Below are 72,089 nucleotides of genomic sequence, written 5' to 3' on the forward strand. Positions count from 1 at the left end.
TGTGAAGGTTTAATGATTGGCTAATGTTAGCCTAGCCTTTTAGCACAGTTGATCTGAGTGAACGCTTTAATTTGTAAATGGTTCAATTGTAATTGTAATTTGTAGTTTGTAATTGTAATTTGTAAATGGTTCAGTCTTTTTTACAGCTTTTTTCAAAGACCGTAGTTTTTTCCATATATATATAAACTTTCTTTATATTTTAAGAAATATTTTTTTAGTTGTCCCAATCAGGAACATTTGCTGTGCAGACAACCTAAATACAGATGTACTTCAAAAACTTCCATTGATGAGCTGAACACCATGAAGTCCACTTGGAAGAGAACATTTCTGCTCTTCAACAACACCAGAGGTCAAAGCTGCAGAAGAGACCTTCATCTGGTCCTGAGAATCCAACATAACATCGCCTGCTTCTAAATTAAAAGCTCTTTAAACAACAACAATTTTATTATTTTTTAAAAAGCTGTTTCATTTTATATTTTAACAATAAATGAACAGATCATTAAAAATGTCCACAAAATCAAAGTCAAAAGACATTTGCACAGGTAGAAGCTCTCCCCTTATTGTGCACAATCTTAAAACATTAACAATCACTAGTCAAATTCATATTTTAGAAATGACTTTGTCCTGATCACAACATTAAAGGGAATCACATATTTTGATGTAATTACAAGTTGAATTGACTCAATTCAAAAAAACTCATCATGAGGTTTATGTCACACAAATCCTGGCATGTCATCCATGGCAGTCATTCTTAAATTGTCTCCTGTTCCATATATAGTAAGCATTTGTATTTATTTACAGTGTCTGTTTTTCTGGTTGAAATGAGATATGACCAGACTTTTAAAAAATGTACAGATTTCCATGTTATTTTATTTGCCTAAAAATAAATGTCCAAGGTTGCAGGTGGTTTTAATTTACACTTGAAGAAAGGTTTCTAAAGAACCTTTTATTTATTTATTTATTTATTTGCTATTTTAATAAGTGTTCTGAACTTTTTTTAACAGTAATCAGAAATCTTGAGGCAAAAGAAAAATTTGCAAGGATTTTTCTTCAGAAAACTGCTCTATAAATGAGCAGTCCTGTGACACGTTTCTGTTTTGTATTGATCAGTAGTTTCTGCACTGATCTGTTTTGTAGAGATCAGTGGTTTCTGCCACTAGTCTTACATGTTTGAGGCCTGACGTGTCTTTCCGATTGGACAGCGTGAAGCTACGTCACAGCTCAGAACCGCGAAAGTTGGATTGGGTTGAACTTTGACCGCATCAGCCTGTTAAAAAGTGGCAATATGCGCTCCAGTCAGAAGCGTCACTTTAGCTGGGCTTTTGACGCGACGCTTCTGACGCCTCTAAAAAGCAGTGCATCTCATTGAAAATAATGCTTTTTAGACCTATTCGTGATGCCTCTGACACTTCCAACTTGTCCGGTGTGAAAGGCCCTTAAGATAGCATCATGCCACGCAAGGTGGAATACTTCTAATTTTGAACTACGCCATTTCCGTTCTAGACCGCTAGCTTTATGCCGTGTTCACACCAGACACCATGCGAGTGACGGCGGCGACAGGTTGCCATGTAATCCCTACGGAAGGATGCATTGTAGCACCACAAAAGTTCAAGCCATGCAATATGACGTGATGGACGCAAATCAAGCAACGCGAATAAAGCGATTTTGAGTAACTGGCACGTTTGTGGCACGATATCGCGTTGCATCGCGTCGCGATGCCCTCTTCCCCAAGTTGAAAAATCTCATCTTGTCCCTCCGCGATGACCAATCAGGGACTGGATATGTAGTGACGTGGCGACGTCTGGAGTTTATACTTGATGTGGACATGTCCTGTCTCTAGCAATCAGCCTATGAGCAGGACTTATGTCCCTTTTGTCCTTTATTTATGTAACACAATTATGACAGAGTTGCAGAGGAGAGCAAGGAACTGCACCAGCAGCAGCCAGTTTTTTTTTCTTTGTTCACATGTGCGCACGCGAACGGGACAGGAGTTCCTTCAACTGGGTCCTTGAGAGGTGGAAGTACCGCTGAAAGCGGCTGTCATCCAGACGCAGCTCCTGCAGCAAATGATGAATTTGTGGCATCGCGTGGCGTCTGGTGTGAACGCAGCTCAAGCAGAGCAACACACCGGGTGATGGTGGCGCGTCCATTGCCAAGCAAGGGATGCGAATTTGTGGCGGTGCGTGGCATCAGGTGTGAACACGGCATTATGCTTGAAGTCACACAAGAGGTCATTGAACCAAGGTGACTGTGTTTTGGGGGGCATGTTTTTAACAAAGGTGGCGCAATCATGTCGAGTGTGGTTTTGAGCACTGAGTTTAAACTATCCACAGACTGTCTACTGATTGGGCATTTTCCAAATGTGAAGCTAACATATCAGGCAATCTAGCTTCGAGTTCAGTTATAGTTGAGTAGTTGATGCATCTCCATAGTGATAAATAAGGCTGTCGTTCCATTAAACACAGCAGCGCAACTGTAAATCCAATAAGTGATCAGAGACCACCAAAGCAAGAGGTATGATGTCAATATTCATGACAGCAATACCACGTGTGAGAAACAAACCCAGTATTTCCACTAATGTGCGTTGAGTCGTGAATGCATTGCTGAAATCCTAATGCATCCACAATTTCCATAAATGATTTGCAGAAGGGATCAGAAGGTTTATTTTATATTAATGTTAAAGTCACCAATAATCAGAATGTTATCTGTACTCATTGACAAGTTTGAGATGAATGCACCAAATTCATCTAAGAATTCAGAGTATGGGCCAGGGGGCCTATATACAGTGACAAAGTATTACGGCTGATTTTTATTCTTCTGACCTTGGCAATACGTGGCATCGTGGGCAGAGCAGAGGATCAGATGCTCAATGAGTTATATTTGTGACCCCCAACAGCTAACAGACTAAAGCTAGATTTATAAATAAGAGCAACACCCCCGCCTTGCTTCGCATCATGAGGGATGTGATTAAATGTATATGCTGATAGGCAGGCCTCATTTAAGGGGAGGACAGCTGTAGGTTTAAGTCAGGTTTCACATAACCCAAGCATATCTAAGTGATGATCCATGATTAGATCATTAATCAACAATGATTTTGAGGATAGTGATCTTATCTTAATTATAGATATATAATATAGAATATAGATAATTATAGTGGGCGATTTTAACATCCACACAGATGCTGAGAATGACAGCCTCAACACTGCATTTAATCTATTATTAGACTCAATTGGCTTTGCTCAAAATGTAAATGAGTCCACCCACCACTTTAATCATATCTTAGATCTTGTTCTGACTTATGGTATGGAAATTGAAGACTTAACAGTATTCCCTGAAAAATCCCTTATGTCTGATCATTTCTTAATAAGATTTACATTTACTCTGATGGACTACCCAGCAGTGGGGAATAAGTTTCTTTACACTAGAAGTCTTTCAGAAAGCGCTGTAACTAGGTTTAAGGATATGATTCCTTCTTTATATTCTCTAATGCCATATACCAACACAGGGCAGAGTAGTGTCGCGGCTCGTCTTTAGTCTTCTCAGGATGTCGTCTTTTAGATAACACAAACTAATTGCAAGTGATATGCTAGAAAATGACACAACACTTTAGAATAATTCAGCCTTAAGCAAGATAAAATGCACAGAGTTTTTAAGTTTATTCAAGCCTTCGACACAAAGCTTAGACAAACTGAGTCCTCTAGAGAGACTGAATATGACAACCGCGCTCGTCTATTTATTGGAGACCCGCAGGCATCGCTCCTCCTTCGGCTTTTTTATTTATTTCATTCCCAAGACATGGTTTTCTATTGGAAGCGTCCTCTAGTGAACCCTAAGCAGGTGTTAGGCCATTATTTCAATGTGACAAATGCTCCCATTAAAACATGAAGGATTTACAACTGATTTTTTTAAAAGACCTTCAGCCACAGGTGCAGCTGGCCTGAGGCCCCCTCCGCACGTGGCCTCAGCCACACGTGCAGCTGGCCTGAGGCCCCTGCACGTGGCCTGCGGGAAAGCACCTAAAAGGCCTTGGAAAGCCCCTGACAGACTAAATGACTAATAGAGCCCTTTTTTTGGGTTGAACACCTGCTAGTTCAACCAGAGGACATACAGTTCAGATCAGGACACTTGATAGTTCATCACAGTTCAAATATGGACCTAAAAATTCTTCTACAGTAGCTACCTAAACTCTGTAAGTGAGATAGAGTATCTCGTCAATAGTTTTACATCTTCACTGAAGACAACTTTGGATGCTGTAGCTCCTCTGAAAAAGAGAGCCTTAAATCAGAAGTGCCTGACTCCGTGGTATAACTCACAAACTCACAGCTTAAAGCAGATAACCCGTAAGTTGGAGAGGAAATGGCGTCTCACTAATTTAGAAGATCTTCACTTAGCCTGGAAAAAGAGTCTGTTGCTCTATAAAAAAAACCCTCCGTAAAGCTAGGACATCTTACTACTCATCACTAATTAAAGAAAATAAGAACAACCCCAGGTTTCTTTTCAGCACTGTAGCCAGGCTGACAAAGAGTCAGAGCTCTATTGAGCCGAGTATTCCTTTAACTTTAACTAGTAATAACTTCATGACTTTATTTGCTAATAAAATTTTAACTATTAGAGAAAAAATTACTCATACCATCCCAAAGACGTATCGTTATCTTTGGCTGCTCTCAGTGATGCCGGTATTTGGTTAGACTCTTTCTCTCTGATTGTTCTGTCTGAGTTATTTTCATTAGTTACTTCCTCCAAACCATCAACATGTCTATTAGACCCCATTCCTACCAGGCTGCTCAAGGAAGCCCTACCATTAATTAATGCTTCGATCTTAAATATGATCAATCTATCTTTATTAGTTGGCTATGTACCACAGGCTTTTAAGGTGGCAGTAATTAAACCATTACTTAAAAAGCCATCACTTGACCAAGCTATCTTAGCTAATTATAGGCCAATCTCCAACCTTCCTTTTCTCTCAAAAATTCTTGAAAGGGTAGTTGTAAAACAGCTAACTGATCATCTGCAGAAGAATGGTCTATTTGAAGAGTTTCAGTCAGGTTTTAGAATTCATCATAGTACAGAAACAGCATTAGTGAAGGTTACAAATGATCTTCTTATGGCCTCAGACAGTGGACTCATTTCTGTGCTTGTTCTGTTAGACCTCAGTGCTGCTTTTGATACTGTTGACCATAAAATTTTATTACAGAGATTAGAGCATGCCATAGGTATTAAAGACACTGCACTGCGGTGGTTTGAATCATATTTATCTAATAGATTACAATTTGTTCATGTAAATGGGGAATCTTCTTCACAGACTAAGGTTAATTATGGAGTTCCACAAGGTTCTGTGCTAGGACCAATTTTATTTACTTTATACATGTTTCCCTTAGGCAGTATTATTAGACGGCATTGCTTAAATTTTCATTGTTACGCAGATGATACCCAGCTTTATCTATCCATGAAGCCAGAGGACACACACCAATTAGCTAAACTGCAGGATTGTCTTACAGACATAAAGACATGGATGACCTCTAATTTCCTGCTTTTAAACTCAGATAAAACTGAAGTTATTGTACTTGGCCCCACAAATCTTAGAAACATGGTGTCTAACCAGATCCTTACTCTGGATGGCATTACCCTGACCTCTAGTAATACTGTGAGAAATCTTGGAGTCATTTTTGATCAGGATATGTCATTCATTGTGCATATTAAACAAATATGTAGGACTGCTTTTTTGCATTTGCGCAATATCTCTAAAATTAGAAAGGTCTTCTCTCAGAGTGATGCTGAAAAACTAATTCATGCATTTATTTCCTCTAGGCTGGACTATTGTAATTCATTATTATCAGGTTGTCCTAAAAGTTCCCTGAAAAGCCTTCAGTTAATTCAAAATGCTGCAGCTAGAGTACTGACAGGGACTAGAAGGAGAGAGCATATCTCACCCATATTGGCCTCTCTTCATTGGCTTCCTGTTAATTCTAGAATAGAATTTGAAATTCTTCTTCTTACTTATAAGGTTTGAATAATCAGGTCCCATCTTATCTTAGGGACCTCATAGTACCATATCACCCCAATAGAGCGCTTCGCTCTCAGACTGCAGGCTTACTTGTAGTTCCTAGGGTTTGTATGAGTAGAATGGGAGGCAGAGCCTTCAGCTTTCAGGCTCCTCTCCTGTGGAACCAGCTCCCAATTCGGATCAGGGAGACAGACACCCTCTCTACTTTTAAGATTAGGCTTAAAACTTTCCTTTTTGCTAAAGCTTATAGTTAGGGTTGGATCAGGTGACCCTGAACCATCCCTTAGTTATGCTGCTATAGACTTAGACTGCTGGGGGGTTCCCATGATGCACTGAGTGTTTCTTTCTCTTTTTGCTCTGTATGCACCACTCTGCATTTAATCATTAGTGATTGATCTCTGCTCCCCTCCACAGCATGTCTTTTTCCTGGTTCTCTCCCTCAGCCCAGCAGAAGACTGCCCCTCCCTGAGCCTGGTTCTGCTGGAGGTTTTTTCCTGTTAAAACGGAGTTTTTCCTTCCCACTGTTGCCAAGTTCTTGCTCACAGGGGGTCGTTTTGACCATTGGGGTTTTTCCGTAATTATTGTATGGCCTTGCCTTACAATATAAAGCGCCTTGGGGCAACTGTTTGTTGTGATTTGGCGCTATATAAATAAAATTGATTTGATTTGATCTGATTTATCTTAATGAGACCCAGTCTAAGGACCTCAGTGGGGTTGATGTTTGGACTGTTTGGGTTTAGGGGTGGTTCCAGAGTAGCATATATAAGATGCCTGGAAGTAGGTTTAGGTTTGCGACATTCCACAAAGGTTGTAGGTAGCAGACATGAAATCTTTGATATTGCTGGAACAGCCAACAGGCCATCCTCAATTTCACCAGCATCCAATGTAGTAATGGCTATTATGTTTGCAAAGCATATCCCTCTATGATTTTTATGGACACGTCTACGCAAGCAGGCCACAGTCTCAACTTGTTGAATTTCCCTACCTGGCAGATAAACTGGACTATCACCATAGTGGATTTTCAGCACTAATTTCCCCACTAAGCCAATGGATTCCACACCCACCTTTGTCATAAATCTTGCAGGGTCTCTAATCACCTGCTCCGTGGCCCACTGTAAAAACCTAATGTTACCTTCCCTGTAGAGCTCTATCTATGTTTGCAGACAAGATGGCGGCGCCTTCCCAGTAGAGTGAAGGCCATCCGGCATCAGCAAGCCACGGCAGCCCCAGACGAAAGGCCAGTTATCAATAAAACTAAAGCCTTGCTGTCTACAAAATTGCACCAGCCACCTATTCAACGATGTCAGCCTGCTAAACACCTCATCATTACCCCGGGTTTTTATGTTTGTTTGTTTGTTGTTATAACCAGCACATGAGCATGTTCAACCACTGTGCATCCTGTGTGTACGGCCGTGGTGTCCCACTCAGACTCCATTTATTCTTAAAGAAACAAGCACAAAGTAAAATTAAATATGCCTGAAATTGATAAGGATTTTTTTTTTTAAATTCTGCACAACTTCTTTTCTGGAATGGCATTCTGTCAAGAGCAATCAGGTAAGGCAAGGTTTCAACCCAAAATCCCAACATATCAGCACCTGCTAAATTTCCCTTTGACCTTGATACATTATGCTTTATATGCAAATATTACCGATTCGCATGTTCCCTCCCAGAATTTTGCACACTCAGGTGTACAAACCTCAGATTGCATATTCAAAAAGACAAACCTGCTAAATGGACGTGTTATTTTGTGCATTTGACAGACGCTATCCTCCTTGTGTTCTGTTAGTTATGCAGCATGTAGGTGTATTTGCGAGTGCAGTGGTGTTTGTGCATGTTTTTACACATGCAAACCAGAAGTCAATCAGGCCCAGAAGAAAACATGAAGTCAATCAAGCCCTTTCAGCCTTGGGTGAAGATAAATCAGAAAAGGTGGTCATCACTCCTGACACGTCAATCTCTAAGATCAGGGAGGGTATTGGATCATTAAATGTGTCTGTTAAATCCAGTTTGCATAATCTTGCTGTCATTTTAGACTGCTCTTTATATTTAGAGTGTCATGTTAGACAGCTGGCACGCTCTCCAATTTCTTTCATTTTTGAAACATTGCTTAACTCAGGTCTGTAGTGCTGCAGGATAACTTGGAGTTGGTTGTTCATGCTTCTCTGCTGTCTTGTAATTCTCTTTTTGCCTGTCTTAACAAAACACCTTTAAAATCTCTCCAAATCATTTGGAATGGTGAGGGTAGGGTTTTAACTGGGTCTACTCAGAAATTCCATATCGCTCCTATTTTATTCTCAATTCATTAGCTCCCAAATTCATTGCAAACGTCTGATTTGAACTTTTAAAGTAACCAGAGCACATTGCAGACCTCTTAGCTCTAACTCCAGTCTAAAGTTCTCAGTTCAAAGGTTACTGAAAATTCCTTGTGCTCATTGTAAAATTTGGTGATTGTGCCTTTCAGGCTGTAGCCCCAAAACTTTGGAATGAGCTACCTGTTGGTCTTCATATTCAACAGGCATTTGGGTAGCATTTTTTTTTTTAGCTTTATAATTTTTTGTGTTACGCTCTTATGTTTTGTTTGTATTGTTTTCTATGGTATTTTCATTATCTTCACAGAATATATTATATTTGCTGTATTTTGGGTGAAGGATGAATGCTGTGAAAACAGAAATTTGATAGGACAAATATTTTTGGGAGAAATTAGCAATTTTAGCTAACCAATAAACAATGGATGCTGGCCTGCAATGCACAATGGGAGTTCTAGGTTTTGAGGTGTTAAATATTGTTGTGGTTTATGTTAAACAGTGTTGTTAGTGTTATTGATTTTTTTTTTGTGTTTTTGTAGCTCAGTTGGTTTAGTCAGTTTAGATAAGTCTCATGTTGCTGTTACCATGAGTGAGTTAAGTTTCATATAACACAGTGGTAAACATACCACTGTCCCAGCTTTTTTTTTAAAGTGTTGCGGGCATCCATTTCAAAATAAGCAAATATTTGCACAAAAACAATAAAGTTTATCAGTTTGAATATTAAATATCTTGTTTTTGTGGTGTATTCAATTGAATATAGGTTGAAGAAGATTTGCAAATAATTGTATTCTGTTTTTATTTAAATTTCACACAACATCCCATCTTCATTAGAATTGGGGTGGTACAAGCCATAACAGTATGTGGTTTATTGCAGTACTTCTTCATGACAGCAAATTTACATGAACTGAAATAAATACATCAACATTAATAGATTAACTTACATTACTTACATTAACATAACATTAATTTTACACTGACTGTCTTTGTGTCTTTCCCATGGTCCTTGGGTAATGCAGGAATGACTTGGTGTCAAACACATGGTTCAGGAAGAGTCCAAATACAGTAAGTGTACTACTTGCACTGTGAGCGAATGTCAGCTCCGACACTATGGCTCTGTGGAATGCTTTCCTAAACATGATCCAGCATGCAGGTCCCTTAGTGTTCAGGACACCAGCAAATGGAAAAAGCCAAGGGAGTGTCCATGTATCACCTGGCTGTGACAGATAGGCGGGGTTGAATCCATTCTCTGCTTAGCTAATAGTCAATCAGGACTCAGACTAGTGTGGCGAACGTGTGGCACCAGACCGGACCTGTGATGCTGAATGATGACAAGCCTGCAGAGTAAATGTAATTTTAAAACTCTTCTCTGTGTTTCTTTTGATATGTGAAAAGAATAGTGTATCCAGCTTTGAATCACTCTCCCAACAGATCTGAAGAGCTGCTTAGAAAAGTAAATTAAATACAGAGAACTCCCATATTTTCACTCTTTTCATTTTCCTACTATAAACAGAAGCTGGTTGAAAGTGTAATTGCATAGTGTCTGTATCAAATAATTATAGTATCACATGGAGGTACACAGATGTGGCGTCTTCCTGCATCTTTCCAAAGAAAAGCTGAATAGCAGAAATCTCTTACTCTGTCTTTTTATGCCACAAGTACAGGCCACAGAAGTGGTTTACAGAATAGTATATATATATATATATATATATATATATATATATATATATATATATGTATATATATATATATATATATATATATATATATATATATATATATATATATATATATATATATATATATATATATATACAGAGGTGTCAAGTAACGAAGTACAAATACTTCGTTACTGTACTTAAGTACACTTTTTAGGTATCTATGCTTTACTCCATTACTTATTTTTCTGCCTACTTCTGACTTCTACTCATTACATTTTCACACAAGTATCTGTACTTTCTATTCCTTACATTTTTAAAACAAACAGCCTCGTTACTCTTGGCTTCAGTTTAATGTTTATATATATATTTCACTTTATGTGCGCCTGTAATCAACTTTTCTGCAGCACGGCTTTGCTTTGAACTGTGAACCAATCCAAGCAGTGGTTCGCAGATTGAAGCAATGCTTCGACCTATTGCTTTGTTTATTCTTTCTTTCTTTCGCTTAATTTTCCCCCTCTAAAACCCTAAGCATACTTCTGTGAGTATTATTTACCTTTTCTATGTTAAACCGACCTTTTATGGTCTTCTGAAACAATTGATAGATGTATTTTATAACTTAAAAACGGGATATGGCATTTTCAATGTTAAAAGTTAGCATTAAGCAGCCGTCATCACGTTCAGGTGCATTTGTTTTCAAATTGTAATATTTCTTAAATTTATTTTTGTTTATATATTAATAATCTAATGATTATTATATACAATTTTAGAGAAATAGAAACACAACAGAAAATATATAAGCAACTAACACTGAACATACTTATATAAATACATACATAAATAAATAAGTGTTTCCTGTGAACACCTAGTGACTCTTACTCCTCCACTTCATCCCTGTCTTATTTAATGACAATTTGTTTCGGTCAAACCATATTTTCAATGTGTTAATTTCTTCAGTGATTTCCTCCAGAACTATCTGACAAGCTAGAAAACTGCTGCATCCTAGTAAGAGCAAAATACTACTGGAATGAATTTGAATAAGGAAAGTTGTATTTTTTTTTTTTTTTTTTTTTCCCTTCATTAAATGGATGCTGCACTCACTGCAGTTTATTGTCTGGAATAGTCCCAGATTGCATTTCAGAGCTTCTAGAATTGAAACATTTTGTGCAGGTGGTGTTGGGGGTAATTTTGGGTTTTGGGTCTTGGGCCACATGTAGAATGAATCAGTTTTTAAATTAAGCTTTCAATTCATATAGTGGCATCTACCTTTTTTTTTTAAAGGTTACTTTATACTTTTATACTTTAAGTAAGTTTTGGAGCACATACTTTTTCACTTTTACTTGAGTAAAGAGGTCAAGTTGATACTTCAACTTTTATCAGAGTGTTTTTAAACTGCAGTATCTGTACTTCTACTTAAGTAACAAATGTATGTACTTTTGACACCACTGTATATATATATATATATATATATATATATATACGGTGTAAGTACAGTGTTGTGTGCTTTCATACTACTGGACTGTATTTTTGTGGAGTATTTCAAAGTAGAGCCAAATAAACTCTCATAAATCTCGTGTTTCTTTTTCACTGAAAATAAAAGGCTACAACTGATTATGGTATAATTGTATACTACATCCATGCACTCATCTGTCTGCTTGTCCTGCTCAAAATCACTTCAGGCTGGAACCATGTACTGCAGCACATATATAGACAGTATAATTATTCCAAGGCTTTGGAAAAGCCTGCGCATGCAGCCTGTAAAATAAGGTATGCATTGAGTGAATAAATTTGTCCATCCGTTCCAGTTTGTTCACTCAATAATTCAAAAACAACAAACCTCACATGTTGATCCAATGACAAGGCCTGGTCCTGAAAACTAGGTTTTGTATAATGAAACAAGACAATCCAAGACCATAAATAATTACTGGGGCAGAAATTAACATTTTTGGGTGTTTTTCACCATTTAGCTGTAAGAAATTAGGAGCCATCCAATTTTTTATTGCGTCAAGGTATTTTATCTAAAGTGTCAGTTTGGCTCTCTGAGGCTTAAATGACACATACAACTGAATATCATCTGTATAACAGTGACAAGATATTCATTTCAAGTGCCCGATTAACTGTCCAAGAGGAAGATATATATATATATATAAAACAAAATAGGGCCAAGGACAGATTCTTGGAACACATCACAAAACAGAGATTAAAAAGAGGATACAAAACTGCCACAGAAATAGCAAAATCCCCATCAGAAAGGTAGAATGAACCAAAATTAGAGCAACTTTATCTTTTGACCCCTATATAAACTGAAATTGACTTTTCTCACCATTCTTGCTGTTTTTACCCCATAACTCTGTTGTGTGGGCCGCCAGAAGAGGAGGTACTGCTGGCCCACCACCACCAGAGGGCACCCTGCCTGGAGTGCGGGCTCCAGGCACCAGAGGGCGCTGCCGCCTAACAGGAGTAGCCGGGGTGACAGCTGACGCTCATCACCTATGACAGCTGTCACCACTCATCTGATCAGCATCAGTATATCAGCAAGACGTCATCTCCACCTCTTTGCCGAGATATCGCTCTACCAAGGAGGTAACGTACTCAGCCAATTGTGTTATCGTCTGACAATAATACTTTGTTGCTTGTGTGTAGGACAGCTGGAGACTATACTGGACTTTATTGGATAAGTACTCACATTCCTACACTACAGTATTTTTCTGACGAGAGGTGGAGGTGGTGTTTCCACCCTACGTGCTGCTGGGTGCAGACGCACCCACATCTGACTGTTTCTGTTCCTCGCCAGCAGTACCGGATCCGACGAGCGGAGGCAGTGGCCACCTGGGAGTTCGGGACTTGGCGGCTCCAGTATTCCCGGGGTTCGGTGGCGGAGGAAATCGGGTGGTTCCGGTTCGACTTGGACAGACGTCTCCTATCTTCGAGCCTGCCCACACGACACCGTTGGAATTCGGCTTATACTTGGACATTGTAATCAGTTGTGTTTGTTGTGCGTGTTTCACAACAGTAAAGCATTGTTATTTGACTTCCTCCATTGTCCGTTCATTTGTGCCCCCTGTTGTGGGTCCGTGTTCCTACACTTTCCCAACAGGATATCTCGGCCAACGTCATGGATCCCGAGGGGCGTCAACCGGCTGTTGAACGGCCAATGGAAGAACAGGGCGCACAGGTGTCCGCAGGAGGAATGATCGGTGAGTTGCAGCGGATCCTCACCGCTTTCACGGCTCGGTTGGATTTAATAACCGAGCAGAACGTCCTCCTTAACCGCAGGGTGGAGGCTCTCGCCGCGCAGGTGGAGGCGCGCCCTCCTGTTGACCCTGTGCGTAACAGTGACGTTCCACAGGTCGTTCAACGACCCCTCCCACCTTCCCCGGAAGCATACATAAGCCCTCCAGAGCCGTACGGAGGTTGTGTGGAGACGTGCGCGGACTTCCTTATGCAGTGTTCGCTCGTCTTCGCACAACGTCCTGTCATGTACGCGACTGAGGCTAGCAAGATAGCTTATGTAATAAACCTGCTTCGCGGTGAGGCACGCGCTTGGGCTACAGCGCTCTGGGAGCAGAATTCACGGCTCCTTCAGACATATGATGGGTTTGTGAGGGAGTTCAGAACAGTGTTCGATCACCCAAATAGAGGAGAGACCGCTTCAGCCGTGCTGCTGTCAATGAGACAGGGGCGCCGGAGCGCAGCTGCCTATGCAGTCGACTTCCGCATCGCGGCTGCGAGGTCCGGCTGGAATAGCACTGCCCTCCGCGCCGCCTTTGTAAACGGACTGTCATTGGTTCTAAAGGAGCACCTGGTGGCTAAGGACGAACCGCGGGATTTAGATGGGCTTATTGATCTTGTCATACGATTAGACAATCGGTTAGAAGAACGCCGTCGGGAACGAGACGAAGGGCGTGGCCGGGCACGCGCCGTCCCTCTCCCTTCCGGTTCCGACCGCGTTCCGCCCTCCCCACGCTCCACGGCCCCTGCGCTCCGTGTGGTCACAGCTCCCCCTGCTGACGAAGCTATGGACACGAGCAGGGCCACATTTAGGGCACCAGATACACAGAGGAGGCTGGCCCGCGGAGCGTGTTTTGTTTGTGGCTCGATGGAGCATCAGGTAAGAGACTGCCCCGAGCGGTTAAACACCAACGCCCGCCCCTAGAAACTGGGCTAGGGGTGGGCCGAGACATTCACGTGGGACACACCCACATTGCCACACGACTCCCAGTTACGATCCTTTATGAGGATTCAACCCTGAAGGCCCCAGCACTGCTGGACACGGGCTCTGAAGGGAATCTGTTAGACAGCAGATGGGCCAGGGAGATAGGGCTCCCTCTGGTGGTGCTTACCTCGCCTGTGCAGGTGCGAGCACTAGATGGCTCCCTACTCCCTCCAATCACGCATAAGACACCACCTGTAACTCTGGTGGTGTCAGGAAATCACCGGGAGGAGATCGAGTTTTTTGTGACTCCTGCTACCTCCCGTGTGATTTTAGGGTTCCCCTGGATGTTAAAACACAATCCCCGGATCGATTGGCCGTCCGGGGTAGTGGTTCAGTGGAGCGAGACCTGCCATCGGGTATGTTTAGGTTTCTCGGTTCCTCCCGGTTCCCAGGCTAAGGAGGAGGTCAGAGTCCCACCCAATCTAGGGACGGTGCCGGTGGAGTACCACGACCTTGTAGATGTGTTCAGTAAGGATCTGGCGCTCACCCTTCCCCCCCACCGTCCATACGATTGTGCCATTGATTTGGTTCCAGGCGTTGAGTTCCCGTCCAGCAGGCTGTACAACCTCTCACGACCTGAGCGCGAATCAATGGAGACCTACATCCGGGACTCTTTAGCCGCCGGGTTGATCCGGAATTCCACCTCCCCGATGGGTGCAGGTTTCTTTTTTGTGGGTAAAAAAGACGGCGGACTTCGTCCATGCATTGATTATAGGGGACTGAACGAAATCACGGTTCGTAATCGATACCCGTTGCCCCTGTTGGATTCAGTGTTCACGCCCCTGCATGGAGCCCGAATATTCACTAAGCTAGATCTTAGAAATGCGTATCACCTGGTTCGGATCCGGAAGGGAGACGAGTGGAAGACAGCATTTAACACCCCCTTAGGTCACTTTGAGTACCTGGTCATGCCGTTCGGCCTCACAAACGCCCCCGTGACGTTCCAAGCTTTGGTTAATGATGTCTTGCGGGATTTCCTGCACCGATTCGTCTTCGTATATCTAGACGATATACTCATCTTTTCTCCGGATCCTGAGACCCATGTCCGGCATGTACGTCAGGTCCTGCAGCGGTTGTTGGAGAACCGGCTGTTTGTGAAGGGCGAGAAGTGTGAGTTTCACCGCACTTCTTTGTCCTTCCTGGGGTTTATCATCTCCCCCAACTCTGTCGCTCCTGATCCGGCCAAGGTTGCGGCGGTGAGAGACTGGCCCCAACCCACTAGCCGTAGGAAGCTGCAACAGTTCCTCGGCTTTGCTAATTTCTACAGGAGGTTCATTAAGGGCTACAGTCAGGTAGTTAGCCCCCTGACAGCCCTGACCTCACCAAAAGTTCCCTTCACCTGGTCGGATCGTTGCGACGCCGCGTTCAAGGAGTTGAAACGGCGCTTCTCGTCTGCACCCATTCTGGTGCAGCCCGATCCTAGTCGCCAGTTAGTGGTTGAAGTGGACGCCTCGGACTCAGGGATAGGAGCTGTGCTTTCCCAGAGCGGGAAGACCGATAAGGTCCTTCACCCGTGTGCCTATTTTTCCCGCAGGTTGACCCCGGCCGAACGGAATTATGACGTCGGCAATCGAGAACTCCTTGCGGTGAAAGAGGCTCTTGAAGAGTGGAGACATCTGTTGGAGGGAACGTCCGTGCCATTCACGGTTTTCACTGACCACCGGAACCTGGAGTATATCAGGACCGCCAAGCGGCTGAACCCCAGGCAAGCCCGCTGGTCACTGTTCTTCGGCCGTTTTGACTTCCGGATCACCTACCGTCCCGGGACCAAAAACCAGAGATCGGATGCCTTGTCCCGGGTACATGAAGATGAAGTCAAAACGGAGTTGTCGGATCCACCGGAACCCATCATCCCGGAGTCCACTATCGTGGCCACCCTCACCTGGGATGTAGAGAGAACCGTCCGGGAGGCCCTGGCACGAAGCCCGGACCCCGGAACTGGGCCAAAGAACAAACTCTACGTCCCACCAGAAGCTAGGGCTGCAGTCCTGGACTTCTGTCACGGCTCTAAGCTCTCCTGTCATCCAGGGGTGCGAAGAACCGTGGCAGTTGTCCGGCAGCGCTTCCGTTGGATGGGCCGGGGCTTCCAGTATTTGGTGGACTGGGAGGGGTACGGACCTGAAGAACGCTCCTGGGTGAAGAGGAGCTTCATCCTGGACCCGGCCCTCCTGGCCGATTTCTACCGCCGTCACCCGGACAAGCTTGGTCGGGCGCCAGGAGGCGCCCGTTGAGGGGGGGGGTCCTGTTGTGTGGGCCGCCAGAAGAGGAGGTACTGCTGGCCCACCACCACCAGAGGGCACCCTGCCTGGAGTGCGGGCTCCAGGCACCAGAGGGCGCTGCCGCCTAACAGGAGTAGCCGGGGTGACAGCTGACGCTCATCACCTATGACAGCTGTCACCACTCATCTGATCAGCATCAGTATATCAGCAAGACGTCATCTCCACCTCTTTGCCGAGATATCGCTCTACCAAGGAGGTAACGTACTCAGCCAATTGTGTTATCGTCTGACAATAATACTTTGTTGCTTGTGTGTAGGACAGCTGGAGACTATATTGGACTTTATTGGATAAGTACTCACATTCCTACACTACAGTATTTTTCTGACGAGAGGTGGAGTTTCCACCCTACGTGCTGCTGGGTGCAGACGCACCCACATCTGACTGTTTCTGTTCCTCGCCAGCAGTACCGGATCCGACGAGCGGAGGCAGTGGCCACCTGGGAGTTCGGGACTTGGCGGCTCCAGTATTCCCGGGGTTCGGTGGCGGAGGAAATCGGGTGGTTCCGGTTCGACTTGGACAGACGTCTCCTATCTTCGAGCCTGCCCACACGACACCGTTGGAATTCGGCTTATACTTGGACATTGTAATCAGTTGTGTTTGTTGTGCGTGTTTCACAACAGTAAAGCATTGTTATTTGACTTCCTCCATTGTCCGTTCATTTGCGCCCCCTGTTGTGGGTCCGTGTTCCTACACTTTCCCAACAAACTCCCTAACATTCAGTCCAGATCCTCTAAACTATCCCTTCTTGGAATCTTTGTGATCAGACAAATAATGTGGTATAGTTTTTAATATGATTGGAGCAAATTTTAATTTTGACCGCTGTGTAATTCCTACTTGGCTTCCTATTGAAAATTCAAGTGACCAATCGTTTGTTTTTGTTTTTTTCAAAAGAGTAATGTCGAAGGAGTATTTGTGCCAATTTTGGTGTGTGTTTCCAGACATGAACAATTGTTACATTTATGGCCAAGTGGTTAATGCGCTTGGTTTCAGTGCAGAAGGTTCCGGGTTCAAATCCCACCCCTGCCACATTTCTCCTTGTAATGTGGAGTTGTGTCAGGAAGGGCATCCGGCGTAAAACATGTGCCAATTCAACATGCAGATCCACCTTGGATTTGCTGTGGCGACCCCCAGTGCAAACAAGGGAGCAGCTGAAGGGACTTTACTTTTATATGCTCAACTATTACATCAGTCTACCCACTCAGCTCCCATTTCTGTACTTCATTTTGAAATCTATTCCACTTGAGTAAATTAAACTACATACCAAGTTTTCATTGCTACCTACTACTCAGTGCCAGATAGTGCATCAGCTATGCTATCTGGCAGTGGCCCGTGGGTGATCATTAGCAGTGGTGGGCACAGTTCAGGCAAAGCAGGTTTGACTTATAGTTTGATTTAAAAACCAAAGTAATTCTGTCCATGTTATTTATTTTAACATCAACTCTGTCATTTTTACAAATTAAAAATATCACAAATATCTTTTAGTTTTAAATTAATGCACTAATTCTGAAGGTTTGAGCATTAAAACTCACAGATGCCAAAAGGCATTATGGGAAAATGAGCCTGTTTATTTATTTGTCAAAAACCAACACACAAGTTATTGTAATGTGTATATTAGTTTTTACAAATAAATGTTTTTGTAAATATGTCATTTGTTTTTCATCTGTAAAAAAAAAGGCATTTGCAAAACTGAAAATTCTGTTAAGTGTGATTCAGCGCACCAAATGGCGACCGTGTGACAGTTGGATGTTATTTACACTCCCATCCAGTAGATGGCAGTGTTCCATGGATTTTGACCCAAAATGCATGGAACACCACCATGAAAAAAGATATTTGCGACTGTAATCCAGCATTAACGTCTGCAAATCATCAGACACAAGGGTGTTATTCCCATTCTAATCGAATTCCATCATTTGCATGGTTTATTTTTCTGTAAGTTGTCAAAAGCTGTGGTTGGCTCATCAAAGCTTACCGTAGCATCGGGGTCTTCATGCCAAACTGGAAATTCTGTGAGCAGACCCAGACATTTCTCCATCTCACCAACTGCATTGAGTAATTCTGTAGCATAGTCCACATCAAGACTTAAAATTCACCCTTTTTGGTATCTCCGTCGCTGCACTAGGTTCTCTCACTCTCAGCTGACAGCGCCATTATTGATATCTGCGTAGCAACGCGATGAGGGCGTGGAGTAATACATCAAATGTGAAAGGATCAAATATTTTGCCACCGTCAATGCAATATTTTATGGTCTGAAATCTCACATGACTAACCAATCAGATTTGTGGAACAAATGTAATTGGATTATAATGCTTTATTTATTTTGTTATTGGTAGTATGGCCAAAGCAGATGGACACCCCATGAGTTTAATCTGCTTATGGTTTCTTCTTCCTACAACCGAAAACACCTTAGGGAGTCTTTCCTTGGTACTGTTGCCAATGTGCTTGCTCAAGGGGTGAGGGCAAGGTCAGACTGTACCTTTGTGAAGCAATTTGTGGTGACAAATGTTGTGATTTGGCACTATGTTTATAAATAAATTGAACTGAGGTTATTATTAATGCATTAAATGAATTTGGCATTGAATCAGTTGCTTTAATTTGGCAGACAAAACTGTAGCAACCTGCACCACAATGCAGGTACTGCAGTAAAAAAAAAAAAAAAAAAAATTAGGAGAGGACCCCCGCCACCACATTACAAATGCTTTGTTGTCCATGCATGCATGGACAGAGTGCAATTCTACTCCTTCCAGCCGTATGGATTGAGAGGATAATAAATGTTATGGTTAAACTTATATGTAGCTTGTCTGCTACTTACCTGCTGCATATTTCTGGTCTTACTGCAGGAAATAATCATGTATCACATGAATGATGGGAATTAAGGAGTGGGTGTGGTTGAAATTACGTTAAGATTGATAGGAGCTTTTTTGCACTTTCTTTCATTTCCAAAGCCTAGATCTCAGGCCACCAATGCCATCACTTAGCTTGTCACAAAGTGCAATCAGAAACTATGAAGCTATTGATGTGTTTTTCAGTCTCTAGTACAAAGCACCAAGTTTGGACTCTGTGCGCGTTTAATTCAAATGCCAATTCTGTTCATTTCATTAGGTGAAGCAATGCTGTCTGCACAAGTGCAGGGTGACGTCAAATATAAATCACAGTGAGTGGTGAGTAATTATTATCCACTCAGTCAGTCAGTAAACACATCATACCTTTGAAAATAGCAATGGCAATCACAGTGGGTACGAAAAAATAAATGACTCATCAACTGGAGAGTGTTTGTCTAAGAATAACAAAGCAATACTCAAAAAAGAATACAAATCAGACTGACACAGCCTCCCTGCTGATCACGTTTTCGATGTTATTCTGGTCACAGGCGCGTATCAGTCTCCCAGCAGCAGTCCTGTGGATAAGTCAGATGTCTGTGTGGCTGGATGATTCACAGAGCGCACGCAACATACTTGCAGGTTCTGATATTTACAAGAGCACAATCTGACCAGTAGCATCTGGTCATATTGATTTTTAAGAGGGTTTACCTTCACTTCTTTGTGAAGTGGGAATTGCTGCAACGTTGCATTACGTTTAACTAAGTGTACCTAATAAAATGGCAACTGCATGTATATTTGTAGCCAAACACAGTAACCTTGCTCTCTCTCTCTCTCTCACACACACACACACACACACACACCTGTCATCGGATGACAATAATCCGCGTATTTAATGATCACAGCGTAGAACAGCTATAAACTGTTCGGGTGGCCCTTCACAGCGTGTTATTATTTATTTATTAGTTAAACTCAACATCCATATAATAGCTTTTATACACACAAATGCACTAGGAACACTGCACAATCTACTCCAAATCGAAACATGAAGGAAACTATCAAATTTGTTATTACTTTATAGAAAGTAAAGAAAATGGAATATTAGGCTCACTCATCAGCATTTAAAGTACCTTTGAAAATTTACTTTATTATCAGGCATGCACATTACTGGTACTCATGGTGCTTGCGCATGCTAAAAATAAATGATGCGCTGCAGAAAACACAAGGAAGCGCTTACTAAGAGGAAACCAATGACAGATTTTAGGAAAAGTGTTTCCCTCTGCTCAGCATCAATGATTTTTAGAACACACAAGCACAATGAGTACCAGTTATGTGCACCCCTGTTTATTAGTTACTTTATATAGTTATATTTTACAGTTGCTTCATGCAGTTACTCCATTAGCAGCTGCGGACAACTTGCAGGCAGCTGCTGAATGTAAATAATAAAGTAACTCGTAATCTAACTTGGCTACTTTTAAGATTGAGTACTCAGAAAAGTAACTATTAGTCACTTTGCTGATTACTCTATCAGTAACCAAGTTAGATTACTAGTTATTTTATTAGTTACACTACTTTTTAGTTGCAAGTTGTTGGCAGCTTCTAATAAAGTAATTTCATAAAGCTGCTAATGAAGTAATTGTATAAAGTAAATGTATAAAGCAACTTAAAAAGTAACTAATAAAGTAACTTTTCAAAGCAATATTTGGACATGTGCAATATCCACTGCCACAGAAATATCCAGTTTTGTACATACTTTTCTCTTTTTTGATATGTAATCTCTTTTTTACTACTACGTACTTATAATTTTTTTGCGATCTGGACATACCTTTTTCATTCTCTTAAATTTATGTTTATTTTCTTTTCCAGACCTTTCAGGTCTGTGTGTGGTTTACTCAGGTTTATATTTGGCTCCCATGTATCTGGCAGAACTCTTACATACATGTATATACACCCCTGGAAGGTCTCTCAGATTGGCTGACCAGTTACTTCTTGCTGTCCCCAAGTCGAGACTGAAACACCGGGGTGACAGAGCTTTTGCTGTGGTGGCTCCCAAACTGTGGAATGAGTTGCCTTTGGATGTTAGGCTGGCTCCTTCATTAGAGGTTTCTAATGAAGGAGGTATCTTTTCTCTAAGGCATTTCAAAATTGTTCATGTTCTAGTCAGTGTTGGTCATGTTGGTCACTTTTTTTTTTTTTTTTTACCTATTTTCTGTTTTATCTGTGTTGTATTTTATTAATGTCTTATTTGGAAAGGACTTTGTTAACTTTGTTGTTCTTTTAAACTTTGTTAATTTTGTTGTTCTTCTCTGTGTTCCCAGGGTGAAGAAGAAGTCAGCAGGTCAAAGAGCCTTTTCTCATCGTGCACCCACCCTGTGGAACAGTCTTCCTGTGACCGTGAGGCAGTCAGAGTCCGTGGACATTTTTAAGTCAAGACTCAAAACCTATTTTTATTCTCTTTCTTATGAATAGTTTTTATTTTTTATCTGTTTTATTCTTTTACTTCTGCTTTTAATTATGTATTTGAAATTTTTTATTCATTTTTTAATTATTTATTTAAATTTTATGTTGTATTGTTTTGTGTAAGGCGCCTTGAGACAGCTTTTGCTGTGATTTGGCGCATTATAAGCTAATTAGATTAAATTAATTAAATTTAAAGTGCTCTATAAATAAAGTTGAATTGGATTGGATTGGATATTTGCGCTGAAAGGCTTGCACCTTACTTTTTCATTGTATTTGTTATAATGACAATAAAGAATCTGTATCTTGATGTGTTCAAACTGATTCACGATCTTTGATATGCAATAAATAGGAACAACACCATAGTATGAGAAACATCCCCATGTCATGATACTTGTTCCACCAAGTTTTACTGTCTTCACGGTGTACTGTGGTTTGAATTCAGTTTTTGGGGGGTTGTCTGACAAACTGTCTGTGGCCCCTAGACCCAAAAAGAACAATCTTGCTTTCATTGGTCCACTAAATGTTGCACCATTTGTCTTTACCCCAATAATCAGTGTGTTCTTTGACAAATTGTAACCTCTTCAGCATGTCATTTTTTTTCAACAATGGGACTTTGCAGGGGCTTCTTGCCCATAGCTTGGTTTCACATATAGACATTTTCTAATTGTTACAGTACTCACAGGTAACTTTAGACCCACAGTCTTTGCTATTCTGGCTGTTCTTCGATCCATTTGATGGCGTTTTTCAGTTTTCTTCCACGTCCCTTTGGTTTTTGTTGCCATTTTAAATCGTTTAAGATTATTTTAGCTGAGCAGCCTATAATTTTCTGCAGTTCTTTATATGTTTTCCTCTCTCCAATCAACTTTTGAATCAAAGTGCAGTCTGGAACTATCCATTTTACTCAGATTTTCAGAGAGAAATGCACAACAACCAGCATGTACAACATTTGCTGCCTTTGTCCTTAAGGGCCACCTGTGAGGGTGTAATAAGGGTCACAGAAAGAAAAATGCAAACACTGCTATTTGCTGAACAGTCTAATATTCCTTTTTCTTAACTTTCTGTAAAGTAATACCAAATTTGAAAAAAAAAAATCTTCAGGTTTTCGATTTGGAATAGAATGTGCAGTGTTCCCAATGTGTTTGTGTGTTAATAAAAGCTATTTCAAGGATTTTGTCAGAATTTGCCCTGGCCCAGGTCGTATCTATGTAGTTGTCCCCTGTCGGCACCCGTTTCCCCTTTTAGACTGGTTGAGTTTAACTATTCATAAGAAAAAAAAATAAAAATGGGTTTTCAGTCTTGACTTAAAAATGTCCACGGACTCTGACTGCCTCACGGTTGCAGGAAGATTGTTCCACAGGGTGGTGCACAATGCAAAAAGGCTCTTTGACCTGCTGTCTTCTTCACCCTGGGAACACAGAGAAGTCCCGCATCCTGCGACTGCAAAGCCCGGGCCGGCACGTAACGTTCCACCAGATCAGCCAGATAAGATGGCGCCAGTCCATGAACAACCATATAAGTCAATAACAAAACCTTAAAATCTGCTCTCACAGAGACAGGGAGCCAGTGCAAAGATGCCAAAATGGGTGCGATATGTTCAGACCTTCTGCTACGTGTCAGAAGTCTGGCGGCAGCGTTCTGAACCAGCTGAAGACCCCTGATGCTGGACTGCGGTCACCCTGAAAATAGAACATTACAATGTAATTCATTCCGTGTTGGCTGCATGAAATTAAAAGTGAAGCAGGGGGTCGGGATGGTTATGGTTCGAGTTGGGGGTAGGAGTAGGGATAGTAACAGTGAGTTTTTAAAAAAACCATCACGAAAAAGCATGTGAGCACCAAAAAAAAAAAAAAAAAAAAAAATGTGAGACTGGGCTGTTTTCCCCATTAGGTTTTTAGGAATTGGTTAAAGATCCACCTAGGATTACTATTAAACGCTAATATGATGTCATTTATCACCCTTTGATTGGTTACATCAACTTTTGACCTTGAAAGATGAAACTCAAGGTCACATCTGTTTACCGCTCTGTGGAGCCAATATGGATCAAACAAAATGCTGGTGCGTGGTGTTTGAGTCTCTGAGGGCCGGTTCTCGTAGCAGCCAACACATTCTCCCTCTTAGATCTGAATGATTTCATTCAAATTGAATGAAAGTCCCTCAGGCAAATGTAGCTAATGTATCTGTGCGTTTCAGTGACCGTGCATATGTCACAAAAATTAGAAACAAACTCAAAATCACAGAAATCTCAGTGTTTGTTTCCACTTGTGAGCCAGAGAAGCCAGATGGTCCATCAGTGGGGTTTGTGACACTGAACTCAGGCAACGAAACACACACACAGCACACACAGTACCACTGGCTCTGGGCTGGCTTCTTTGAGCTGGAGGGTGGCAGTCCGGCAGCCTCGGGTCAGATTGGGTCAAAAGAACGCAGCAGGAAGTCGGCCAGCTCTGGCGGCTGGTGTCCCTCTCCAAGACAACTATTGAAGGGCTCGAGGGGCCCGACTGGGCGGGAGCCGGCGCACTAAATGGTACCTATTGACGTGGCACTTCCTGGAGGCAGCAGCACACAGCGACATAAGCAGAGAAGAAGACGACAACGAGAGGAAAAGGACAGGAAATGAAGATGGAGGAATGAAAGTGAGGAGACGGGAGGATGAAATGGATGTCAAAAGGGACAAAAGAGGGGAAAAGAAGTGGTACAAATATAACACATTCTGAAAGGCAGTTGTATCAAACTCCAAAGATGTTACACACTCAAAATCAAATTATTAATGCAATTTAAAAATACCAGCAGTCCTGGTGGCTAAATGTTTCATTGCGCTTGTCAAATGTGGACTTACAGAGGTGCACTTTTAGTAAATTTAAACAAAATGTGAGATGATCCATTAAAATGTTGATGAGGAAATGTTTTCAATGTGTGTACCTGCTAAACTGATTATTGGCATGAGATTTCAAAAAGAAATGAATAGATTTCTGTTAAATTTGTTGAAGAGGTATATTGTTAAGGAAAAGGGTAATTAGATTTTAAAGCAGGTGTTGATCCAAGATAAATTTCTGCTCATATTTCTAAAATGTTTCCCACTGATTTCCATGTTATTTGTACTTTGGAGAAACAATGGCCCCATCAACACTGCTCCTGAAATCACTAAAATAAATTTATCTTGTCACAAATATTTTTAAATCTGTTTATATGGGAGCACAGTTGTCATTAAACTTACATAATTTAACACATTTCTTTTTCTTTAAAATATGTAGTTGGGGGGTTTTTAGTCTAGGTGTACATAAACAGATATTCCCAAGTGTACATACATGGCAGCCCATCTGGAATTGGTCAAAAGGCACCTGAAGGGCTCTCAGACCACGAGATACAAAATTCTCTGGTCTGATGAGACAAAGATTGAACTCTTTGGTGTGAACGCCAGGTGTCATGTTTGGAAGAAACCAGGCACCATCCCTACAGTGAAGCATGGTGGTGGCAGCATCAGGCTGTGGGGATGTTTTTCAGCAGCAGGAACTTGGAGAATGATGAATGCAGCAATGTCCTGAATGAAAACCTGCTCCAGAGCGCTCTGAACCTCAGACTGCGGTGATGGTTCATCTTTCAGCAGGACAATGACCCTAAACACACAGCCAAGATATCAAAGGAGTGACTTCAGAACAACTCTGTGAATGTCATTGAGTGGTCCAGCCAGATCCCAGACCTGAGTCCGACTGAACATCTCTGGAGAGCTGAAACTGGCTGTTTACCAACACTCCCCACCCAACCTGATGGAGCTTGAGAGGTGCTGCAAAGAGGAATGAGCTAAACTGCCCAAGGATAAATGCACCAAGCGTGTCACATCATATTCAAGAAGACTTGAGGCTGTAATTGCTGCCAAAGGTGCATCAACAAAGTACTGAGAACAGGGTGTGAATACTTATGAACGTGTGATTTCTTACTTTTTTATTTAGAATACATTTCCAAAAATTTCTAAAAATCTTTTTTTTTTCATGTTGTCATTGTGGGGTGTTGTGAGTAGAATTTGGCGGGAAAAAATAAATTTACTCCATTTTGTAATAAGGATGTAACATAACAAAATGTGGAAAGAGTGAAGTGCTGTGAATACTTTCTAGATTGTACCATATGTCCCACTAAAGATCATGTTACAACCTTCAGTCCTGAAAATGAAGCCAGTGACAAACCTGGCCACTTCAGGCCATTTGATACAATTCATTCCCTGTAGCTAATTTCTCTGTTCATACCAACTGTGCAGGATGTAAAATATAAATAAATCATCAGTTTCTTTACACCATAAAGTCATGCTTCTTTCGGGGCATGGTTGATTTGACTGACAGGTGTTGTCAAGCTTTCTGGGCATTTTAATACAAATACATCATAACATGGCTTGCTGGTTAATTTAGTAGACCATGTAAGAACGGTATTTTCAATGACTGAAATTTTAGTATTGTTCAATTTGCATGTTAACACATGTTGTCGCTAGTTAGCAGGTAGCTGAATAAGGTGATCTACAATGATTGTGCCAGATGTCAGATTTACTGTCATAGTTTCTAAAAGCTGCCTGTTCTTATAGCCACCACCTAATCAGCAAACATATGCAGTCAACCATCCAAACCTATTTTAATGCTTGTTAACCTTTGATAGCTTGATAACATCTAGACATTTTTACATATTTTGGCTTCATTCATGCCGCCCAGCTCACCCTGGTCTTGCCCACACTCCACCACTTTACCCATTTATGGGACAGCCATGAGTTAGGCAGTCAGGCACTGCAACATGGTGATATCTAAAATCAGTCCACCTAAGCTTCAAACCCACTTTTCAGAAAACCTGTGGCTGATGTCCAGGGGGGGTTGTCCACTATATCTACAGTCTATGGATAAAATGTGTTCCACTTCTGATCAGCACCAGGGACAGGTCACCTTAAAAAGCTCCAAACAGCATGCCTTGTGAAAAAACAATGATATTTGTAGGAGCGCTCTTAGAAAAGGCCCTTAACCCTAGAGATTGATCTTTATCGGGAACATCTGTAACTCGGCCCCTACCACTCCTCCACACACAGCACTGGTTGACCTCAAGGCTGCGTTCTGAGCCCTCTACTGTATGCCCTGTACAGAACCACTGCTCTACAACCCACCTAACCAACCGCATTATAAAATATGCAGATGATACCACAGTGGTTGGACTCATCTGTGACGGGGAAACCAGCGTACAGGGCCGAGGTGGAGGAACTGTTGCTCTGGTGCTCAGAGAACATCCTGACCCTGAATGTTAATAAGACAAAAGAACTCATCATGAACTTCAGGAAGAACAGACAGGACCAACCCCCTCTAGGTTTCTGGGCAACACATCTCTGCAGACCACAGCTGGACCTCCAACATCAGGGCTCTGGTTAAGAAGAATACACTTCCTGTGTGTTCTCAGGAAGAACATCCTGGACATGAAGCTGCTGCTGGCATTCTATCATTCCTCGGTGGAGAGCAGACTGACATACTGTAACATACTGTCTGGGCGTGTGGTACGCACACTCCACAGCCGAGGACAGAAAGGCGGTGCAGAGAGTCATAAATACTGCCCTAAAGATAATCCACTGCCCTCTGCCCAGCCTGGAAAACATTGCCACATCACAGGAGACCCCTCACAGCCTGCCTACACCGTTTGACCTGTTGCCCTCTGGGAGACACTACAGGTCAACAATGTGGTGATGTATTTTGTGTCATCACTCTTAGTTTCATAGTGGAGTAGAGCAGAGAAAGATATTCTTTCACCAAAGCAGATCAAACCTAGGCCTGCATCTCAGATGTACCTTCTGGCAATTTGTAACTAAACTCTCAGGTCTTCTTTGAAAGAAAAGCCTCCTCTATACCACTTCTTGATGAAGCTGTATACCTGGTGATACAAAATGCAAAATTTTCCCCATGCACAATTTCTCCAATCACAGCCACGTAAGCCTATATCTTCTTCTGGGTTGTCTGGGTGTCTTGGTGGCTTTCCTCACTCTTCTCCTTCTTGCACAGTCACTCAGTTTTTGAGAACTGATTTACCATAGCGTGCCATACTGTTTGTATTTCTTTGTAACTGATGTAATTAAAGTCTAAGACATATTCAGTGGCAGTTTTACCATCAGAGAGCCTCGTCCACAACAGCTACAAAAGACTCCAAGCTGTCATTGATGTTAAAGGGGGCAATACACAGTATTAAGAACCAGAGTGGCTATACTCCCAACCGTTGGTTCAATAAAGTAAATATGCGAGCATATACGCCCAACCACAACCGACCAATGAGCGCACTTGTAAGCTCACTTCCGGTTTCAAAGCGGGAGGGAAAAAAGATATTTTTTCACCGGCAGCGAGAAGGTTTGCACCCCGCGGAGGGGCTGTGATCTAAAGTGGTTCTGTTTGGCTCATCCCACCCAGGGAACTGTGTCAAACTAACACCATCTTACAGCCAACAAGCAGCATTTTGTTCAAAAACTGTTTCGTCGTCGTTAACAGGCTTCCGTTCAAAATGCTTATGAAGTTTGTCTGTTTTGATCCATTGCTGTGTTTTCACAGTAATTAAAGACGACGGCGTTAAATGTGTCAAACATAGACACACAATAGAGCTTTAAAAAGTGGTGTAAAAAACGTAGTTTAGATGCACAAAGCATGTCAAATACACAATCACGGCTGGGCGAATAAGATAAGACATTATATTTATCTGCCCAACAGTTGGGCCTGTAATGTTCAGTGTATGACTTATCTGCCCAACGGGTGGGCGTATGGCCTTTGCCATTAAGAACGGAGGTATGTAAACTTTTGATCAGGGTCATTTGGGTAGTTTCTGTTGTCATTATGATTTAAAAAGTGTAAACAGATGTTTGACAATAAATGGCTTCACACAACCACTAACCATGAGTGGAAAAAAGGTTTTGTGTTGTCATTCATATTCTCCGGAATATATATTTGTTTCAATTGTAGTGTACAGTAGCTCTGCCGGAGCACCCCCAATTTTGTTGTAACCCCCCTTTATAGTTCAACGTATTCAATTTATTTAATTTATATAACACCAAATCACAACAAAGTTGCCTCAAGGCACTTCACACAAGTAAGGTCTCACCTTACCAGCCCCAAAAGCAAGCACACAGGCAACAGCGGGAAGGAAAAACAATAATAATAAAAACTATTCTGTTCTATCCAGAAGGCAGCTTTCTGTCATATCAGTCATTACCAGCTATTCACATGGTGTTAATCGGTCTCACATTGACCTTCTTTAGTTTGAATATAGGATTCGGACATGCAAGATCCTGATGCTTCTGAAAGCACCCAATGGTTTCTTGATTCTCTTCATGCTCTTATCACTCTATTTGTCTTTCAGTGGCTGCTTTTTTCCATCCTTCTTTTGACTGTGAACAATTATCATGTCTGGAACATTCTTCATGACGTTCTCACTCCCAACATCAACAAACAGCCTCCACCTGCCTGACCTTTCATCCAACCCAACAGCCATTAGTTTGACATCTGGAAGTCAAGCTTGTCCACTTAACTGTTGTACAAAAACATCAACAATCTGCCAGATGTGCAACCAAATGCATTTACCGCCTGGTTTAGTATTTTCTATGAGTGGCCAAGAGGAGAGGGAGCACCGAATGTTTCAGAAGCTGCTTTTCTGTGTTGCATCATAATTTGTTTCTCCAAGAAAATGTTCTTCCCTCAGCAATTTGTTTTCACTTTGAAATAAATCGCTAGGGGAAAATAATATATCTTTTAAATTTGCATGTTAGTTTTCCTCTCTCTGGCTTTTCAAATTGTGCAAACCAGAGGAGGCGTCTCTGAGACTGCAGGTGAAGTAGTGTTCCACCAATATGTCATCCTCCCCAGCCAAAACAATCCTCACAAAAATCACATTTTTTTTCCTTCCTGAAACATAGAAATGTGGTTGCTATCCTACCATTGATAAAAGGTTGTTTTCCAGAACTCAGCTTATTATTTTGTGGAACTGTGCCACCCTCACCCCAGGTGTGGGAGTGCTACTACACCGCTTTATTAGCATAATTCTTGTCCCATTCTCAGACATTCAGCGTTCACTTTTCTCTTGGCCAGTGACACAAAATAGTAAAACAGATGGTAATAGTGGGCATGAAGACAGTAATACTATGGCAATCTGACATTTGGCCCCAGGGATGCTGGCCTTCACCTAAAAGATTGATCTATGGCTGACCTTGACAGGGCAATCTCAAATCTAAGTGTGTTTCTAATCTGTCCAAATTGGGTTGGAAATCCAAATCATTGACCATTTAAATTACCATTAAAAATACATTTTTAATGGTAATTTTGGGGCCAACCTTCACCGACAAACCATGAAATCAGCAAAAGGACCTGGGAGGAGGAGTCCTACAAACAGGTTTTGCCTTTGATCTCGGTGAGGTTGACACGTGGGATGTCACCTGGGCAATTCTCAAACCCACCTACATATGTGTGCCAAGTTTGGTGGACTTTGGAGTGGAAGCTTTCTAATTTTGACATCAATAACTTTGACCTTTGCCAAATCATTCCCTGTAACGGCAATTCTGGAGTCAACCTACGTTCCCACAGCAAGTTTGGTGAAATTGGCCCAAATACCTCAGAGTAGTGGAACAAACAAACACACAAACCAACATTTCGCAAATGATCCTGTGACATAATTGGTTACCAGCAGCAGGCGCCAGTGTGATGGCACTCAGGAAGGCAGAAAAATGGGGAAAAGTGTGTAAAAATGTATTCTGTTTGTGAACCACGGATGTTTGCACACAAAAATGTCTGTTCTTAATATGTGCATGCATGCGTGCGTGCACAGCAGCAAACACAAAAAGTCATTCTAGCAATACCCAAGGAGCCTCTGAAGAGGCCCAGTCATCAATTTAGGTCAGTGGTTAGCGCCCACATCTCACAATGATATAATAACAATGGAAGCACCAAAACCCGAGACTTGGTCCTTTGCTGTCTTGCAGATGCATTGCAAAATGTTGAGTGGAACCTCCTGAAACTTGTCTGAAAGTCTAAATCATTTACAAAAATTATTTCACACTGTAAACAATCCGAACCATGGTCTGGGTTGAGTCAGACCAGGACCGCCTCTTTTGGTTGGAGGAAAAATCAGCTGTTTTGTCTGGACTGGTGTCCAGAGCAGCGTTCCCACCACTCAGATCAAACAGAAAAGTCTGATATTTCAAACTAAACAATGGCGGTGTAAAAGCACTTTTAGTTTACTGAAGCACCTCGTATTTTCCAGAAATGAATGAGAGAGCTGAAAAATGGCAAGATGGATTTTTTCAAACTTGGTGAGAATATTGCTTGGAAAGATATCTAGAGTTAGAGGGTTAGATATCTAGAGTTGATTAGATTTTGGAGTAGTTTGGTCAAAGATCAAATTGAAGGAAAACGTGGCACATCCGATTGTTCTGTCTGAGTTATTTTCATTAGTTACTTCATCCAAACCATCAACATGTTTATTAGACCCCATTCCTACCAGGCTGCTCAAGGAAGCCCTACCATTATTTAATGCTTCGATCTTAAATATGATCAATCTATCTTTGTTAGTTGGCTATGTACCACAGGCTTTTAAGCTGGCAGTAATTAAACCATTACTTAAAAAGCCATCACTTGACCCAGCTATCTTAGCTAATTATAGGCCAATCTCCAACCTTCCTTTTCTCTCAAAAATTCTTGAAAGGGTAGTTGTAAAACAGCTAACTGATCATCTGCAGAGGAATGGTCTATTTGAAGAGTTTCAGTCAGGTTTTAGAATTCATCATAGTACAGAAACAGCATTAGTGAAGGTTACAAATGATCTTCTTATGGCCTCGGACAGTGGACTCATCTCTGTGCTTGTTCTGTTAGACCTCAGTGCTGCTTTTGATACTGTTGACCATAAAATTTTATTACAGAGATTAGAGCATGCCATAGGTATTAAAGGCACTGCGCTGCGGTGTTTTGAATCATATTTGTCTAATAGATTACAATTTGTTCATGTAAATGGGGAATCTTCTTCACAGACTAAAGTTAATTATGGAGTTCCACAAGGTTCTGTGCTAGGACCAATTTTATTCACTTTATACATGCTTCCCTTAGGCAGTATTATTAGACGGTATTGCTTAAATTTTCATTGTTACGCAGATGATACCCAGCTTTATCTATCCATGAAGCCAGAGGACACACACCAATTAGGTAAACTGCAGGATTGTCTTACAGACATAAAGACATGGATGACCTCTAATTTCCTGCTTTTAAACTCAGATCAAACTGAAGTTATTGTACTTGGCCCCACAAATCTTAGAAACATGGTGTCTAACCAGATCCTTACTCTGGATGGCATTACCCTGACCTCTAGTAATACTGTGAGAAATCTTGGAGTCATTTTTGATCAGGATATGTCATTCAAAGCGCATATTAAACAAATATGTAGGACTGCTTTTTTGCATTTACGCAATATCTCTAAAATCAGAAAGGTCTTGTCTCAGAGTGATGCTGAAAAACTAATTCATGCATTTATTTCCTCTAGGCTGGACTATTGTAATTCATTATTATCAGGTTGTCCTAAAAGTTCCCTAAAAAGCCTTCAGTTAATTCAAAATGCTGCAGCTAGAGTACTGACGGGGGCTAGAAGGAGAGAGCATATCTCACCCATATTGGCCTCTCTTCATTGGCTTCCTGTTAATTCTAGAATAGAATTTAAAATTCTTCTTCTTACTTATAAGGTTTTGAATAATCAGGTCCCATCTTATCTTAGGGACCTCGTAGTACCATATCACCCCAATAGAGCGCTTCGCTCTCAGACTGCAGGCTTACTTGTAGTTCCTAGGGTTTGTAAGAGTAGAATGGGAGGCAGAGCCTTCAGCTTTCAGGCTCCTCTCCTGTGGAACCAGCTCCCAATTCAGATCAGGGAGACAGACACCCTCTCTACTTTTAAGATTAGGCTTAAAACTTTCCTTTTTGCTAAAGCTTATAGTTAGGGCTGGATCAGGTGACCCTGAACCATCCCTTAGTTATGCTGCTATAGACGTAGACTGCTGGGGGGTTCCCATGATGCACTGTTTCTTTCTCTTTTTGCTCTGTATGCACCACTCTGCATTTAATCATTAGTGATCGATCTCTGCTCCCCTCCACAGCATGTCTTTTTCCTGGTTCTCTCCCTCAGCCCCAACCAGTCCCAGCAGAAGACTGCCCCTCCCTGAGCCTGGTTCTGCTGGAGGTTTCTTCCTGTTAAAAGGGAGTTTTTCCTTCCCACTGTAGCCAAATGCTTGCTCACAGGGGGTCGTTTTGACCGTTGGGGTTTTACATAATTATTGTATGGCCTTGCCTTACAATATAAAGCGCCTTGGGGCAACTGTTTGTTGTGATTTGGCGCTATATAAAAAAATTGATTGATTGATTGATATATATATATATATATATATATATATATATATATATATAATATATATATATATATACGAGGGCTGTCAATGAAGTAACGGTCCTTTTTATTTTTTTCAAAAACTATATGGATTTCATTCATATGTTTTTACGTCAGACATGCTTGAACCCTCGTGCGCATGCGTGAGTTTTTCCACGCCTGTCGGTGACGTCATTCGCCTGTGAGCACTCCTTGTGGGAGGAGTCGTCCAGCCCCTCGTCGGAATTCCTTTGTCTGAGAAGTTGCTGAGAGACTGGCGCGTTTGATCAAAATTTTTTCTAAACCTGTGAGACACATCGAAGTGGACACGGTTCGAAAAATTAAGCTGGTTTTCAGTGAAAATTTTAACGGCTGATGAGAGATTTTGAGGTGATTCTGTCGCTTTAAGGACTTCCCACGGTGCGAGACGTCGCTCAGCGCTCTCAGCCGCCATCGTCAGCCTGTTTCAAGCTGAAAACCTCCACATTTCAGGCTCTATTGATCCAGGACGTCGTGAGAGAACAGAGAAGTTTCAGAAGAAGTCGGTTTCAGCATTTTATCCGGATATTCCACTGTTAAAGGAGATTTTTTTAATGAAAGACGTGCGGACGGGTCCGCGCGTCGGGACGCAGCCGACGCGGTGCGGCGGCACAGGAAAAACACCTCCGTGTTGATAACCATTTGTAAAATCCAGGCGGCTTTTGATGGCTTTCAGTGGAGTGAGTATATGAGAAATTGTTTAACAGGCAGGACATGTTCCAACTTGTCCTTAAGGCTTTCAACAGAGGTGTTTTTCCTGTGGCGGAGCGTCGCGGCGGCTGCGTCCCGACGCGCGGACCCGTCCGCACGGACCCGTCCGCACGTCTTTCATTAAAAAAATCTCCTTTAACAGTGGAATATCTGGATAAAATGCTGAAACCGACTTCTTCTGAAACTTCTCTGTTCTCTCACGACGTCCTGGATCAATAGAGCCTGAAATGTGGAGGTTTTCAGCTTGAACAGGCTGACGACGGCGGCTGAGAGCGCTGAGCGACGTCTCGCACCGTGGGAAGTCCTTAAAGCGACAGAATCACCTCAAAATCTCTCATCAGCCGTTAAAATTTTCACTGAAAACCAGCTTAATTTTTCGAACCGTGTCCACTTCGATGTGTCTCACAGGTTTAGAAAAAATTTTGATCAAACAACGCGCCAGTCTCTCAGCAACTTCTCAGACAAAGGAATTCCAACGAGAGGCTGGACGACTCCTCCCACAAGGAGTGCTCACAGGCGAATGACGTCACCGACAGGCGTGGAAAAACTCACGCATGCGCACGAGGGTTCAAGCATGTCTGACGTAAAAACATATGAATGAAATCCATATAGTTTTTGAAAAAAATAAAAAGGACCGTTACTTTATTGACAGCCCTCGTATATATATATATATATATATATATATATATATATATATATATATATATATATATATATATATATATATATATATAGGTATATATATAAAATAAATCAAGAAGCCTAGATAGACATAGATAGATAGATCGATAGATAGCCTTGGATAGACATTTAGAGGTGAATAGATTTTGGAGTAATTTGGTCAAAAGACAAAGGTCAAAGTTAAGGAACACATGGTGTGAAAAACACCATGTGTGTGTCAGCTACCTATTTTATAAACACTACCCAATCTAGATCCCGTGGATCCCCACGGGCAACGTGCTATGGACAATCTAAGGCATTATGAACAAATTAGCTATGCTTGATTGGTATGAATGACTTCAGAATGAAGTCACACCAGAGTCATATGATTAAGTCATACTTCACAGATGTGTATATTTACTTGAAGTTTTATATTGTGGTGTCCAAAGCATGTAGGCCCTCTGATGCCTTTCATTTAAGACTGCAAAATAATAGCAAATCTAAGCAGGAACACACAGCAACAGTGTTCATCACAGCAGCAAACAAACAAAGCGATTCACTTTGTATTTAAAGTTCAAGCAGCATCAGTTTCATTGATGTGTTAAAAAGTTTTCAATCATATGAGCTGTGCCCTATGTGCTCACGTAGTTAGATGTCACATTTAAATGCTGACAGTTTGAAATGACACGTTGTTCTTGTTTTTTGTTCATTTGTTTGTCTCGCTGTGTGTCTTCCCCACTGTCAAACTGCTTTTTGAATAATTCCAGGCCTGATTTCTCATGGCTGTTAGCAATTTCCTTTTCACCGTTATTAAAGAAAGCAGTGTGAGAGAGAGAGAGAAAAGAAAAATACACCCAAACGTAGTTAGCCTCAGCGCTAAACCTGTCGGCACCGCCGCGGCTTATCTGCAGGAAAACGATACCACCCCTAAAGGTAATAAAAAGCTTTTTGCGAAGCAGAACATCAGGCTAGCTTTCAGGGCGTGTGCCACTGGAAGAAAAACAAAAAAGGAGAGGAGACGGCTGTTGCCAGGCAACCAGTGGGCTTAACAGGTGCAGATGGGAATCTGAATTTATGTAGTTGTTTTGATTCTCCCACTCCTTTTTTCTGCTTCTTGCCTTCTGTAAATGCATCTATTTCACACAAGCATCAAGATTTTTCCTCACAGTCAGGGTTACAGGAGGATTTCAGATGAGACTGACACCTAAAACTCCATTTAGAACACAGCTGCACTGGAAATGTGCAGAAACTTTCTTCTCCATTCATATTTGTTTTACAGCTTGCAGAGCAGTGTTCCTTCCTTTTCATATTGTTATTACTGTGATATTGCCATCATGTAAATTATATGTCGTACTACCCGCCAGGATTTTTTTATCCGCTTCATATTAAAATAGATGGTGTGGCTGTTGAAGCTCAAGGAGTGCGTCTTCCTGACTCGTGTGCATTAAGCTCACTGTAAACCCGAATGTTCAAATTAATTAATAGATTAGTAAGTGTAAACTCAAAGTTTAAAAAAAAAACCTTCTGCTGACTAAATATTTCAAGTTCATGCAACATGGTTTTGCTTTTTGAGTAAATTAAACTCAGAATTTTTGATTGACTTGTACTAATTGTAGTACAAGTCAAATTAAAGTAAAAAATGGTGCAAATTGCTGATTGAGCCACTTGGATTAATAAATGGAACAGTTTTGACTGTGTTGAATGCTTGGTCTGTAAAGTAAAGGTCAAATAATGTTGACGTTCATTGAATTCTATGACATGTGACATATGTTACCCCGTAACGTGATAACTAAGCATGACGCATGGTGCAAACTTCCTTTTGAAACCCTATTAACTCAACCAATAATTTGCATCACCTTTTAACAAAATTGGAGCAACTCTAACTTTTGACCCCTGTACAAACTGAAACTGAACTTTGTCACCATTCTTGATGTTTTTACCCCATAACTCTATAGAATTCAGTCTTACATAGTCCAAATTACATGTTTTTGGAATCTTTACAATCAGACAAATAATGTGGTATAATTTTCAATATGATTGGAGCAATTTTATATTTTGACCCCTTTATAATTCTTCAATTGACCCCTACGTGGCCACCTATTGAAAATTCAAGTGGCCCGTCATTTTCAAAAGAATAATATCTAAGGTGTACTTTTGCCAAATTTGGTGCTTGTATCACCATTTAAAGGATTCCTCTGTAAATGTTCTGTTATCTGCTGCACTAAAGCTCAGAGGCATCTCAGGGAATCTCTGAGAAGACAGAGCGCATGGAAGCATCAGCGTCAGAGTAACAGTAGCTCACAGTAGTATCTGGCTGAGATTCTGGTGAGGTCGAGGTCATGGAAGAATCTGGCAAAGACTGAGCTCAAGCCGGGGTTTAAGTAACCCGCTCCTGATCAGGAGCTCATGAGCCTTAGGTACAAGATGATGATGAATTGCATGTGCTCCTCGGCTCTGCAGCGCGCCACCTGGAGGGAAAACAGACAAACAGCACACAAAAGGGACAGACAGGGCAAAGAGAAAGGGCGACCAAAACATACGTAAAACAAATAATGAATTTTTTTTTCACCTCGTTGAATGGTATGTTCCAGCTTTCACCTCATGAAATATTCGTACCATTGAACTCATAAATATTCATTATTTGTATATTTATAAACCGTAAATATAGCGACACCATCACAAACACAAAACAAATGCACAAACAATAAATAAATAAAAAATACTGACTTTTGAGCTGCTTACATACTGTTTTTATCCACAGTGTAACTTCTTGTCTTCTTGGGGGAGGTGATGGTCTAGTGGTTAACTGTGTGGTTGGGCTTGAGACCAGAAGATCCTCCGTTCAAATACCAGCCTGACTGGAAAATCACTTGTCCTTGGGCAAGGTCCTTAATCCCCTATTGCTCCTGGTTTTTAGTGAGCGCCTTGTATGGCAGCACCCTGACATCGGGGTGAATGTGAATGTGAAAGTGAGGCATTATTTGTTAAGCGCTTTGAGCGTCTGATGCAGATGGAAAAGCGCTATATAAATGCAGTCCATTTACCATTTACCAGCACTTGTGTGCTGTGACCTGTGAACCAGATGTGTTAGCGACCTCTCTGCATTCATAAACAGGAACTAACGTATGATTTTAGGGTTTAACAGACATTTTTGACTGTTAAATTTACTCACTTTACCAGCAAAAAAAAATGTTAGCAGACTGAAAGTTAGGGCCCCTTCACACATAACATGAAAGACACAGAAACCGCAAGAAAATCCACAAACACGAAATGGGAACCACAAACCATCGTGCGAATGCATGAACACAGTGTGAGCAGCTGGAACGTGTTGCACCACATCGCGTCGCTGATGTGGAGAAAAATAAAATAAAAAACAGCTGTATAATTAGTGAATATCACTGGGTTAATATAAATAATACATCAAAAGGGACACAATACAGAACCCTGCAGTTAAAAAACTGGTTAAATAAAAAAATAAATGCTACTCACGGGATTCAAACCTGTAATTTACAATAGTTCTGATTAACAGACTGAAACTTTACCACTGCGCTACAATCACTGTTTTATAATATATAAATAATATATAATATATGTTTCTTTGTTATGTTCTTCAATGCCATATACCAACACAGTGCAGAGTAGCTGTAGCTCCTCTGAAAAAGAGAGCCTTAAATCACAAGTGCCTGACTCCGTGGTATAACTCACAAACTCGCAGCTTAAAGCAGATAACCCGTAAGTTGTAGAGGAAATGGCGTCTCACTAATTTAAAAGATCTTCACTTAGCCTGGAAAAAGTCTGTTGCTCTATAAAAAAAGCCCTCCGTAAAGCTAGGACATCTTACTACTCATCACTAATTGAAGAAAATAAGAACAACCCCAGGTTTCTTTTCAGCACTGTAGCCAGGCTGACAAAGAGTCAGAGCTCTATTGAGCCGAGTATTCCTTTAACTTTAACTAGTAATGACTTCATGACTTTCTGTGCTACTAAAATGTTAACTATTAGAGGAAGAATTACTCATAACCATCCCAAAGACATATCGTTCTCTTTGGCTGCTTTCAGTGATGCCGGTATTTGGTTAGACTCTTTCTCTCTGATTGTTCTGACTTATTTTCATTAGTTACTTCCTCCAAACCATCCTACCAGGCTGCTCAAGGAAGCCCTACCATTAATTAATGCTTCGATCTTAAATATGATCAATCTGTCTTTATTAGTTGGCTATGTACCACAGGCTTTTAAGGTGGCAGTAATTAAACCATTACTTAAAAAGCCATCACTTGACTCAGCTATCTTAGCTAATTATAGGCCAATCTCCAACCTTCCTTTTCTCTCAGAAATTCTTGAAAGGGTAGTTGTAAAACAGCTAACTGATCATCTGCAGAGGAATGGTCTATTTGAAGAGTTTCAGTCAGGGTTTAGAATTCATCATAGTACAGAAACAGCATTAGTGAAGGTTACAAATAATCTTCTTATGGCCTCAGACAGTGGACTCATCTCTGTGCTTGTTCTGTTAGACCTCAGTGCTGCTTTTGATACTGTTGACCATAAAATTTTATTACAGAGATTAGAGCATGCCATAGGTATTAAAGGCACTGCGCTGCGGTGGTTTGAATCATATTTATCTAATAGATTACAATTTGTTCATGTAATGGGGAATCTTCTTCACAGACTAAGGTTAATTATGGAGTTCCACAAGGTTCTGTGCTAGGACCAATTTTATTCACTTTATACATGCTTCCCTTAGGCAGTATTATTAGACGGCATTGCTTAAATTTTCATTATTACGCAGATGATACTCAGCTTTATCTATCCATGAAGCCAGAGGACACACACCAATTAGCTAAACTGCAGGATTGTCTTACAGACATAAAGACATGGATGACCTCTAATTTCCTGCTTTTAAACTCAGATAAAACTGAAGTTATTGTACTTGGCCCCCACAATCTTAGAAACATGGTGTCTAACCAGATCCTTACTCTGGATGGCATTACCCTGACCTCTAGTAATACTGTGAGAAATCTTGGAGTCATTTTTGATCAGGATATGTCATTCAATGCGCATATTAAACAAATATGTAGGACTGCTTTTTTGCATTTGCGCAATATCTCTAAAATTAGAAAGGTCTTGTCTCAGAGTGATGCTGAAAACTAATTCATGCATTTATTTCCTCTAGGCTGGACTATTGTAATTCATTATTATCAGGTTGTCCTAAAAGTTCCCTGAAAAGCCTTCAGTTAATTCAAAATGCTGCAGCTAGAGTGCTAACAGGGACTAGAAGGAGAGAGCATATCTCACCCATATTGGCCTCTCTTCATTGGCTTCCTGTTAATTCTAGAATAGAATTTAAAATTCTTCTTCTTACTTATAAGGTTTTGAATAATCAGGTCCCATCTTATCTTAGGGACCTCATAGTACCATATCACCCCAATAAAGCGCTTCGCTCTCAGACTGCAGGCTTACTTGTAGTTCCTAGGGTTTGTAAGAGTAGAATGGGAGGCAGAGCCTTCAGCTTTCAGGCTCCTCTCCTGTGGAACCAGCTCCCAATTCAGATCAGGGAGACAGACACCCTCTCTACTTTTAGATTAGGCTTAAAACTTTCCTTTTTGCTAAAGCTTATAGTTAGGGCTGGATCAGGTGACCCTGAACCATCCCTTAGTTATGCTGCTATAGACTTAGACTGCTGGGGGGTCCCATGATGCACTGAGTGTTTATTTCTCCTTTTGCTCTGTATGCACCACTCTGCATTTAATCATTAGTGATTGATCTCTGCTCCCCTCCACAGCATGTCTTTTTCCTGGTTCTCTCCCTCAGCCCCAACCAGTCCCAGCAGAAGACTGCCCCTCCCTGAGCCTGGTTCTGCTGGAGGTTTCTTCCTGTTAAAAGGGAGTTTTTCCTTCCCACTGTTGCCAAGTGCTTGCTCACAGGGGGTCGTTTTGACCGTTGGGGTTTTTCCGTAATTATTGTATGGCCTTGCCTTACAATATAAGGCGCCTTGGGGCAACTGTTTGTTGTGATTTGGCGCTATATAAATAAAATTGATTTGATTTGAATTGATCTTATCTTAGGGACCTCATAGTACCATATCACCCAATAGAGTGCTTCGCTCTCAGGACTGCAGGCTTACTTGAAGTTCCTATGGTTTGTAAGAGTAGGATGGGAGGCAGAGCCTTCAGCTTTCAGGCTCCTCTCCTGTGGAACCAGCTCCCAATTCAGATTAGGGAGACAGACACCCTGTCTACTTTTAAGATTAAAGCCCCATTTACACATAGACGTAAGAGCTCCCGGAAGCGTCCCGGAAGAGTTTTTGGCCATCTTAAGGATCACACGCCGTTGTTAACGCCGGCACTAGGGGCGTGGCTTAGTTCCGGCTTTACCGGGAATCGTCAAAAAAATTATTCAACATGTCGAATAATTCCGGGAGCGCTCCCGGAGAATTCGCATGACGACGGAGACAACGCGAACAAAGGCGTTTGATACTTTTTAATCGCCGTTTCATCCTGCCCCTTCCTGTAGTGCCGCAGTTTACACCACCGTAATTGGCGGCCGGCGTTGTTTCCCTAATGAACGGCGTGTAAAACAGCGATAGAGCCCACATCGGCGTCCTTAAGGGCGTTTTAACCGGCGACAGAGGCAGACAAAACAGCGGCACTAGCGGACAGTACGCCGTTCTAAACGCCACCTCCCGGCGTTCCAAACGACCAATAGGCGGCGGTCAATATAAAAATGCTAGCACGCTGCATGCAGGCCTCTCACTCGTGGCCAGCTCCAGATATTTTTGCAGAGAAGCTCCATTATGCTCCTAAAAGAAAATTGGCAGTGGCAAGGACTTACCAAGAGGTCTGGTTCAGAAGCAGGGGGTAGCCCTGTGGTGGAGATGGAGCAACACGTTGAGGAGGGTAAAGGATAAGGAGAAGAAAAGGCTGAGTATGATCTCCCTCCCCCTGCAGTGACAGAGGCATGTATTCCTGCTGCTTCAGCCTATTATACTCTGGGGCGGTGCCTATATGCAAAAGTTCCTGGAGTAACGCAGGATTTGCCTGGATAAATCCAGCGGTACACAGGGCATTATCGGCGGCAACAGAACACCGCCATTCTCACGCGCATCTTAACCTGCGATTGTAAAAGTTAGAACTAACCCCCGTTGCCTGACGTGTGCCGGATGCTATGGCATCAAAACGTCGCTTTATTCGGCGGATTTAGCGGCATTTCATCCACGTATTTGTGGCTAGTACGAAGGTCAAAACGCCGGCGAAATGTTCCACCCCTTTCCACCGCAAAAACAGCCCGAACTACCGCGAACTTCGGTCTACGTACTACCCACCGACAAAACCGTCTATGTGTAAATCATGCTTAAGCTTAAAACTTTCCTTTTTCTAAAGCTTATAGTTAGGGCTGGATCAGGTGACCCTGAACCATCCCTTAGCTACTATAGACTTAGACTGCTGGGGGGTTCCGTGATGCACTAAGTGTTTCTTTTATTCACCTCTTTTTGCTCTGTATGCACCACTCTGCATTTAATCATTAGTGATTGATCTCTGCTCTCTTCCACAGTATGTCTTTTTCCTGATTCTCTCCCCTCAGCCCCAACCAGTCCCAGCAGAAGACTGCCCCTCCCTGAGCCTGGTTCTGCTGGAGGTTTCTTCCTGTTAAAAGGGAGTTTTTCCTTCCCACTGTCGCCAAGTGCTTGCTCATAGGGGGTCGTTTTGACCGTTGGGGTTTTTTCTGTAATTATTGTATGGCTTTTGCCTTACAATATAAAGCGCCTTGGGGCAACTGTTTGTTGTGATTTGACGCTATATAAATAAAATTGATTTGATTTGATTTGATTTATAACAGGAGCGTAAGATGACTAAAATCAACAAGGAGATAAACGTATTTTTTTTTAAAAATTGACAAAACGGCATTTGTTACGGCGTATCTTTGGTGATATGTGACTCAAAGTGCCATATTTGTGGCGCTGTTGGCTTGTCATATTGTCATAGTCCTGCGACACGCGACACACATGACATTCAGATCGCCTGCTGCGTGATCTGACGGTCCGTTTCATATGGAGCAGCTAGCCGAGATGCGCTGTGCAACACGCACATGCCACATATGTGTTGCTTTTTCAATGCCACACTTGTGGGGGCACTTATACAAATTCAACCCAGTCTCACGGCAAGTCATGATTCAGCAGCACGAAATATACACTAATGTATTGGTTCATGATATTGTGACGAAAAGTGCCTCATTTTCGTCACGGCAGCACAAATTCAATCTAATTCATTCCATGATGGCTGCACAAAATTAAAAGTGAAGCAGGGGGTCGGGGTAGTTATGGTTAGTGTGGGGGAAGGAGTAGGATTAGGTTATGGTTATGGTTAAGGTTAGGGTTGGGAGTAGGAGTAGGGTAATAGTGAGTTAAAAAACAAACCTGTCATGAAAATATGACTCATTTTGTGACGGGAGGATGAATAAAAATGTGAGACTTGGCTGTACAAATTTCAGTGCCAGCTCGAAAGTGATCATGTGCTCATTATTTTCATGCTGACAGCGCGAACGGCACCACATTTTCTATGTGGCCACAGAATGTTCGTGTGTGACACCTGGAATTTGGCTGACACCTGCTGCGAGAGTGCTCGAATGGGCTCTCACAAGGCACGCTCTGTCTTTCAGCCACTGGTGTGCGTGAATAGTTGTGGCGACAGGTGTATGAGGCATTGGAAGCAGCTCCGATTTTTCACAATTGATTTTTCCTTCATGCGCTAGTCGGCTTCAATCGTGGTATGTGTGAAGGGGCCCTTAGCAGAACTAAATTTAACGGAAGTTAAATGATCCACTGATGGTTTTCAAAATTAGCTCAAAAGCTAACCCACTAATGAAAACATTAGCTTCACTAATTATAAGTTACCAGATTAGCAAAACTGTGCACACCACTAGGTGAGGGATGATATGAAAGCACACAAAATGTTTATGTAAATAAGAAAATATTTGAGTTGACTTTAGCAGAGGTGGTGACCAAGTGGTTAGTGCACTTGGTTTCAGTGCAGAAGGTTCCTGGTTCAAACCCCACCCCTGCCACATTTCTCCATGGAATGTGGAGTTGCATCAAAAAGAGCCCCTGGAGTAAAACTTTGTGTCAGCTCAACATGCAGGTCCCCCTCGGAAAAACGTATGGAATCTGCTTGTACTGTTCCAAATATACGTCAGCACAGTTGGGCTGTCTGATCAAAATACAGACTTTTGTACTTGCACCTGCAGCTCTGATCTTAGTATCTTGTCCATGCAGTCAGCCATGGTAGCTGCAGTGAGCTCCATTGGAGAAATAGTCAAGGGCTTGAGTAGTCAAGAGGTTCTGTACTAGGTAGCTAACTGTTCTGTAACTTTCTTCACTAGCGTCAGTGGAGTGGTGCCGTTGGCTCAATACTACATTGCCAAAGCCTGCGGACTTGAAACACTGATCTCAACTAACTGCTGAAGCTCCATCTTCCATGTAGACCACTCATGAGCAAGGATTTCAGGTATTGGAATGTCCCAGGCTATTTTTAATCTACACAGCTTTTGCAGGATTCTCTTCCCTAGAAGAATGATTGGTGCCAAGATACCAAGCGGGCTGTAAACTGAACTCACAACAGACAGGATGTTTTTTCTGGTGGGAGCCTTTTCTGGTATGATCTTAAACCTAAAGTTGTCAGATTGGATACACCAGTGAACAACCAGGACTCTCTCCATGGGAAGTGCATCCCAATCCAGGTCAAGACCTTTATCCTCTTACCCTGTCCACTTTTGGGATACCAGACAGTACAGCCCATTTGGTTAGTCTAAATCAGTGGTGTCCAAAATATTCCAGAAAGGGCCGAGAGGGTGCAGGTTTTCTTTGCAACCACCCACACCACCAGGTGAATTCACTGATTAACATCACTTTGAGCAGATGGAATCAGTTAATCTATTAAATCACCTGGTGGAGTGGGTGGTCTTGACTTGAATTGGAATGATTGCTAAGATGCTGTCTGTATTCTCAGCCCTTGTTGCTCCACAAGTCATTGTATCTCTACCCACAAAGCCATTTACAACTGTTGTCTTCATTTTCACATGAGCTGACTTCATGCTTTTCTTCTTGGTTTGTGTTTTTGGCATTCAGGTGCTACACTGTAGGACATGACTGCATGGAGACCTGGCAACTCATTTTACCATTACATGTACCCATGTTTGAGGCAACTGAAGTACAAGCACTTTGGTCATAAAACATCGATCTTCTCCATATGACGAGACTTCTTCCTCCATTTGCACTGTTCCATTGCATGTTCTCCACCCTGACAGAACAGACGGGGTTTGTAAAATGCACATACCTCGCTGCTCAGGACCTTACTGTCTGGCGTACGAGTCATGGCTCAGTTATTGGTGACAGTTGCAGCTGTGGTGAATTTTCTCATGTTACCACTTCTTCTGCACAACACCTCACCCACTTGACCTTTAAATTGGCTCCTTGAGCTAAGCCCTTGATGTCACCAAACAGTGGTTGCTAAGCTTCTCTCACTCCACAAGGTTATTGAACTTCTGCAACATACGGGAGCTTGGCAATGACATCACATATGTTAGCGGCATTGTCCAACTAGTCCATGTACTCCACATCAGTCATAGCATTATGACATCCTGTGAGGTGGATGCCAAAAGAATGGAGAGCTTCTCCATCGTCAGACTTGATGGTAGGGCCAGTTCAAAGCTTTGTTAATATATGCGTTGAAATCTTGAGGGCGTTCCTGAAATGTTCTAACAAAAGTGCTCCATAAAGTATCACCGAACTTTGCTGCGCTGTGTCTTATCCTCTACTACATGTTCAAATGCCCTGATGAACAGTCGATATTCTATGGGGTCGCCCTTGAACACAGGGATGTACTGAGGAGGCAGAGAAGCTAGTCTCTGTTCTTTAGTTAGTAACTTAACACTTTGCAAAGTCTCTGGTACCTGTGCTTGCCGCTGAGTCGTTGCAGCAGTGTGTCCTTGATTAGACTGGTTAAAGGGCGTATCTTAGTCAAGTCAACACTATGTTGACAAATAAACCAGAGTGCATCTTAAAAATGCAAGGCACTGCCATTTTGACCCAGAATTGTGACGTCACCTTAGGGGCCGACTTTTAGCTCCCTGAAGCTTAGTCTGCAACTAGTTGCTACCCACTTCATGCTGAGACTTATGCCAGTACACACAGTCAATTAACATGGCTTCCAAGTCAGATTCTTGTATTTTGCCAATCAACATTTTTCTGTCTCCACCTTCTTTGTAACTCAAAGTATGTTCAGAAGAACAAAATACATCAAATACATCTAAATAAGATTGAATAAGAACAATAAAAGTAGAAATGCATGCTTGGTGCCTTTCTCCGTTGAGGACGTCAAGGATTTATTCATTTTTGGTCTCATGGCAGCAGGGCTGGTACTTTTTGGCTTATGTGCTGCCCTGATCTACCGGAAAATTGGCAAGACGGCGGCATCAAGAACCACGGGCCCACGCTTGTCCGTCATGATTAACGAGGTTGGCAAGGCAGTGCATTCTCAGACTGCAACGCAAATTGGATGACACCTTGGAGCTGATGTGTGCCTTGCAGTTGAAGCTGAAGGTTTTGGAGGCCGTTGAATATTCTTAATTCATAATTGGGAATATTCTAAATTCATAATTGGGATTTGGCTGTTCAAGTGGAACTGTTAAAAGTGTTTTTCACTGCTCAGCTACAACACTCCAGGCTTATCTAGCCTCAAGGACAAATTGCCCACTGTTTACCTCCAGAGGAATTTATTCAGGCCTTGGTGAAATTATTTGGCTCCATTCTTATCTCAACCCACAAAGACAATAAACTGACAGACTTACACATGGACTGAAGCATGCTCCAGCTTTTCCCTTTACTCCCTTCCTGCCCCCCCCCCCACCTCCGCGGTAGGCCCCTGTTCTTCCCAAGCTAGCAGGCGGCGCGACTCCAGTTGCAGCGGCTACCACACACTCATATCGCCTCAATTTGGAAAACGGACTGTTTCAAGTTTAGTGCACATAAACAATGTCAAATGTATATGTGTTGTCTTAATTCTGATGTGTGCCATTATTACGGTAAACAAGTAATAATTGTGGATTAATTGCTGTTTGTCTGTGGAATGTGAGTGTGGCAATCTCATTGTTGTAATGACAATGATAATAAAGCTATCCATCCATCCAAATAAAATGCTCCCACTTTCCCTCAATATCTTATCCTTAAAGGATCTGTCACACTGAAATCATAACAATTTAGATTTAGGCTGTTAGTGACCATCTGATGATCCACCAGGATTACTTTGTGCACTTCCGTGACCGGTTTCAAAGTATACAGTATTTGCAACAACCAGCTATGGAGACGTCTGAAAACAAAGTACTCCTGAGTACTCGGGTGTTTCTGACAAGTGACGTCGCTACTAGAAGCGCTCCACCATACGCGTCAATGGAATGTAACTGCTAACGTTAAGAACGGAGGCACAGATTAATTACAAAGTTGACACAAATGTGATGTTGTGTTATGATGACTCGTTTATAAGTGAAAACTGTTCATTTTGATGTAGTCACGGTAAAAGCTGCGGCTCCAAGAAGGTTGATGTGCACCTGCAGCCTTGAGTCATAAACACAGCCTGTCAATAACAATCTCTGCTCCAGAATCAGTTTTGTGCACGATTAATTTGGAGTGTTGTTATCAATAAAATCTAAAAAACATTTGCTGCTGGGTAAAAAGGGGTGTATTGTTAGTTGCACAGCGCGCACACACACAGTGAGCTTCAGATCCAAATTTACACATTCTCAAAGTAAAGAAAAGAAAAGAAAAGAAAAGAAATCTAGCCACAAAAGACAAAAGGGGTAAAATCCTGAACATGCCAGTAATTTCCAAATGTAAACTTCACGTAATCACAGAAGCACGAGTGTGTGAGATCGCCGGCTGCAGCTCTGCCTCTCTCTCAATCGTGGCACATAAAATAACGTCCATGACATCCTGGAAATAACGTATTCTGACTTTTTTCCAATGTAACAAATCTATCTCCGTGTCCAGGCAGTCTGTTAAAAACACTGTCACATGTCCCACATGACGTCCACATCAGCTTCAGTAACCAGCATCCACACAAACCATGCATCACCACACTTTAGCCTCCAAAATCCGACACTGAAAAAGTTAAGAGTTTCAGGGTGATGCGTGTTGTCTGCTCTCTGTAAATCTGAGCCATCACATTCGAACAGCAGCTCAGAAGCTTCGTTTTCGGACGGAGCAGGTTCGTTTCCCTCTGTCTGTCAGTCATTGGGATGTTTCTGTTTTGCTAATAAGGATGTCACACACTGAAAAATCCAGAGGATTGCCAAGTGAGATGTTTTGTGGAAATGCACCTGCTGACGCTGAGAGTGAGAGGAATAAAATACATGAGAGATCACTAATTATTAGCACATGTGTGCAGAGATACTTACAATCATGAGTACATTTATGATGTCTTACTAACTGGGACATTAAAAAATGTGAGACATGTCCTTTAAACTGTGCACATTATAGCAACATGGCTGGTACTGCTGCATCCACCTGTTCACCATTTTGACATATTCAACGTGAATCTACACCAAAAAACACCCAATTCCAAATTAAATGGCTTGAGCCATTTATTAAACAGACGAGAAGAACAAATCAACATGTTGAGAACAAATCAACATTTTCCGCAGGTTTACAATTCTGAGCTTTTCAAAGAGCACATTAAATCAGGCTAAATTCCCCATGTTTATGGCTTAATATCTCATGGCATATGGCACCAAAACTTAAACACAATACACCAATATTTTCATAATTCTTTATTTTGAATAGTCGGTTCATTTGTCGTTTCATGTTCCAAAGATATGCCCTTTAACAACACTACTCTGTGCTGCTTGACTGTCTGTCCTTTTCCTTGAAACACTGTTTCTGCTTTAAAGCAGAGGCTTTAGCTAACAATGTAGATCTCTTCAATTCTGCTCTCAGTTGAGTTGATGAAACAGAAGATGATGCATGAAAAGGAAACACTGAAGTCACCTTGGAACCACATTTAGATGTCAAGCGTGATGCAACAGATACACTCATATGCTGTCTGATGGTTGCACCTCATTGTTACATTTTAGCTTCTGCAATACTTAACTAAGTCTCATCTCCAAACTGTATCCTTCTGTGCAAAATCCATCAGCCTGAGGTTCAAACCAGTTAGCTTGGTCTTGGTTCATTTCCTCTCCTAAGAGTGCTTGTTTAAAATTCATATTTAAGCCACACATCTCTCCAAACAGCTTATTGAACTCAACAAATAATTTGATGTGGATTAATGTTAGACTATTATTGTCTCCTTCATCTGTAGGTTGCAAATCTGATTCACTTTAGCTGCTAGCTTAGTGAGCTTGTCCTTTTGTAAGCTAACGGCACTTTGCAACTTTTCGTCCGTTGCCTTAGTTGTGACCTTTACTGTCATAGAGTGCATGTCTGTAGCTGTTTCATCTTCTTCATGCACAGACATTATTTCTGGACAACAGGCTTAACCTTCTGGGGCCAATGCCATTGTATACAACGGCTGAGACCAAGTTTTACTAAATTATAAATAACTTTTTAATGATATGAGATAGAAACTTACTTTTTTTGCTGAAAAGTTAACTGCAGACTTTCGAGCCACCGTTCACCATCTTTGTAATCCTCATAGTAGCTGTGTGATGACGTGTGCAATGTGAGTGTCCAATCGGAATTGGTTCACCGTCACATGGTTTTCCAAAATCCAATCGTAGGGCAAATTTACCTCACATGATAAACCAAAGATTGTTTTTAGCAGTAATGTGTTACTGCGCTCCACTAGTCATTGCCTGTGAATGTTATTGGATAAGCCTGTGGCAAGCTCTCTCGCTCTGGCTTAAAGCACTGTTTACCATATCAATGGAGCGAGGGGAGAGGGGCCGCTCCTCAGAGTGTAAATGGGCCAAAGTGTCAAAGCTGCTTTCAAAGCAGGAGAGAACACTCCAAAACACAGTAGAATTAGAAGTTTGTGATGTAACCTTTGTGTAATAGCAGACAGAAATTGCTTTGAGATGAAGACAAACAAAACGCGTAGACCATTTTGTATATATTGTTCAAAATGTGCATTTGTGTTTATTGTTAGAACCTTTTTGTTGTACAGTCTTTTACACAAGACCTCAAATTACCTTTATAAAGTGTCAAAACAGTTGTTTATTATAGTTTGCTGTGTGTTTTGAATAAATATGTGTGGAAAATTATTATCCACTTTATTTTTTCCTTTCTTATTTCTGATTGTAAACTTTTATTACACTTATAAAACACCACTATAGCATATATATTAAGAAAATACAGGTTGTCCTGAAAAAAAGAGATATAAAACCTGATCGTAGGATGCAGGGAGAGCTGTTAACAGCAATAATAAAACATTTATGCCAGGCAAGTGAATTGTTCAAAAAATGCCCTCAGACCCCAGAGGGTTAAACCAGCTTAATGTCACATTGTACAGTTTGGTAATTAATGTCCGTTTATCAAGGTTTTGCTGGATTTTCTTACCATGTGGGAGTTGAAGCTCAAGGAGAGCCTCTTCTTGACCCTTGTGCAATAGAAGGACATGTTGGACAGAACTCATAACAACTCAGCACCTGCTGACTCAACGACCACTGATTGTGTCCACGTGTGCGGATGAACTTACAATCATGAATACTTTGATGTTGTGTTGTTGAATGGTACAATAAATAACATGTGACATGTCCTTTAAAAGGTTCAACTTGTTAGGAAGGTGTCGTAACACGGACCCACAACAGGGGGCGCAAGTGAACGGACAATGGATAAGAAAAGGAGTAACAATTTAATGTTGCGAAAGTACACAACGGAATACAAACAGAAATAACAGGTACCAATTGTATACAAGAGGACAGTGGGCAGGCTTGAAGATAGGAGACCTCTGATGAACGAGGAGCCGGGGCCCACACCGCTTCCACCACCAACGGCCTGAAGAACACCGGAGCCGCCAAGTCCTGAATCCCCAGGTGGTCTCTGTCCTCCGTTGTCGGTCCTGGTACTGCTGGCAAAGAAGACACAGAAGGAGGTGAGTGTGAGTCCTCACACCCAGCAACCTTTACACTCAAAGTCTCTGGGAGGGAAAACCTCCACCTCCAGATATGTTTCTCTCGTGCAGCTCCTGTTGGTCCCTCTTCTGGATCACCACAGGAATGCGGCTGCACACAGAACAAAGTTTAGACAATCGATAAGTCAGCAGAGAAATTACCTTTGTGGTAGATGATTTCTCGGCGAGGAGGTGGAGTTGTGATCCGCTTCTTGTAAGGAGGTTAATGAGAGACAGCTGGTGAGGTTGACAGGTGACAGCTGTCACTTCCAATAGTTCTGGCGCCCTCTCATGCTTGAAGCCCGCACTCCAAGCAGGGCGCCGACTGGTGGTGGTGGGCCAGCAGTACCTCCTCTTCAGCGGCCCACATAACACAACTGAACTGGATTTCCTAATGTCATCACACAAACTGTTCCACAGTGTCGGAGCATAGTAAGCAAAGACTCTAAAACCTGCTGACTTCTTTTTAACCCTGAACACAGAGCAAACCTGCATCATGTTTGCTTTAATTGCATGTGCCATATGTGTTGTATTGTTGTTTGTTAAGTAAACAAAATTTTCAAAATAAATGTTTTTAAAAAACTGTACTTTGTGATCGCAGAGCACGAGAAGGCAAGGTGAGCAAGATAGCTAGGTGCCAACGATAGCTGCTGATGACCTTAATGTGTATGCCACATGTCAACGTTGGATCATAGATCACATAAGATTCTTGACCTTCTCACTCTGCTGAATCACACAGTCACCCAGGGACAATGTTAACTGACAATAAAGAAGTTGCAATCTGACAGTACCACCAACAATCATCTCAGTCTTATCTGTGTTCAAATGCAGGGGATTCAAAAACACCCCATTTTTCCCTGCAACCAAGCAATCTGAGAAACATTGACTTCAGAGACAGGCATATACATCAGCAGAACATCAGTGTAGCAATGAAATTTAATTCCATAGCTCCATATAATTTGACCAAGAGGTGCAACATAAAGAGAGAGAACATTAGTGGACCAAGATCGGAACCCCGAGGTGCCCCATATTTCATAGTTGAGAATTCTGATGTGTTATTATAATAAACACACTGCAGTTGGCCAAACAAGTGTGATCTCAGCCATCAAAGCAGCCATCCAGAAGTACCAAAATAATTCTAAGTTCTCTCTAACAAAATCCTGTGATCATCTGTATCAAAAGCTGCACTCAAATCAAGCAACAGCAACACTGAAGAGGAATCCACATACACAGCCATCAGATCATTCACCACCTTCATAAGTGCAGTCTCTTTACAACGATGAGCTCTAAAAGCTGACCATAGGGGCTTAGAAAGAACATTCTCTGAGAGATGGGCAAGAAGATGATTAGCAACCAATCACCTTTTCTAGTACTTTAGAAAATGATAAGTTTGAAATATGTTTTGATGCTCAGATTTTCAGATAATTTGGACCAGTAGCAGAATGTTCTTTGATCTGATTTATGCTCTGGGGATGTTAGTGCAGTCCAGATGAATAGATCAGTCTGATCTGCCCATAAATAAATAAATACATACATACATGATTATATCAGATGGTAATGTGAATATAGATTAAATGATTTGAGATGTCCTATAAAAATAAGCCTATATGGAATCAAATAAGTCTTTAGATTGTCGGTCTTGAAGACTGAATATGAAACAAAAATTATTTTGTTTCTCTTTTTTGTCAGAAGAGTCTTCATCTCCAAAAAATGCAGCCAATATAAAAATAACTGGTTTTGTTAAATGGAGATTTTTATATTTTTTCTTTATTTTCACCACAATAAGATGTGTAAAAACTGCATAATTGTCCTCATGTTTAACAAAACCGTGTTTTAATCATCATCCCATTAGATGCTAGAGGCAGCATGTCCTATGTGAACCTCTGCGTGTGATGCAAAAACAGGGACTAATGTCATCACGGGCTCTTGCTCCCCCCCACATACACACACACACATACATGCACAGGGCTCCAGATGAGCAGGATGGAGGTGGAGGGTTTAACAGGTGAAAAGTGGGAGGGATTAATAAAAACTGGAGAGAAGAAAAGCCTGGAGGTCAACTTGACTGCCAGTGCTCAGTCTTTCATGCTTGCACTTCCTTTCATCTGCCATTCCTGCCCGGAGGACAGAGAGGTAAAAAGGGTGGAGGAGAGGGACACAATCCATGCAGGGAAAGGAGGTGCTGCATTAAAGCATGGTTTATCCACACTGCAACATGAAATTTTATAATCTTCTGAGTATTACACAATACAGAACTTGAAACAGATTGACAGCTGACCCAGACATCACTGTGAGCCCCCACCCCCACCCCACAAATAAAACCCCTCCTGCTCTCACATCTGTACACTGTTGGTACAGATGTGCACATTCCTGCTTCTGTGATTTCAAAATTTCATGGTGGGTGGAGTGGGTGGGGGAGGGAGGGAGCAGGAGCTGACAAGAAACACAGCTGGACAGCTGCTAGGGAGCACTGAGGCCCCTCAAGTCCTTTTTTAAAAAGGTCCTTTCATACAACACCCACTCCAAAGTACAGTAACAAAGGCAGAGGAGCCGGCCAAGAGGAAGAGCGGCCTTAACACTGCACATCACAGCCGCTGCTGCTAGATCTAAAGTCCTCAAAAGGAAAGCAGGTTTAACTTCTGGTTTTGATTTATAAACCAAATTAATCCAGCTAGTTTAACAATATTAATGTCAACTCTGTCGTTTGAACAAAATTAAAATATAACACATATCTTTTCATTTTAAAATAATGCACTAATTCTGAAGTTTTGAACATATTAGCACACACACACAGATGCCAAACTGTGACCTTAAAATCCAAATCTTTCTCAGGTTTATGAAGCCCTTTGTAACACCTTGGGCATCTATATAAGTGGCACGAAAACTGAATGTACTGGTATTTGTCTTCCAGACTTATACTCTATATGACATCTACCTTTAAAGCTTTAAATGAAGAAAGATCTTAGAAACTGAAACCTGTTTCCCCTGGTGTCTCATTTGTTGTCTGTGTCAGTGTTTTTAGGTAATTTTCCTAACATATTTTGGTCCTTCGAGGCAGATGTCAAGACCTCTCCAGGACTGGGGACGGATTTGGTGGCAAACTGAAAGCTGTGCACAGTCGAGTCTGGGACTCGGGAAAGACCTCCGGTCTGAACTGAGTGTTCGAGGCTGGTTGCTCGATCTTGAAGCAGTACTATGAGAGTGACGCCATACTGACGGCATCATATGAGACAACCAGTGTGAGTACAAGACACAAAAAGAGAGAAAATTTCTGTGACTCTGAAAAGTGACTGGGTCACTAAAGGAAAATAAGAGTCAGGGACTCTGAAAAGTGACTGGGTCACTCGAGAGAGATAGGACTCTGGGACTTTGAAAAGTGACTGGGTCACTCAAGAAAAAGAGTCGGGGACTCTGAAAAAAAAAAAAAACAAAGTGAGTAGGTTTTGAAAAAGATAACTCTGTGTCACACGTAAAAAGTTGAGTTAGGGACTCTAAAGGAAAATTAATACCGGTTAAAGAAGAACACTAAAATAACAAAAAAAAACATTTAAAATTAAAATTAAAATTAAAAATTAAAAGAGAAAAAACTAAAATAAAGGTGAGTGAATGGTTATGTGTGAATGAAGATTGCTCAGTTGGTGGAAGCAGTGAGTGGGAAAACCTCCCCACTGTCAGCTAAAATACACTACTGGAATAATCTTGCACATGTGAAGTAATGCAAAATGGGTTCATGTTACAGTTGTTGTGAAAAATGTGAAGTAGAATTAACAGATGATATAAAATACATGAATAAAAGAGTGCAAAAATACAGAAAAACTGAAAAAATGGAAAACTAAATATGACTTTGATCCTAAATTAGAAGTGACCACCTGCACTGTATTGGCTGAGAAAATAAAAATCAAATCAAAACACAATCAAAAGACAGATATTCTTGCATGTATGAATAACAATAAGATTAAGTCAGGGTAAAAGTGCAGGTAACTGGCAACGTAACAAAATTATCAAATGTAAACACGAAACATCAGAGGTATAGTACCTGGGGAAATATAAGTGTCTCATAGTTGTTCTTTAGAGTAAATTTTACTGTAAACCTGTAAAAGTATCAGTCATTTGCTTGTCTTTGAAGTGCAAACATGTAAACTCACATTTTAAACTTGAACTGTAAACTGTTACATTTAATCTTTAGTGCATGACAGACATAGAGGTGCAAATATACATGAATTTGTTTTGGACAGGCTAAAGTGTAACCTGTCTTTATCAAAGACAGGTTGTCCATGTCTTTATTAAAGACATGGACAACTTACACATCAACCAAGAATGGGAACGAATTCCACCTACAAAGCTTCAACAGTTAGTGTCCTCAGTTCCCAAATGCTTATTGAGTGTTGTTAGAAGGAAAGGTGATGTAACACAGTGGTAAACATACCACTGTCCCAGCTTTTTGGCCCGTGTTGCAGGCATCCATTTCAAAATGAGCAAATATTTGCACAAAAACAATAACGTTTATCAGTTTGAACATTAAATATCTTGTCTTTGTGGTGTTTTCAATTGAATATAGGTTGAAGAGGATTTGCAAATCATTGTATTCTGTTTTTAATTTACATTTTACACAACATCCCAACTTCATTGGAATTGGGGTTGTAGATTTGTATTGAGGGGGACATATACAAAGACAGATCCTTCCATAAAATTGGAATGGAATATCCACCATATATGTATACGTGGTCTATTAGATAATAAACCGTCCCTTTTATTTTTTTTTAACTATATGGATTTGAATGATGTGCGATTACACCAATCATGCTTGAACCCTCATGCGCATGCGTGAGTTTTTTCACGCGTCAGTGACGTCATTTCCCTGTGGGCAGGCCTTGAGTGAGATGTGGTCCCGCCCTCTCGGCTGAATTCCTTTGTTTAACACGCTGCTCGAGACAGCGTGCGTTGCTTTATCAACATTTTTTCTGGACCTGTGAGGGATATCCGAGTGGACACTATTCGAGAAATTAAGCTGGTTTTCGGTGAAAAGTTTAACGGCTGATGAGAGATTATGGGGTGTTTCTGTCGGTGTAAGGACTTCCCATGGAGCGGGACGTCGTGCAGCGCTTCCAGGTGCCGTCGTCGGCCTGTTTCGACCTGAAAACATCCTAATTTAAGGCTTAATTCACCCAGGACATCGTGAGAGAACAGAGAAGATTCAGAAGAGGCCGGCATGAGGACTTTATGCGGACATTCCACTGTTTATGGACATTTTTTAATGAAAGACGTGCGCGCAAATTCACCGAGTCATTTCCGTGATGACTCGGCGAATCTGTGTGCGCCGCCAGGGAAAAACACCTCCGTGTTGAAAACCATTTGTAAAATTCAGGCGGCTTTTGATGGCTTTCAACAAGTGAGTAACTGAGAAATTGTTTAACAGCTTGGGCATGTTCCAAACTTGCCCATTAAGGTTTCCAACGGAGGTGTTTTTCCTGTCGCGACCCCCCGCGGTCGGGTCCGGCCCGACACGCGACTCTGCCCGCACGTTCTTTCATTACAAAATGTCCGTTAACAATGGAATGTCCGAATAAACTCCTCATGCCGACTTCTTCTGAAAGTTCTCTGTTCTCTGACGACTTACTGGGTCAACAGAGCCTGAAATGTGGAAGTTTTCAACTTGAAACAGTGAGACGCTGTCGCCTCAAAGCGCAGATCGCCATCAGGCGCCGTGGGCCGTCCTTAAAGCGACAGTTACAGACCAAAATCTCTCATCAGCCATTAAAATTTTTACCGAAAACCAGCTGGAATTTATCGAATGGTGTCCACTCAGCTGTGCCTTACAGTTTTGAAAAAATTTTATCAAACAAAGCAGCAGTCTCTGAGCCATTCCTAAACAATGAAAACATCGACGAGAGGGTGGGCCACTCCTCACTCAAAGACTGCCCACAGGTGAATGACGTAACCGACAGGCGTGAAAAAACTCTCGCATGCCCACGAGGGTTCAAGCATGTCTGATGTAATCACACGTGATTCAAATCCATATGGTTTTTGAAAAAAAAAATAAGGTCGGATACTTTTCTAACAGACCTCGTATATCCACCATATGGAATATCCTTATTGCTTCATTAGCCATTATAATATGGTAGGAAGGGACTAAATTCAGTGTTCTAGGATTACATAGTAAAAAGGAGGCCTGATAGTATTTTACATATAGCATTTGAAAAATATGCCAGTGCCTGATGAATCTAAATTGGTGGTTCTAAATTGCACAAAAATGTGGATGGAATCAATTATGTTTATTTCAATGTGCAAGGTGAAAAACCTGACCAGAGACTGTGTGACTGAACTATATAAATAGTTCACAGCCATTTCATTGAGGGCTCACTTAAACATTTTGTTCTAGAAACAAAAAAGTGTTGTAAATTTCTTTCAAACAATACTGTATTTGATGGCCCCATAACCAGAGCCCTGACTGGACTAAAGATGTGCTGAGGGATTAGCTATGAATTTGGTATTAATAACCTAATAGTTGACTGAGTTGGTAGAACATTTTGGCAAGTGGCAGGGCTGGTACCTTAATTTCTATTTTTTCAATTGACTTGACTTTAGCAGTACCTGTACTTGTCCTTTGTATCAGGCAATTTGTCTCTCAAATGCATCACCATTGCCACCACTGCCTTAGACACCAAACAAATTAGGGGTACCTTCCCCTTATTTAATGTTACAGCACTCTCTTAAGGAAACCATACCTTTAATCTTCCTTCCTGAAGCAACAGATCTGGAAGACCTGGATGAGAAAAGAAGACCGATATGTTTTATTGCCTATTTAAAATGTTCCGCTGCTTAGTGTTAACACATATAGGCCACGATTTTTTTAGAGAGATGAATTCTGTGTTTTTATTTGACTTTTTGTTTGATCAGTTTGATTCACTGATATACCATGTGAGATTCTTCCCATGATACACTGGGCAATGATGAATGCTTGCTGCTCTTAATCTGGCAACAAAGTACTGTTTCCATAAATTTTGCTATTGATGTAAGTATTGCAATGAAGTAACTGTTTGTACACCATTGGAGGTGCAGGGGCTTTGTTTTGTCTAAAAGGGGGAGTAGGTAGTGTGTCTATAATTTGATTTGTCCATCAGAGAGACTCTGATGTCACACACTTGCATTAATCTCTTGCTGTATCACAACATGCCACAACTGACGAAAGAAGCAGACACGCTAGAAGACGTTAAGAGCGACTGATGACCACCCCATCAGCGCAGATAACCTGTAGAATTTTCAAGTTGTGTTGTTCGTTGTTGTGGTCGTTCAGACAATTTCAAGATTCCCGTGACACTTGATGAGTGCCTTAAATTTTTACTGTTATTATTGTCTTCATAACCTTTGTATCTGACCTCTTCCTTATTTCATTTGATATGGGAATGTAACAATCATTTGTTGTTGGTTCAGTGCAGAAGTGTTCAGGTTTATCCAACAGATTAATCTTTGGGAAAATTGATGGGGGGATAATTCAATTCACATTCTGTGATCCTATGAATTTAAAGATCAGTGACAGTTTGGATGTGACACCTTAAACAGTAGTTCCCTCTCACACCTTGGTGTCTCTGCCTTTTTGGCATGTTGTGTCAGGTGAGTATGGAAGGCTGGATAGCTTATGAGGGGTAAGATCCCACCTCATAACTTGGGACAACCTAAGATGCACCGCCACGATTACTTTGTCTCAGTGAGGCCCTGACTCACTCACTATGTGGGCACCATAAGGGAGAACCAGGATAGGGTCAATTGATGGTTGCCTATGTGCCTACATGATTGGCAAAAAATTGATTTGATAGGAATATTGGATCATACATGAGAATTGAATTATTATGCCAAAATGATCTCAATTGTTGACATGACAGAGTCATGTCAAGAGGGGGGATTGTTAGATAATATCTGTGTTAATTCCTTATTTTTATTTAAGTTCCACTTCCATTATACATGCCTAAGCTTCAGCTATTGTCTTTTATTAAAAAAAAAAAACTAAAAAAAAACACTTGTTGGCTTAATTTGGGGTCTCTCACAAGATGGAGCCCCTGTGTGGGACACAATTCTAGGGACCCAGGCCTATTTTTCACCGTGACTTTGAATTAATATAAAATTTCCTACTGTTTGATCATTGTGATTAAAATGTGACGAGTGTACAGAAAATCTACATGATGTTGTACAATTCCGAGGAGGGAAATGTTATAAAGGTTAATGCTCTGTCATTTATATTATATTAACATTATAATTTGTCTTAATAATTGATTGTAATTAATAGATTGGCATTTCAAAATTCAAAAGGATTCAAAAGAATTTTATTGTCATATGCACAAAGGAACATGTTCCCTGCACAATGAAATGTGTCTACTGCATTTAACCCATCCTAATTGCCAGTTAGGAGCAGAAGTCGCCATTAGGCGCCCGGGGACCAGCTCCAGATGTACATCCCTGCCTTGGTCAACAGCAGGGCTGAGCAAACCAAGACCGACCCATAACAAACGACACACACATAACACACAACATAAGCCGGCCCGGTACATAAACACATATAAAAAGCACACACGAGGTAAGGAAGAGAAAAAAAAAACCCTCACAGCCACTGCGTTACACAGCAGCAATGAAGGAAAAAACCCCCATCAGCACAGAAACAATAATCACACAGACAAACAAAGACGCAGGACGACAACCGAGATTTGAAAGTCCAGTTTATCAGAACACTCCGGAGGCAAGCCTATTTAGGCACCATCAACGGCCTTGTCCGACAATATTTTATTACTGCTGTACAAGTTTGTTGTGACAGCATTAACACTCTGTATTGACATGTTTTATGTGTTAAAGGTTGTATTGCAGAACAATTCCATGGATGAGCGAAGTAGAGTGTAAATAAGATTCATGAGGTGAGACATTTTTTAATCAGTGCATGATGAAGGGAGAAGCAGAAAACGGTCTATGAGACTGATTGTGTTATGCTACGTGATGAGATGAGACCTTGTTTCATCAATGTTATGATGATCGATAGATTGGGAACAGACTTTCCAGAGTGACTGTCTTATACTATCAAATGATTTCACTGAATGGACTTTGCAACACCTTGGGACTCTATATAAGTGGAATGTACTGGTATTTGTCTTCCAAACACACTCTGTATGACATCTATCTTTAAAGCTTTAAACGAAGAAAGATCTTAGAAACTGAAACCTGTTTCCCCTGTTGACTCATTTGTTGTCTGTGTCAGTGCACTCACAAAAATATTTAACCCTAACTTTTAAGATTTATGTAATTTTATTACATGACAAATTCCATGTAATAGCCGCCCAGACCTCCCGATCCACACACACCTCCTCCAGCTCTTCCGGGGGAACCCCAAGGTGTTCCCATGCCAGCCGAGAGATATAGTCCCTCCAGCATGTCCTGGGTCTTCCCCGGGGCCTCCTCCCAGTGGGACGTGCCAGGAACACCTCTCCAGCGAGGCGTCCAGGGGGCATCCGAAAAAGATGCCCGAGCCACCTCAACTGACTCCTTTCGACGTGGAGGAGCAGTGGCTCGACTCCGAGCTCCTCCCGAGTGGACCGAGTTCCTCACCCTATCTCTAAGGGAGCGCCCAGCCACCCTGCGGAGGAAACTCATCTTGGGCCGCTTGTACTCGCGATCTCGTTCTTTCGGTCATGAGCCAAATCTCATGACCATAGGTGAGGATCGGAACGTAGATCGATCGGTAAATCGAGAGCTTTGCCCCCCTACTCAGCTCTCTCTTCACCACAACGGTCCGATACAGTGACCGCATCACTGCAGATGCTGCACCGATCCGTCTATCGATCTCACGCTCCAGCCGTCCCTCACTCGTGAACAAGACCCCGAGATACTTAAACTCCTCCACTTGAGGCAAAGACACTCCACCGACCTGAAGAGGGCAAAGCACCTTTTTTCCGGTCGAGAACCATGGCCTCGGATTTGGAGGTGCTGATCTTCATCCCGGACGCTTCACACTCGGCAGCAAACCGCCCCAGTGCACGCTGAAGGTCCTGATTTGACAAAGCCAACAGAACCACATCATCCGCAAACAGCAGAGACGAGATTCTGTGGTTCCCAAACCAGACCCCCTCTACACCCTGGCTGCGCCTAGAATTCTGTCCATAAAAATAATGAACAGAACCGGTGACAAAGGGCAGCCCTGGCGGAGGCCAACGTGCACTGGAAACAGGTTTGACTTACTACCGGCAATGCGAACCAAGCTCCTGCTGCGGTCGTACAGGGATCGGATAGCCCTTAGCAAGGACCCCGGACCCCGTACTCCCGGAGCACTCCCCACAGGTGCGCCAAGGGACACGGTCGAATGCCTTCTCCAGATCCACAAACACATGTGGACTGGTTGGGCAAACTCCCATGAACCCTCGAGCACCCAATGGAGCGTGTAGAGCTGGTCCAGTGTGCTGCGACCAGGACGAAAACCACACTGCTCCTCCTGAAATCCGAGGTTCAACCATCGGTCGAATTCTCCTCTCCAGTACTCTGGAATAGACCTTACCAGGGAGGCTGAGGAGTGTGATCCCCCTATAGTTGGAACACACCCTCCGGGTCCCCCTTCTTAAACAGAGGGACCACCACCCCGGTCTGCCAATCCAGAGGCACTGTTCCCCAATCGCCACGCCGATGTTGCAGAGGCGTGTCAGCCAAGACAGCCCCACAACATCCAGAGAGTTAAGGTACTCAGGACGGATTTCATCCACCCCCAGGAGCCTTGCCACCGAGGAGCTTTCTAACCCCTCGGTGACTTCGGCTGGGTAAGGGATGAGTCCGCCTCCGAGTCCCCATCTCTGCTTCATCTTCGAAGACGTGACGATGGGATTGAGGAGATCCTCGAAAGTACTACCTTCCACCGCCCGACAACATCCCCAGTCAGGGTCAACAGCTCTCCACCCGCACCGAAACAGTGCTGGTGAGAGCTGCTTCCATCTCCTGAGGCGTCGGATGGTTTGCCAGAATCTCTTCGAGGGCCAAACCGATAGTCCTCCTACATAGCCTCCCCGAACTCCTCCCAGACCCGAGTTTTTTGCCTCTGCAACCGCACGGGCTGCGGCACGCGTGGCCTGCGGTACCTGTCAGCTGCCTCTGGGGTCCCACCTACCAACAAAGATAAGTAGGACTCCTTCTTCAGCTTGATGGCATCCCTTACTTCCGGTGTCCACCACCGGGTTCGGGGATGCCGCCGCGACAGGCACCAGAGACCTTGCGACACAGCTACGAGCAGCCGCATCGACAATGGAGGTGGGAGAACATGGTCCACTCGGAATCCATGTCTCCAACCCTCCCCCGGGATCTGGGAGAAGCTCTCCCGGGAGGTGGGAGTTGAAGACCTCGCTGACAAAGGGTTCCGCCAGTCATTCCCAGCAGACCCTCATGATACGTTTGGGCCTGCCAGGTTCTTACCGGCTTCACTACCCTCCCAGCGGATCCAACTCACCACCAGGTGGTGATCAGTCGACAGCTCTGCCCCTCTCTTCACTCGAGTGTTCCGAGACACGTGGCGAAGGTCAGATGATACGACTACAAAGTCGATCATCGACCTCTGGCTCAGGGTGTCCTGGTGCCACGTGCACTATGGACACCCTTGTGCTCGAACATGGTGTTCGTGATGGACAAACTGTGACTAGCACAGAAGTCCAACAACTGAACACCACTTGGGTTCAGATCGGGGAGGCCGTGCTCCCGATCACCCTCCTCCAGGTCTCACTGTCACCACCCATGAGGGTGTTGAAATCCCCCAGGAGAACAATGGAGGTCCCCAGTCAGAGCGCTATCTAGTACCCCTCCACGGGACTCCAGGAAGGTCGGGTACTCTGCCCTGCTGCTCAGCCCGTAGGCCGAGACAAAGGTGAGAGACCTGTCCCGACCCGAAGGCGTGGGACGCGACCCTCTCGTTCACCGGAGTGAACTCCAACACTTGATGACTGAGCTGGGGAGCATAAGCAATGCGACCCCAGCTCTCCGCCTCTCCCCCATGGGTTGACGCCAGAAAATGAAGCGTCCAGCCCCTCCCAGGAGTTGGGGTACCAGAGCCCAAGCTGTGCGTGGAGTGGGAGCCCGACTATCTCTAGTCGGTACCCTCTCAACCCTCCCGCACAAGATCAGGCTCCTTCCCCCTAGCGAGTGGGACATTCCCGTCCCAACAGCCAGGGGCTGTGAGCATGGGACCGGGCCGCCGGGCCACCCGGCCCTCGACCGCCACCCAATCCTCTCTTGCACCCCGACCCCCATGGCCCCCTCTGCAGGTGGTGAACCCACAGGAGGGCGGGCCACGTCACTCTTTCGGGCTGAGCCCGCCGAGTCCCATGGGCTAAGGCCCAACCACCAGGCGCTCGCGCACGAGCCCCAACCCCAGGCCTGGCTCCAGGGTGGGACCCCGGCTCCGCCATACCGGGCGACGTCACGGTCCTTGATCTTTTACTGGTCATGGAGGTTCTGAAATGCCCTTAGTCTGACCCGTCACCTAGGACCTGTTTGCCTTGGGAGACGCCTACAGGGAGCACAAAGCCCCCGACAACATAGCTCCTAGGATCATCCGGGTACGCAAATCCCCCACCACGCTAAGGTGGTAGCTAGAGGAAATCAATAATAATGACAGTATTTATTTAAAATCATAAAGTATAGTGTTTGAATTGCATAATAATTATGTACCTATACAAGATAAATGCATAGGTAACATAATTATGCAGCTAAGTTAGGGTTAAATATTTCTGTGAGTGTGTTTTCAGGTAATTTTCCGAACAATTACCCATACACGAATATTCCTACAGTAATAAAACAATAGATGTACCTGAATCAAGAGGGCTGAGATTTAAATTAACCGCACATATTTATAAAAATAAACAAAGTACAAATACATCCATAGAGCCAGGCAAAATTAAACACCCCTACACACACCACACACACACACACACAGAGAGAGAGAGCAAAACAGTCTCCAAAAGGGAGACAGCGATGCCAAAAAAAAAAACAGAAAACCAGTTGTTGCCACATATCAATTAGTGACAGCAACTCGGGGAATAAGCCAAGTTAAACCCAGAAGAAAAAAAGATAACAAGAAAAACAGGAAAAGTGACTCCACAGAACAAAAAGGAATAATAGCAGAAGAACACAAGAACTGGTTAAATATTTCAGTACTCCTATGAACACAAACATACAAACAAATATAATATTGACAAGTTTTTTAACATAAGTTAAATGTTGAGAACAAATGAATAAAACAGCTATGGCAGGCAAACACTCTTATCAAATAGGCATAACCATAGTGAGATTTCAGTCCGGCTCAACATCTGAAGGAGTACTGCCCCAAGGAACTATTGAAATAACAGGAGTAACAAATAACCGACAAATACACAACCAACAACTGTAACAATGTTACGGTATGACTAGGATGGGTATTGATAAGATTTTATCGATATCGATACCATTATCGATTCTGCTTATCGATCCGATCCTTGTCAATTCCACTTATACGATACCTCTTGTGAATTTTTTGTGTACTAAACGTCGACTTTACAGGTTTCTATGTCAGCAACATTTTATGAGTCTTAATAAAAGGAAATTGGTCACCGATCCTTAAACTCTGGACTAGAGGCTGACAATTTTTCGGGAAGCCATGAGTTAAGGGATTCCGTGGGATTCCCATGGTGGTTGACAGTTAACTGAATTATGAGATGAAATAATGGCCCAAAGTTCCTTAAAAAATGAGAATACAGGAATGACATTCATAAAATCACACACGCGTGTTTAAAGAAAAAACCTGATGTGGAGAGAAACTGCAAGTGTTCAGAAGCAGAAATCACCTAAAGCAGGTGAGAACTCTGAACTTTAACAGGCTGTTATTTTCCAAAGATATTTGTTTTAGATGACTTAATGTAGCTGTTTTATGTTCAAGCACAAAACGTGAGTTATTAGGCTGCAGCTCTGCGTTTCATTTATTTCAAGGTAAGTTACCTCTTATTATTTTCAAAAATCAGAGTCAAATCAGTCTGCATTCTTCAGTTTTCCTGTATTTTTTCCTTCTTCATAAGAGGTTGGTGTTTGCATTTGTTCTACAAAGTTTGAAAAAACAATAAAATGTTAACACTTTTCTTTAATTTCAGAAATGGAACAGAAACAACCACAAATCAAAAAAGTAGGGACTGTATGTAAAATGAAGATAAAATAAAAATGTTGCACTGTTCCCAGTTTCTCCACTCACACTCACAGAAGCCAAAAATTCTTCCAGAGTTGTGTCTTGGTGGCTTCCCTCACTCCTCTTCTTCCAGCATGGACATTTTGTTTTTGAGCGCTGTCTACCTGACACAGATTCACCGTAAAGTACCACACTGTTTGTATTTCTGAATGATTGATATAAATGAAGTCTAAGAATATTCAGTGAGTTGGAAATGTTCATGTATTCATCCTCTGACATTTCTCAAGAAAACTGGCTGTAAAATTATTAATTAATTCTTACATTTAGGATAAACTGCCCTGTCCCAACCTTTTTTCTTGGAAAATGCAGCAGGCCTTAAATGTAGGAATGGATATATATTAAGAAAAAATAAATAAAAATAACGCTGACCACACAAAACAAAATATGTTGGTTTCATAAAGTCTGCAGTTACAGAAATATAATTCAAAGTAAATGTCAGGATCATTATGTGTCCACCACCACCACCACATTTTGAAAAACTATAAGACCACAGGCCATGCATTATTTATTGTCAGGGCGGGTGCTGGTTTGATGCAAGAAGTAGTAGGACACCAATGCAAACTCGCAGACATGGTTGTGGAGAATAAGTCGCTTTATCTGAAGACCAGGCAGTGGATTCGGTACACATGAAGTCAGACATACAGGCAGAGGTATCAGACATGGAACAGGCAGGGTCCTGGCCAAGAAACGAGCAGGGTTCATACCAACGGCGTCGAGTATAGCAGGCAGAGCAAAAGCAGAGTCAAAAAAACAGGCAGAGTTCAGGGCTATGGCGAGGCGGGAGGATGGAGTACACAAGCAAGGTCAAAAATACTAGAGCACAAACTGGACAAGACGAGAGGCGAGAAAGTGATTAAAGTCAACAATCGGGTGGAACTGTGAGGGTTTTAAAGAGGAGCAAACTAATCAGGTTGATGTGGAGCAGGTGTGTGGAAGGAGGTGTGGCTTAGTGAACAAAGAAGAGGGAAAAAGGCAAGAGTGCAGGAGGGCAAAACAAAGCGGTGCAAAGCAAGATAAGTAGGTGACAGAAAAACTAACTGAATAACATGACGTGTTCTAGACAAACAATAATGCGTGAGCGAACCAAAAAGGGGCAGAACTAAGAATACGGTGACAAGTCTAAGATAGAAAAAACAAGGACCTTTGAATTAAACCAAACTAGGGTGAAACAGATACTGGCAGACAAGAGAATACAATAACTGACGAAGACACAGCGACTATGGATTAAACTGCAAATAACCAAAACCCAGAGAATACAGACTAATGCAATAAATAAAACAACATAACTGATGAACAGAAAATGCCATGAATAACAAATGGAACATAATCTGATGAGCAACACCAATAACATGTGATTAAGCATATACAATAAATGTGATAAACTCATGATGAAAAATGAAACAAACTGGCAGGACAACACTAGAATGGAACTGAATCATGACAAAGAAATACAAAGTGACAAAGAGACCAAGTAACAAAGCACATGATGAAAAATAATCCACTAATAAACAAAGCAGGAGCCGAAGGGGAGGAAAGAAAGAAGGAATCAAAGCCTTGAACAGGGCCCAACCCTGACATTTATGTTTTGTGTCTTTTAGTGAAGTTTTTTTACTATTGGATTTAGGCAATAAGTGCCTCCCTGTATTACCACAGATGAACTGTTCCTGTTGCCATATCTTCTGAAATAAAACTGCAGAAACACTAAAGCCTAAAACTAAAAGAAGGAAAATAATGGAGCGGTACAGGAGTGAGGGTCATTCTGAATGGGAGCAGGATGGGAGTGGGAGTCATTTTACCAGGAGTGGGACGGGACAGGAATTCTTTTTTTTTTACTCTGGCCTGGGATGGAATGGGACAGGAATTTTTCTGTGGGGGTGGGACGGGACAGGAGTGAAAATCTACTCCCGCGTCATCCTCTACTCTGGACATAATAAACTGTACATGGTGGATCCTTGAACTCTGAACATACATAGAAATAAACAAAATCTGTAGTTTTTGTCAAAAGCATTTCCTTTCAGACATTATTGGCATGAATGTTACTACATACATCTGAGCTGAGCTCTTGCAGCTGACTGCGCTGCACGTCAGGATGTAATTCATAAAGAGTACAGGATGTCTCATTTTGAGAGGGAAAAAAAAACGTTTTAGTCGATTGTAGTTTATTGTCTGTATTACAGCGTTTGGAAAGAGGTGTCATTTTATTTAAAGCAGCAATTCGTTTTGAAATTATTAATTCTGACCAGACTCCGTCTCGGCACAGTCACTGTAATAATGGAACCTTGCAATAATAGGCCAGGGTCGCTCACCAGGTCATGTCTTCAGCTGGGAGATTCAGCACTTTCAATCCAGCAGCCAGCTCCTTGTCCAGCAATAAAGCATCCTTATGGCCTGGTCACACAGCACTTAACGAAGGGCAACAAAGCCCAATGAAACAAGAAATCTGGACCTTTCATTGACTTTCGTTGGCTTTGTTTAACCTTCGTGCAGCTTTGTTCCTGCAGCTGGTGCTTCGTCACAATTTTTAAACTGTTGAAAAATTTTGAACGAATGCCGCAGAAAACATCAATTCTTCTGTATTTCATTTTGCTGTCGTTCTTGACGGTTTCTTATTGTTTAGTTTTTGTAACATTAGCATTTAGTTCGAATTTGTTTGACCAGCTGAATGTTTTCATATAGTTCAGAAGCTGATGCAGCTCCTCCATAGGCGAAGCTGGTGTGTGGTATGGGGCTTCTGCCACTGCATGTGATGGGGCGAGTGCGGCTGCTGTCATGCTGTGGTGCCAGCCGGCCAGGAAGAATTTGTCGGCCTCCTCCACCAGCACACGGCAGTCCGTGATTGTGGTGTTGTTTCAGTGCTGCGCGCACCTGAGGAGGGAGTTGCTGCATAAAAAGTCAGACTGGTTTCCTCTTAGGAGCTTCAGCATCTGTCCATGAACTCTGAAGGGCTTACTGTCCTCCAACCCATGCAGAGAGAAGAGCCTACTGGCCCTTTCATTCTGACAGTTCAAAGGTTTTGAGGAGGTGATCTCATGGCGGTGTGTTCGCAGCAGGGGAGCTTTACAGGAGTGTGATCAGCCTTGTTGCTGTGGCGCTGCTGAGTGCCGACACGATCCTTGATGGCTCTTTATTTGTTCACAGCAGGGGGGCTTTGAAGGAGCGCAATCAGCCTCATTGCCATGGTGGTGCTGAGGGCCAACATGGCGTAATAATATTTTGTGTTGTCTGCAGTGATCTCTCAGAGTGAACTGCGCCTCACTTTGTGCAAACCAGGCAGCAGTTTACAGATGACATTGAGCATCAAGTTTGGAAAACATTTCAACAGCAGCGGACATTCATGTGTGAACAGTTTTGATCCACAGAGGTGTGACATATGAAAACAGAAAACCCAGTGTGAGCAATATTTTCTACTTTTTTGGGGGAGACACAGAAGGACTCTGAACTTTGCAATCTAATGTTCCCAGCTCTGACAAGGAAGCAGTGTGTCCTGCTGTACATCTGGAACATGTGAGTGCCATTTGCTTACCGTTTTAAGAACGGAGCCATTTCTACAATGCAAAAAAATCTAGATATATTTGGCGTGTTTGGAGTTGTGTGTATATTTGGTGGAGTATTTAGCATGTGTGGTTAGTGTGGTGGGTTTTTTTTTTTTTTTTTAAATGAGGTGTCTTATGAATGTTGAGCAAGGCGCTTCAGTTGTTTTTTTAATTGGAGCAAGACGGAACACGCAGCACGCATGAACCAGACAGTGAGGATTCAGATGATGAAGAGATGATCCCTCTTTGTTCTGGACAAGCAACCAGAGCAGGGGATCCACTGACGTGTGCACATATCTCCACAGTGGGTCGGATCGCGTGCCTCTCTTTGCAGCTTCTCCAGGACTCAGGCGCTACAGAGTTCCGTCCCAGCACTGAGTACTGGAATGCAGAGCAGGATGCAGACACACACAGCTCCAGCAGTGGCTCCAGGCGCATTTTGTTTAAACTGTCGAGATCAATGTTAGCTTCGGTCCACCTTTTCTCGGCGATTGTGACTTTGTACTTTTTTCCTTCGTTTCAGGAATCGTTGCATTCCGTGTGACCAGGCCATAAGCAGGGCCGCGATGGCGGATGTATTGTAGCTGTGTCCTCTGGAACACCCACTATTCTTACATTGTTCAGATGGGATCTTGACTCAAGGTCCTCCAACTCCGCTTGTAGCTGTTCAACTTTAGCCCTCAGTTCAACCACATTATCTGTGCAAGCAGAAAGCGACAGCACCATTTCCTTCCAAGAAACACTCGGTTTTGGTGCGAACATGTGAAGGCAGCATCAGTCTCAGTCTCTTGCAGCAACAACTTGTAAAACTATATTCTCTTTGAAAATCCCTGATGACTACCAGTGAAAGCTATTATTAGACTTTAGTTATCCCAGAGATATGTCAAAGTCATCTAAGTGCCTAAAAAGAGTGAAGCTGACGCTTACTCGACGGACAACAGCATAGCTGCCATGCTAGAAAACCATTGGCGCAAACACCTCAGAAGAGTCATGGAACAAACAAGCACACACACAACGTTTCTCCAGTTACAGTATGATGCCGTGTTTATCCTCAAGATGTTCAAGAATGAGGCAAGAGAAGTTCTTTGAGCAACCATTTGATGTCTCATGAAATTTTGCTCCTGATCAACAGATGGATATGTCAGTGCAAGTGGACATCAGCCTGTCTGTGCACGGCTTTGCTTCAAAGAAAAGATAAATTATTAATTATGAATCCATCTGAAATTGACCCAATTTTATCATCAATGCGGTTGGATTTTATATTACAAAACATTGCATCATGACGCATCAACTTACTATCCAGAGTCGGAGGATTCAAAATGTTAAACCTGTGAGCATCAACATCCTCCAACATTACACAGCAGTGGATAAAATCCCAACTGTGCTCAGATACCATCTGTGTAAGAACAGCTGTGCGCGTCCACGTTCACAATATGAAATATGTAAACGGAAGCAGCGGAGGGTGGGAACCAACCCAACTGTAAGGACAGGGGAGAAAAAAAAACAGTGAGAAAAGGAGAAGGTGACATCGAGCAAAGGAGGAAGTCAAATGCAATAAGAGATTATATTTGTGAAGCGCCTCATTCTGTAACATTATAGGGCCACATAACAATCAGGATCATTCCAGAAATTCACATGGAAGAAGAAAACGACGTTGGTTGTTTTTCCGACTCACCAGCTGTCGCCTCACTAGGCCCTGTGGTCGCTGAGGATTGTGGCCTCAATAAGGCACAACATTGTTAATGGAGCAAAATGCAATACCCCAAGAATTGTAGAGCCCAACCCCCCCAGCCCCAGCGCTGTTGTTACAATTATCCACACCGCCACGGTCATCACACACACGTACAGACAGACGTCTTCAGGACATAACTGTGAACCAGAGCTGGTTTTTAAATCTGTGTCTGTGCTCTGAATGATGATGCACCTGTTTTCACTGTCCAGTGGTGGAAAGTAATCCAGTGTATTTACTCAATTACTGTACCGACATAATTGAATTTTGTTTGCATGTATGTCCATTTTTGCTTTGCTTATGGCTCAGCAACATGGACATAAAACATAGAACATTATGTTGTCGTGCTTCCATCTGTTTTAGATGTCTGTGTGCCAATTTGTTGTATTTGTATTGTACTTTATATTTGCAAATGTTTTCCTTTTTTCACGTTTGATACGTTTTCACGTTTGCTGATTCATTATTTGGGTCTATGTCGCTTTTTATGCTTCCAAAAGTGACCGTGGTGTTAAACTCAAATTCAGCTTGTTAGCAGTTGTAAATGTATCAGAGACAATACTGGAATTTACGGTTATTGGTTATCTGTAACTTCCGATACATTTTTGGGTGGTTCATCGGTTTATATCTTATCAAAGATAACTTTTCAGTTATCTGATATCTGTTATCGAAGTTAATTTTTTGGTTATCTGGCCCACCACTGCACAATACACACATGATGTCTCCGTCTCAGACTCTGCTGGCCTTTGTTATTGCTTTGTTATGCAAACCTTTGTTAAAAAGTAATAAATCAATTTCAGTGAATTTAATGAAGATGGGCTTAATTGTGAGGCAGGTGTGATGCAGAGGTAAAAGCAGTAAACTGGAAAGTTGTTTCACATTGACATGTGTGCTCTTGGCACGTGGTCACATTCAAGACTTGGAAATGTCATGTTCTCACCTGACTTGCCAAAAGAAAAAGACACAGAGTAAGTCCTATATAGGCTCTACATACTTGCAGTAATGTCAGAATACATAGTAGTGCTATGTGACCTAAAAGATTAATCCAGATTTGAGTATATTTCTTATGTACATGGGAAACAAGGTACCCGTAGATTCAGTAGATTCTCACAAATCCAACAAGACCAAGCATTCATGATATGCACACTCTTCAGGCTATGAATTGGGCTATTAGTAAAAAAAAAGTAGAAAAGGGGGTGTTCACAATAATAGTAGTGTGGCATTCAGTCAGTGAGTTTGTCAATTTTGTGGAACAAACAGTGTGAATCAGGTGTCCCCTATTTAAGGATGAAGCAGCACCTGTTGAACATGCTTTTCTCTTGAAAGCCTGAGGAAAATGGGACGTCAAGACATGTTCAGAAGAACAGCGTAGTTTGATTAAAAAGTTGATTGGAGAGGGGAGGAAACTTATACGCAGGTGAAAAAATTATAGGCTGTTTATCTACAATGATCTCCAATGCTTTAAAATGGACAAAAAACCAGAGATGCATGGAAGGAAAACGGAAACAACCATCAAATGGACAGAAGAATAACCAGAATGGCAAAGGCTCCACCATTGATCAGCTCCAGGATGATCAAAGACAGTCTGGAGTTACATGTAAGTGCTGTGACAGTTAGAAGACACCTGTGTGAAGCTAATTTATTTGCAAGAATCCCCCGCAAGTCCCTCTGTTAAATAAAAAGACGTGCAGAAGAGGTTACAATTTGCCAAAGAACACTCAACTGGCCTAAAGAGAAATGGAGGAATATTTGTGGACTGATGAGAGTAAAATTGTTCTTTTTTGGTCCAAGGGCGCAGACAGTTGTGAGACGACCCCCAAACTCTGACTTCAAGCCACAGTTCACAGTGAAGACAGTGAAGCATGGTGGTGCAAGATCATGATATGGGCATGTTTCTCCTACTATGGTGTTGGGCCTATATATCGCATACCAGGTATCATGGATCAGTGGATATGTCAAAATACTTGAAGAGGTCATTGTTGCCTTA

The sequence above is a fragment of the Thalassophryne amazonica genome, chromosome 19, assembly GCF_902500255.1.
Source record: "Thalassophryne amazonica chromosome 19, fThaAma1.1, whole genome shotgun sequence".
Taxonomy (NCBI): Eukaryota; Metazoa; Chordata; class Actinopteri; order Batrachoidiformes; family Batrachoididae; genus Thalassophryne; species Thalassophryne amazonica.